The sequence below is a fragment of the Micrasema longulum genome, unplaced genomic scaffold (assembly GCF_059751315.1).
Source record: "Micrasema longulum isolate JH-2025_06_02 unplaced genomic scaffold, ASM5975131v1 h1tg001437l, whole genome shotgun sequence".
NCBI lineage: Eukaryota > Metazoa > Arthropoda > Insecta > Trichoptera > Brachycentridae > Micrasema > Micrasema longulum.
Genome location: NW_028278623.1, coordinates 408,900 through 480,988, shown reverse-complemented (window position 1 = coordinate 480,988; position 72,089 = coordinate 408,900). Strand labels below are relative to the sequence as shown.

Below are 72,089 nucleotides of genomic sequence, written 5' to 3'. Positions count from 1 at the left end.
TACAATCGCGATGACTTTATTATTTACAGGGACAAGTTTTTGCGTTGTTTTTATATATTATGTCTAATATACGAGTACCTGTATCTAAGTAGGTAAAGTAGGGATACCGTAATATTTATGTAGGTATCGTAAAACCGAATAATAACGTATCAAAATTTTGTAAATAAGGCCAATGACAAATCATAAACCCGGTAAATGACCTAATTTAAGTATTTCTGTTAAAATATATATTTATGATAGGTATTTTACTAATGTAATAACTTCGGAATATTAAAATAATTTAGATTATATGTAAGTTAGTGTCATGTAGTTTGTAGGTATAATTAGATTCAAACGCTATGAATTCAGTACCCATAATAAAAAAAACTTACGTATAATATGATACTTGCCCGAGTAAGAAGAAAAATTATAAACAAAAGCATTCAAACCATATCAAAATTTGCACATTATTAAAAAAAAAGTACTAAATATGTATTATTAAGGTTTTGTGTGTTTTTCTTAATAATACAAATTATTATTGTTATTATTGTGTTTTTTCCCATTTTTGTTATTTTAATTTTGAGATCTATTATGTTCTATCATTAAAAACTTTTACTATCCACCTTTAGTTACTATAGATGAAACAACGCATTTTTTCTATTTTGGACTATTACTACATATTTTTTACTATTACTAACGACCATACAACCGGGCCTTAGCCAATCGGCGCAGGATAACGAGGTATTGCACACTTTTTTTGGTTTTGCTTTGGGCAACAGCAAATCACACAACGACGAAACGAAAAGATTGAAATGTCAAACTCAATGTCAAATGTCACTTAGTATATAGTTTATCGAAAAAACGTTTGCTGAACCAGCTAATGGCAGGCAAGCCAATGTTCGGGCAGGACAACGTCTGTCGGGTCCGCTGGTGTATTATAAAGTTGTTAAAGGTTTATCTGATTTTTCTGTAATATTGTTTTGCTCCCATTTAACATTTGTAAATATTGTATGTTTCTGTCTAATATTACCAAGAATGGTAAAAGCCATGATAAATTAAATTAAAAAAAATATACCGACGACGTATAATAAAATGGAGATACGTTTTTTTAAAAAAAATATGATGCAACTAAACAAATTTTACGGTTATTGTGGAATAATTTAACTGCTTTTTAAATTATAATTTATAAGAAATACATCCGTTTCCCAGAAGTAGTAAAGTTATCACTCATCGCTGACTCAATAAACCTTTTCAGTCTGTGATTCTTGAAAATGGTTATAAATGTGTCAAATCGATAAGATAATTATTAAAAGATAGCTACTTGGTTCTAGTATAATAACAATAACATAAAGCCACTGCTCAGTGTAAGTATCGAGTCGCCGAAGAAGCCGAAGTCACAATTTTTTTTTTACTAGAAATTCAACAAAAACACGATGAAGACAGTATTTCTGGCATTCTGTGTGGTGAGTTTTTATTTTCCTATTATTTAGAATCGATACATTTATTTGTTCCAGTTAAACGATATACAATTTCGACAAAAAAGTTGTTTTTAAAAACAAAATACTGTTTTTGATTGATGTAAAAAAGCAGACATTTTTATCCTAAGATCAGAGTACTAACTTATTTATTGTGTATGCTGCTAATTGGTAGAATTGCATATTAAAAATTTGTAAGATATCCTAAATTTGATTATGTCAAACGTTTGATAATGTCCTAACTAGACAAAACGCTCCACATTATACACTCTTGTATATTTCTTTATTTTGGATACCTTCCAAAATCAGAGAACCTATTGAAATGTGCAAAAGTACAAAATGTATGAGTCTAGAAAATAGTAAATTTTATTTCTGTATAACTTTACCGTACCTTTCTGCCTATACTTTAGTAATTATCTACGAAAATTTGAACATACTGTATCAATTATCTACATAAAATTGATTCGATCAAACTTCAGAAGAGAACTCGCCACATGATTGGATTCCAAAACATACCACAAAAATATTGTGATTAGATAGTTTGAAAAGATCCCTGAATCGCATAAAATATGTTAATATTAAAGTAGCGCTTAGGATTTGTTCAAACATTGTTATTTTATTCATATGTTGTAAGTTAAAAATTAATCAATTACAATATAATATCTGTTAAGACTGTTGTATCCACAGGTTTTTGTGATGATGAGACTGACTCCCGTTGCAGGAGACGTCGGGTGCGCCCAGTGTAACGGTCTCAACGTGCAATGCGTCTCCAAAAACGCTGTTATGACCTGTCTCGGTACTCCGAAACTGATTCGCTGCCCCAGTGGAACATTCTGCAATGTCAACTTGCTACCGTGGTGTAGCGAAACCTACACCCCCCTGTGTCCGCGCTAGCTGACTCGCCGCTGGCTGACTGAAACTCACCCCTACGCTAAATGTAACTCGAACTAGGTAGTAATCGCCTCTAACGTATCCTCCGCGAAAATACAATAATTGGAAAAATGGTGTATTACATATAAGGAAAATGTTTATTTTATTAACTCTTAAATTTATATTAATTCATGCATATTGAAGCTAGAAGTCTTTATATATGAAGGTTTATATATGATATAATATAACCATAAATCATTATTTCCTTGCTTGTTTTTTTTGTTTGCTTAATCGTGATATGTTTCTGTTATGTTTGTAATGGATATAGTTTATTCATGTTTTATTTTCATAGTTGGAAAAGACCACGTGTAAGAAATATTATTAATTTTCTATATAATATTAGAATTTTCTCCTCGCGATGTCGTAATTAGTAAGATTGTCTATCAAACAAGATAAATTTACGCATAGACGTAGATATGATAACATATTAAACATAATTATAAATATGTGTAAATCATAAAATGGTTGAGTTATAATAAATTTAAAGTAGTCAAAACTAAAAAATAAGGTTTTTTATTTATTATAGTTTACTATATTATATACGAGCAGTTTTAACAAGACCCTAATGTAATTTAGATTTTTAAGTTTATAAAGTATAGTTTTTAAATTTCATTTAATTTTTTTTTTGCACCACAACAGTCAGGAGGCCCAATTACAGTGGTGAATTATATTACAGAAAAATCACATTCTTTATTTTTTGTGTTCTCACCGGGAATCGAACCCGGAACCTTCCGTGCGTGAGTCAAGCGTCTTGACCACTACACCACGGATCTAATACAACCGGCAGTATTCTATTATAATAAATATTCCTTAACAATGTTTCAGTATGTCCAGACTGGCTGGATTTTCTTCCTTAGGGAGTTATTCCTATTTAAATTTATTGCAACAGAGAGGGAATCTATTATTGAGAAGGGAATATGGAAGTCTGGGCATTTATAGGGCTTATGACCTGTCATTGGCTGGTTTAAGTGGCCACTTTACACACTGTGTAACATTCACTATTCTGCCCATGTTTAGACATCCACATTTCCTCAACTATTCCACTTGTTGACTTTTGTGAAGTGAAGGAGCAGAAACTTTTATTATGTTTATCTCACCCACATAATAAAGGTTTCAGCTGCTTTACTTCACAAAAGTCAACAGATGGAAGAGTTGAGGAAATGTGGATGTTTAAACATGGTCAGAACGGTGAATATTACACAGCGTGTAAAGTGGCCACTTAAACCAGCCAATGACAGGTCATAAGCCCTGTAAATGCCTAGACTTCCATATTCCTTTCTCAATGTGGCAATAGATTAAAAAATTCCCTATTTTTTGTTATATCTCAATGCTACAAATGATAAGAAAATTATGCCGAAGCGATAGGACCTCATCTTGAAATTTTCAATGAGGAGTTCAGACTGCAGACAGATAGCCATCGCGTGACCATATTTTTATATGGAGCCTCACCGCGTGCACGGCTGCTTTGCATAGCGTCGTTTGTTATTGTCATTAATTACTTCATCCAACGAGATAATATGAAGTAATTGTTTTGAAATACACAGAAGTTGTATGCGAGGAAAACAACGGCACAGTCGAATGATTGATGCTGCCGCCGCGCCGCGCCGCGCCGCGCCGGTGGAGATAGTCCATACCTAGTCTGGTGGACCGCGGAGAATGTTAGTGTTGCCAACGACAACTTGCGAATGATACGCGTAACGGACGGTTAAAAATATATGTTATATAAATGAAATAATAATGATATAATATGCAATAATATTGTTAGGGCCCTCGGTATCTGTCGGCTAAATGTTAGACCTGCAATAAAGGATGAATATTCCACTTTCGGGTCTGACTTCAGCGATACCGGGGTATTATAGAAAATAAAATTATGTTACAGGCCCTAAAAAGGGCCTGGAGCTGCACGTTTGTCTAATTATTTCCCCAAAAAGGGCACTTTTTATTCGACGAGACTAAGGTCTACCCTAAAAAGGGCATTTGTATTCGACGAAACTAAGGTCTGCCTTAAAAAAAGTATTTGTATTGACGTGACTAATGTCTGCCTTTAAAAAAGCTTTTATATTTGACGAGACTGATGTTTGCCCTGAAAATGACATTGTTATCAATGTGGCGCGTGCGGCGGCTCCCAGCGAAGTGACCAGGCAGTTTTCAGCCAATACAAGACATTCTAGACATTCTTCCGAAGTCGTACAAGCCACTTGCTAGTAAGTCAATACAGTTTGTGGCGCAACTGTCGGCGGCGTGTGCCCAGCCACGCCGTGCCGGCCGGCGTCCTTCTAGACGAACCGCCAATTTATCCGTTTCCATTCGAAATCGCTGTCACACTGCTCTCTGTGTTTTTGCACTTTTTTCTTCGAAATACCGAGTTGTTGGGTACCGAATCGTAATTCTACGAAAAAACTACATCGTTTTCCGAAACGATATCCACATTTATTTAAAGAACGGATCAATCGTGTTCAAAGTCCCAAATTTATGAATTTATCCGATGACAAGATTAATCGACGTTGTTTTGTGTGCATTAAACACTTCAAAGCATTCAACTTTAGCCAATACAATGACATCCAGCTTTTATTGTGCTCTGTGCCTACCATTGGATTGCCAGGTAAATTACATGATATTTCATACATAATTATTTCAAGAATTTGTCTCATGTTGCACGTTTATTTGTCCCGTTTGCCTGCCCTGCAAATTTATAACTCATAGGGAAAGCATACTTTTATTAATCTGGACCCATTTTACAATCAAAGTTATTAGTATTTCTGCAAGAAAAATATATGTACGACTTTGGTTAGCTTTCCACTGTAATTGCACCTTATTTATCTGTCTTGTGTCTATACAATTGCAAGTCTGCTTTTGAAATGTGGTGTTTGTGATTTGTCTTACAGTTTTGCTATATCGTTACCATATTTTTTGTCTCAATCGGAGTTTATATTGTTTTTACAGTTGATTAATCGGGTTATTATGTATGTACAAAGTTGGCGTAGTGCCTTTTCCTGCAACTTCTGACATTTTTATTTGGTCATTATTTACAAACAATTACTAGGGTGGCATGGTGTGTATACAATTGTAAGGATGTGCTTTTGCAATGTGGTGTTGGTAATTTGTATTTTTTTTTACAGGGTTTCACAAGTCACCATCCAAAGAAAATAGTTTTCATTATTTACTTGGTGAACAGAGTTCGGGTATGTATTTCTATAATTTTCACATTTCCTTACACCCCTTCTTTCAGACTTATGTACTATCTCAGTTATTATATTGTCGTTAATGCTTTCTACACGTCCTAACCATCCCAGCTTATTCTTTTCTATTCGTTCAAGCCTTAAGCTAGGGTTTCCTAGGACAGCGGTGCCCGTATCTTAACGGCCGTAGTGAACGGTGATGCGGTGGACAGCCGTCGTAGTGGTGACTAGAGAGTGGTTTTATTTGTTAACGGTGCTATCAACACCATTTTTATAGGAAACCACTCTCTAGTCACCGTTACGACGGCTGTCAACCGCAGCAATGTTCACTACGACCGTTAAAATACGGGCACCGCTGTCCTAGGAAACCCGAGCTTTACTCGATCTTTCAAGGTTTTTCCTGAAATTCTTGCATTATGTTATCTGGTATGATGTTCATTTTATTTTTATTGTGAATTACAGTCGGCGTAGCTGTTACTGAAGAACTCCCCTGTGCACTCCCGGAAGGCGTTGCCAGTTGCAGTGGTACGACTTTCATCCAACCTATTTCTGGTTTGTAGTAATATTTTTTTATTTTTGTAATAAAAATTTACAGACATACATATTTATATATAAGTGAAAGAGAAACATCTTTGTTTTTTTGTTAAAAAGAAAAAAATAATAAACAATACATATAAATTCAGGAGAGGTCAGCGTGTGTAAGAGTTAATGGGAGATTTACATCTTGGTTTGCGATCTCAAAAGGCGTGAAACAGGGATGTGTAATGTCACTATGGTTGTTTAATCTATACATGGACAACTGCATGAAAGAGATAGAATGTATGGGTATTGGAGCAAAAATTGATAATTTTTCAGTCAGCTGCTTGTTGTATGTTGATGATGCAGTTCTGTTAGCAAGCAGCAACGAGGATTTGCAACAAATAGTCTCTAGAATGTATGATGTATGCCTGGAGAGCCAATTTCCGATGAACCAAAGTAAGTCAAACGTGATGATATTTGAACGTAGTTATACAGAAAGCAGCCAGCCATAGAAAAGTGAAACTGAGATAATAGCCATTTTGTGAAAAGGGTGAATTATAAAATCTACACAACAGTTGGAATGTTTTTGACTAACAAATGATAACAATGAATACATAAATTTTTTTTAAATATTACAAACAAGAATCTTATTATGTATTTGACCAGTTTAAATGATTTTTATAGTACCATAAGATTTTTCTAGTTTTGTGGGTATTTTCTGCAAATTGAGAAATGCCGTTTTTGTGATCGACAAAGACTACAGCGTCTGAGCGTGGGCCATTCCTTTTTTAATTATTAAAAAGTTTATAGCACATATATATCGTATGACATGACCATGAGAGTGACCCTCTCAGTTGAAACAAATTTCTGACCCATAATTTTCTCCAGCAAATCGGCATATTAAAGCTGTTTGTGTTTTCAAAGAACTTAAAATGTATACATACAGTTACTTGTCCGACTCATTGACACATTGTCACATATTACTAATTAATAATGTTTTTAGATATCAACGCTGATGACATATCAGGCCCACTGCGTATTTCTGGTCCGAGTGCACTCCAGCAGAGTACACCAAAAAGTTAGTATCAAATGACATGTATTCAATTATGCATTTTCTCTTGGTTCTTGGTTCTTGGACAGAGAGATTTCGTTCTACGTAATATCCACAGATACTTTGTTTCTATCATGTTCATGCAGTTTATTAATAATGCTAACCCCTTACACTGCTAAACAACGATATATCGTTGTTGTTAATCCCTATCATAAAGTTCTAACTAGACTGATGCTGACGTCATAATCCCCAAAAGGGTAAATGAATTCGGGAACTGCTTGTTGCACTTAACCGTCAGTGGTATAAAACGTTTTCAAAACACAAAAATTACTTATTCGACGGGTTATTATTAAGTTTCGTACCTATTTCAGCCCTATGGAAAATTGAATACAATTGTTTTTTCTTGCGTGCGGTAAAAATTTGAGCATTTAATTGTAATGCAAAGTTACTTGAAAATGAATAAAAAAATAATAAAAAATATTTTAATAAAAACGAACTACTTTGAACGACGTCACTTGTTCATAAAAAAAAATTAACCAATGATAAGAGAGTTGTGGAAGATTTCCGGTTTGCTAATCGTCAATGGATTAATCAACATAACTAACCGAGAAGAAGAGGAAGAGAACTTGCGACGTCACACGCGGATTAATTTCAGAAATACAAAACTTAAAAAAATCGTAGCGCTGATAATACGATACATAAAAATTGAAGAAAAAAAATAGCTTTGTTTTGTAGTCAACAAATATATAGTTTTTTTGAAAACCACTAAACTTCCTTATTATAAATTTACTTATGATGTTTAAATTCGCAGTGCTTTTGAAAAAAGAGAAACGACCAAACACAGGAAACTTCTAGCTAGCCGGAACCTGAAACAGCGATTTTTTTACATTGCAAAAACAGTGAAATAAAAAATAAATCAATGTTAATATTTAGATTTTTCAATCACTTATATGATATTTGAGGAAAATAATTGTATTCTGTGCTTTCCCCGCTATTATACCCGACCCAGTGATTATGAAAATATTGATGTACTTCGTTGAATAACTAATTGAATATTTTAACTTTAATATAATAACTCCTATCTAGTGAGGTCCCTATATCACCGGAAAACCCCATAATAAAGAATATAAACAAATAAGTAAAGAGCCATAAAACATAAAAATAATTTACCATGGAACCTAATGATTGTCAATTAGGACGTTTGAATATTAAAAAAATAATTTGTTAATTTATTATAATGGGTACCCACAGTAATGGGAAATTAAAATGTTTTAGCTGTTCATTAGGTATTAATTATTACTCTACAAAAAAAAACGTAATTATTATTATACAAACTCTATTCTACAAACTATTCTACAAACAAAACGTAATTGTGGTAAATGAGGTATATCAGCTCGATATTATATATATCTAGTTCAAATTTTATAGATGCTTTTAACTCGCTTCTCATATCAAACTTATCTCATACTCGCTCCATTGGAGCAAATTGTGAAAATGATGACGGTGAAATTTTAGATTCATTAAAACTTTTTTTAACATCGGACATCGAAGTCACTCCTTACCAACAAGTTCTTCAAGACAGAAAAGTAGTCAATATGTTGCGGTTTGTAAATATATAGCTGGTCATGTGGCAAAACGGGCTCTATCTAAATTTGGATCTTGTTGTGAATGTAGACTGGATCTTAAATCTGAAATACAGTTACCGGGGCATAGTTTAATAACTTCTAGGGCATGTGGTCCAAATACTTTAATCCACCCAACAATCAAAATCTATAAAGTTTTTAATACCATTGTCAATCACTGCAAAAATAATTTACCGATTATTTGCCATAAGTTTCATGTTATGTCGAGTTTGAAGGAAATAGTACTAATCTAAATTAAATCCAGCATGTTTATCTTGTCCAGCACATAGAGGCCATCTTTTTGATTTTATTGTTAACTTAGTATTACGATTTATATTTTTTCTTGGTGTAAACAAATGAACTTTCTATTAACTGGGCGAAAAAAATTAGAGTCTTGCATTGTTGATCCTCTCAAATTACAAGCTAGAAAGTCTTATAATAAAAGACTTAAGAATAAGAAGCGCAGACAATAGAGTAGATACATGCATACCCTTTTCTTCTTACCTGCCATATTAGCACTTCATTTCATTACTTAATAAGCTTATAAGTGCTTCCTTCTTGTTTTATTCCTAAGCAGCAGCCTAGAAATGTCAATGTGAAATAAAATAAATTATCCACCATTAATAATATTCTTTTGTTTCAGAATGGTGATTGTTGATGCCATGGCTCTTAATCTGCACGAAGAAAATATTTTTCATCCAGGAATAGCAGGGATCCAATGCTGATCACAATACTGCACAATTTTTAAATAATACTCAATTGTTATTTTTGATAATCCAATATACTAACCACACATGTATATAATATTATTTTACAAGTGTCAGTTTTCTTTCTCGATTCTTTCTGACGCATATAATAGAATCGAGCGATTTATTTTAACAGTAAAATAAAACTATTAAAAATGTTTTTTTAAAATTTTATTTATGTATTCCTATTCCATAATAAATTTATTGTGCAATGTCAATATAAAATTGTTTTTTTAAATACAAGACGAAAAATTAAATTGCGTGCTAATACTTGTATTTAATTAAGCAATTTTGTATTGATACTGTACAATAAATATCAATATATAATGCGACGCAGTGATTTGAATTTTCGCGCCATCGTCAAGCTTCTTGTATGCCACACTAGACAGCGCTGCGATCGACGCCAAAAGTACTTAGATATAGTACCATAGTTTCTTGTCTAAATATATCTGTAGTCTGTGGAAGTGACGAGCCAAGCGCCGGCACCTCACCATATGCACTTTGTAGGAGGCGCGCCGGTCGGGAATAGTGGGGGCAGTATTTACCCCCCTACTTCCGGATTAGCCGAACGCCGGCTCGGACGCAGGTAGCGGGAGTAACACGCCTTATATAATGTGTACATTTTTAATTAATAAATCAGTTCGCCTCGAGACTTCACTACTGGATCTACCCCTTGGACTTGACCATCGCTTCACCCCAGGACTACGAACCAGTATCTTCAACTGGCCTACGCAGTGACGCCGGACCTGAGAGGGATTCAAGACATCATAACTTTCGGGATTTACGACGGCAGCGAGACACGACCAACAACTACCCCTAGCTTCAGGACTGTGGAATACAGTCCAAACTGTGACTTGTTCAGTACAATACGATTAGCAATGCATTATTATTTTAATATTTATTTTAACACTTTATGTACATAAACAATATATATACATATAAAGGCGGGCATATTGCCTGAAGGAAATTTCTTTCTACCTACCCAAACCGTTCAGTTTGAGAAAGTTACAAATGCATGGAAATATTTTGAGGAATTAAACTGAATCTTATAATTTAAAAAAAATAACACTGCTATGAAGAGAGGAGAGGAGATGGAAAGGAAAGAAGAAGGAGAAAAAACAACTCAACTATTTCGATACTGACATTTAAACCATGGTTTAAATGTAAATAAATAATGTAAAATATGACCAATATCAAATTTTTATAGTGAAAAGCCTCGATGATGACTTTGCCTGGTTTTAGTGATTTTAACTAAATTCTCTAGGGTGGCTACTTATATCAGCCAATGACAGGTCATAAGCCCTGTATATGCTTAGACTTCCATATCCACTTTTCAAAAATATTTTCCCCCTCAGTTGCAACAAATTCACATCTAAATAATTCCCAAGGAGGAAATCCAGTAGGTCTTCAAACATTCGGACATACTCAGAACATAGTTAATGATTTTATTTTATGTATTTATTACTATACCTAGTGCATAAAATTTATTTAAAAGTCGCCTTCGCTAGGAACACTTGTTCTAAAGAGGACAGTCCAGTCTGTAAAGTCCCCTGTACAGTGCTCAAAATTTTATTTACACTATTCGCTTGTCACTCAAATATTTGTTTTATTTTTTTATGCTAATTTGCTTCAACCAGATTTTGAATGATTTTTATGAATACTTTTTGTAATTTGTTTACTTTACATCACGTGGAAGCATATTAAACAATAAAGAACATAAATAATCCTCGCAACTTTGACCAAATATTGCGTTTGATTATGATATTATTTTGTGGCGAGCAACATTAACAGCCGTAAGGTTGACCGGACTGAACTCCGCTTTGGCCCGCAACGCGTAGTCCGCTGCAACGTCAGCTCGGACGAGATATTAAATGCCATGCATTGGAAGAACGCCCTACATTTCATCTTGGCATTTCGTGTCGCCTGCCTACAGCTCTCCGCCAGTGTTCGCTATTGTAAATTCCTTCTGTACAATATAACAGGATGTATATAACTTCAATTGTAATCCATCTTTCTCATTTAACCTCAAATCAACTCACGCGTACCCGTCCTATATTATCTTTCCCAGGGGATAACGATTTCCATCTCCAAATCCGTAAGCAGAATAGTTCTAGTGTATATTAGGCGTACCTCAGGTATATAAAAGTTTTTTTTTTTTTTTTTAGATGGATTTCTATTCGTATAAGATGTGTAGCTGTAGGGTGGATAGGTATCTACTTTATTAGTACATGTTCTAAATTTAATCGGCAATTTTTTTTATTTTTATTTTATTTATTTAAAGAAAACCACAGCTTTTATAACAAAAAATAAATATTTACAAATAAACAAAAATTATACGCCGATTATAGTTTTCTATACATTACTAAATACAATGTAAAAAAAAGAAGAAAAAAAGCGTACCTTTAAAAAGCCACTCCGCATCATTCCACACGTAAAAATAAATAAAATAATAATGATGTTTCTAATGCTCTCAAAGAAATACTTTAGCTGTGTTATTAATATGAGTGTCTCATCTTCAGCGTATATTCAATATATTTCATTGTTTTGGAGTGCGCTATGGTGGTGGTACAGTTGCGGCTTGATTTATTCTGGCATTAACGGATTTGGTTTGTTAATAACTCATCTGGATTGCTTCTTGATGTGATGGAAAAAGTTAAGTAATCCGCTTTCGTACAATTCAATGTTAGAGCGTTTGTTACTAGCCAATTTAAGCAACTGAAAGTCCCCTTTCTGCTACATTGTATGCTTTCTTATACATCTGTAAAACTTTTTGTTTGTAAGTTTCATACATCGTTAAATTGTATAAGAAATAACATTGGTCCCAAAACACTACCTTGAGGCACGCCATAATCGATTTGTAGGAATGAACTTCTGAGTTTACCAAATTTAACAAATATTTTTTAATATAACCCAAACAGCTTTAAGATCATGTTGCTTTCAGTTTGATAACGTCCTTGTAATGGGAAATCGCTGTCACAAAAAGTTTTATTGAAATATAATTTAAAAATTATTACCTAAAGGTAATCTTTCAAATTTACAAAGTTGTAGTGATGAGGCCACTAGTCTAGGGTAACATAAAATATTACAGTTTATATCGATTTAGAATAAATGTACTCTACTTCGCCATATTTACCTTGTCGAAAGAACCATGGAACTGTATATATATTATGGTTCTACGTGTTTCCCAAATTCGATGTAAATTGATTGCCCATGTTCAGCGGAAATTGTAATTATTGATAACAATCGACATAATGTTCTTCTTAATTTATCTCCGTTGAATAATTTACTTCGTGCGTCTATAATTCAAAGAAAAAGTCGTCGTTTGCGACAGCAAATAATATGTAAAAAATATCCACACACGGCTTTAAAAACGATTTAAACACATTGAAAACACAAATTCAGGCGTAATGGTGAATGTAACAGTGTGTAACATCATGACTTAAATCAGCCTATAACAGTTCAGAAACTACTAAAATCCCCAAAGAAAGTTGGAAAGCTTTTTTTTTGCAACCGTTTCCTTACAATTGTAACTAGTGCTTTTATTTGTATTGTATTGCATTTTTTAAATATTTTTATTCTTTATCTATATAATTCCTCTGTACGTGTGATGTCACTGAACTCCTTCTAAACGGCTTAACCGATTTATGTGCGGTTTTCAGAGAAACATAGATATTTGCGCTGTGCGGTTGGTGGATATTAAAATCTTCAATCTAACATCTAAAAGAGATGTAAGGAGCATAAATGTTTTATTCATCGATCTACCAGGGTTGCATTCGAGGAGAATTCATTTACAAAAAAATGGAAAGCTGTTGGTTTTTTGGGAATAAACAAGTTTGTTTTTGAGTGTTTATAAACAGCATTTGTTTTTTGTGGATCTCAATCAGATTCTTTCCTTAAATTCCTTATAATTTCTACCCATTTATTTCTTTATACTCGATTTTTGATAATACTAAAATAATATTAAATTCAATACATTTATAAAAATCGTATTCCTACATAAGAACACCACTCTGTTGATGAGAAGATCGGAGTTTGACGTTTGCAAAAAGAATGCCATATTTGAAAAAATATTTATGTTTTGGAATTCAACCATAAACAAGTACTAAGGTACTTACTTGAATTCAATATTTGAATATGAACAATTTTTGGTTTTGGAATTTAGTCACAAACAAGAATCTAGGTACCTACTTATCAATGAAAAGTCTTTTGCCAACGTTCGGACAGGTCAACGTCTGTCGGGTCCGCTAGTTTACTATAAATTAGTTAATAAGTAATGATTAATCTATTAATCAATCTATGCAATAGAGCTAAACGGCTTCTCTAGTGAATTATTACTCTGAGCTTATAATAAATTCATTTCTGTCTATATGAGTAATGTAAATTTAACAACAATTTCATTTTAAACTTAGTAAGTCTTTCACTGGCAGGATTAAAGCGTGTAATTTCTAATGTCAATGAATTATCTGAGTGTTGAGTATTGACACCGTCTGGTTACAAAAACATTTTGATAAATAGTTATCTCTACTATAAAGTAGTAATAAAGTGCAATGGTCGGCCAAATAAACAGTTCGTGAAGTAACGCCAATATCGCTGAACGCGTTCTTGGCTCCTGGCCCGATGTAGAACCATCATTGGGAGACCTTCGATGTTTTAAAACTTAAGTCATAAAATACTAAATCTTTTATTCACAAGTTATTGTTGAGTGACGGAAAACATCCACAATGAAAGCATTTCTTTTCGCATTTTTTATCACGGTGAGTACCTTACCATGTGTTTAATATGAGTACATATAATAAGGTGAAATCAGATTTTATTGGCTCCATGTTATCGACTCACCAAAAATGAGGCTTTAGCCCTGAGCAATAATTGTGCAAAGCGAGGGAAAATGCCGCTCTCTGGAAGCTTCCACGTAGATTTATTAAAGTTGCGTACGTGTTATGAATACGCGGAACATCGTTATGGAAAACTGTCATGTTTATTTTATGCGATGAAAAAACGTCGAATCGTATTAACAATATTTAAAAAGACATAATAATAGTTGACACATAGTCATGAAAATTCTATTTTAATTTAAAATATGTTGCCATATTCGTAATATAATTTCATAACACAAGATAAGTTCACTTCAACTAAAAAGTATGCACCGTCAACTATATCATATTTTCCTCGTTTTTCCACAAAAAAGTTAATAAACCGATAAAAGCTTACTGTTTGAATAAGCTTTTGATAGGTGTGTAACGTTCGACTTTACTTTTATCTATTCATTGGACTTTCTAAGGCCCGGTTGTTTGATCGTTAGTAAAAGTAAAGTTTTACTATAGTTTAATTTACCAACGATTTTGGTTTTACTATCGTTCTACTATCAGTGCGTTGTTTCACCCGCATTTTTACTATAGTGAAATGTAACCACTAGTTTTTCGATTCCAAAGCTCAAAAATTGAATGTTGTTCTTTATTTATTTTTTACAAATGGTTACACTGTGAAAAGGGACTTTGAAAACGTCAAAACACCGAACAAATTAAACTACGTGACAACATGGCATAGGTACTGAGTAAACGCAACAAAATAACATCGGTTAACATAATCTTATAATATATATATTTTTTTTCAATTTAATGAGAGTTATAAATAATATCCCAAATAATAGCGAGTACTTCATTTAATAATACAAAAATAAAAAGTGAAAAAACATAAAAATATCAAGATATATATAAAAAGCAAATAAAAGTATGGAAGGAAAGCAGGTTAGTCACTTTCCGCTAATAAATAAAAATAAAATTTTACACTGTCCACTCCAGCAGCAAATCGCAACAGACTCACAAAAATAAATTGAACTCCTGGTGTAACGAAAAACTACTCAGGATATTATTAGTTCACAGGCTACCTAAACTTAATAAGTCGATTCGCTTGTTGAATACGGCTTCTGCGGATAATATGAAGCTATTTTTCTGTACATATCGGCAGTTTAACGGCTACCTGCTTTTTATTAATTAACTTATCATTCGCACTGTTATTCTGTCTGATATTTACAGTCGTCTACATTACGTAATGCGTTACCCAAGCCGTAAAGACGCTGACTACAGTTTTTAAATAAATAAATGTGATTTCAAAAGTAACTGATAAACACAATCATAACACGAGAAAATCACAACATTACCACATATGAAGAGTGAAAACAAAAACAGGCCAATCAATGAACAACGACGATGTTTGCTCGGAGACACTTTTCATATATAGCTCCAAGAGTGTTCAGCGTCTTGGATGAACATATTAAGTTCTCCAAAACAACGTCTATATTTAAGATGAAGATCCATAACTGGATTGTATCGAGGGGTAGAGACCACTGTATGAGATTGCTTCGGGAATAAATGCATAACATCGCTGCTGTTTTCATTATTATACATATACGTATATCGTATATGTGTATGTCATCACTGTCATACCTATTATTATATAACTTTTGATTCCATTTTCGACATGTTTTATAAATTTTTATTATTTTTATTTTTCTATTATTATTTTGTATATTATTTTGATTATTTTGCATATTGTTTTAATGAGGAAGTTCAGTGGTTTTTATAAAAAAAAATATTTGTTAATAGACTGTTAAACTAAGTGAAAGTTATTTTTTTTTAATTTTTACATACCGTATTATCGGTGCTACGATTTTTTAAAGTTTTGTTTTTCTGAAATAACTCCGCGTGTGACGTCAGAGGTTCATTTCCGCTTATTCTCATTCAATTCTTCCCATTGGTCCAGAAGCGATAAGCAGACCGGAAATCTTCCATAGCTCTCAGATCATAGGTCGATTCACATGAACCAGTGACGTCATTTAAAGTAGTGCGTTTTTATCAAAATATTTTTGATTATTTTTTCTGTACATTTTCAAGAAACTTTGTTGTACAATTTAATGCTCTAATTTTTACCCCGCGTAAGAAAACATTTTTTGTATCCAATTTCACGTAGGGCTGAAGTTCCTCATTACCTGTTTATTGTTTTAATATGTAAATAAATATTTTTGATTTATATACCGAAGAGTCCCGACTTAACACGGAATTTTCTAACAAGTCGGGACATAAAAAACATTTAATTGTGTCTATGTAAAATTGTGTATTTTGTACATTAAATAAATAAATTAAAAAAATGGACTAAAAATCTGCAATGGCTTAACCTCACAATATTAAAACAGCGACAATTCAGAAATCCAAAAATTAACTAAAAAGTATTATAAAAACCAACAAACATACCTGAAGATGTATTGTATCTTATACTCGTATAAGTGCAAGGTTTCTTTATTAAATAATTAATAAACTAAAACAAAAAAAGTTTTGTCGCACGGAATTATACCTTACGTATTGTAGGTATAATATTGTTCGTTACATAAGAGTAGTGTTCCATTGCTTCGTAATAATATCTAATTAACAGAACATAAAAACCCATCATTACGCGTGGAGCGGAGGATCGGAGGATCGGAGGTGTGTCTAACAAAACTACAGGGGTGTCTACAGACCTCGGTGAGAAATATGCGGAGTTTGACAAGTTGCTACATTTCTTGCAAAGCACAGGCAGCAGTGCCTGCGATCCTACACTACATACGAGTATGGCCAAAGGGCCTCGGGGAATATTTCTGACTTATTAAGATGACGCGTGTGAATAACGAACGATTATTTATTACTTCAGAGAACAGTTTGTTCGTTAATAGGCGAAAAAGCAAAATAATTATACATTATGTTTATACCTGCTGTGCCACTTAATAACAAGTGCCGATGCATGTACACTAGGGTGTGTTTTTTTTCAACTTTCGAACTCAGAAACGTAACAGATCTCAAAAGTTGCGTTTTACAAAAAAATGCATGAACCTTGTTATATGCACGAAATCTTATTATTTTTATAATCATTTAGTTATTTATTTTTGCACCACGACAGGCCAGGAGACCCAATTACAGTGGTGAATTACATCACAGAACACCCAGGCTTGAGAAAAATTATATAGTAATTTTTGTGTTTTACCGGGAATCGAACCCGGAACCTTTCGTGTGTGAGTCAAACGTCTTGACCACTACACCGCGGAGGTTGACATAATAATAAAAATACGTTAACAGTTTTATTCCGCTTGTATTAATATTTTTTTACCAGTGACCGGGTTTCTTCGTGACCGACATCGTCAGACGGGTGAAGATGTCGGTCACGAGGAAACCCGGTCACTGGTAAAAATTTATAAATAAAAGTGGAATAAAACTATTTACGTATTTTTATTATTATAATTAAAATGCAGTTCCACCAAGAAATGTCAGTAGAAAAACTCAATTTATTATTTTTATTTTACTGTTCATTAATAAGCTTTAAAATGTCTATTAACTGCCTTAAAAACGCATAAAATTTTGTATTCTTGTGTCAAATATGCTATTTTCGGTATTTTTAATGTTTGTCGAATCAGTAATAAATGTATATTTTTCTTGTGTTTTATTTTTTAATGAGTCAACAAATTAATAAAATCGTTTGTATTGAAAAAAAAAACTTCTAATATTTTTTTTTTCTCACAGCAATATTTTTTGAATTTTCAATCCATTTTAGTGAACCATAGACGATTTTTCGGATACGACTTTTGAGACCTATTTACACTAAAAAATGTTTTTTTATTGAATTGTTTTTTTATTGAAATGTTTTTTTATTGAACACACCCAAATGTACACTGTACACTGTGCATGTACATCCCCGTATTATAAACCGATCGCATAAAAAATACAATTTTTATTTTTTTAAATCGTTTCTTTTTGGCGCATTCCAATACGTTGTAAAATTTTTTGGAAAAAGAAAAAAAATGAGTAAACTTTACTTCAGGGGCACTCCGTTGTGACTTGTGGGATATTTGATTCCAGAATTTGATCAACTTTGAGTTGTAACTAGAGATGCCACGAATATTCGGTTACTATTCTGTATTTAGCCTATTCCGCTACTTTTTTAAATAGTGTTGGGGTGGCGATTATAATTTTGTGTGGATATTATTTGACTGAATCTATTGATCTGTGTTAAAAATTGCGGGGAAATGAGAGATGCGTTGCGCGGAGATGGAAACTGCGGAATCGAACAGTATGCGGATAAACAAACTTCAGTAGACAAAAATCCTATCTTTAGGAAGACAGGAAAGGGAATCCGGGACAGGAATCTGGATGATATCTCCAAGTCCTGGCTTCTGGGTAGTTTTTCCCTTTTTGGTGAACACGGCACTTTCACTAAAGTTATTTGCAAAATATAATGATGAATGTGGCGGAGCGGCGGTCAGATAATGTAAAAATGTTCAGATGCAGGCAGATGATCATAGGACGAGCAGATGCGGGCAGATAAAATTCTAACATGCTGAAGTTGGCAAAAATTATCAAGAAGAGGAAAAATATGTAATAGTTGATATTGGTTGCTTTGGATATGGAAAATTGTTCCCATAGCAACCGTAGCAACCCATGCTCTTAGAGACGAGGAGAATAACAAACATTGAAAGTTGGGAGATTACAGGATGTGTAGGATAGGTGGACTTTCATCCACCGGTGGTCGGTTCAGCCACAAACCACTCAATCCTATCAACCACTCGCGCTACCAAGTATAGAATACTATACAGTATTCAGCTGAATACCGAATACCAAGTCATAAAAAAAGCACGTATTACTTATATTGTTATCACAAATTATTAGTTTTATGCTTAAAGTCAATCAGTGGTAAGTTGTGAAGAATGAAAACATTTTTCAGCATTTGTTGGTAGCAAACAATTGCACTTTTTATGATAAATTATACCTCGCAAAGTCTTCTTAAATAAAAAAAACATACAGCCAGTTTATTATCTCATAATATTCCAAACTGGCGATTTTTTATTAAATGGTACCATAATGTTCAATGAACAAATAATTATTAATAATAGTTATTAGTAACACAATGTGATTGTGTCGTCTTTTAGATTCTGGGATTCGGCGCTTGTGGAAGTCATGAAGCAGAGAAAACACTTCCTTGATTAAAATTCACTTTATTTATCGTGCAAATGTAATACACAAAAAGAGTTGGTTTTTCAGATGAGCGACGAACAGGGTGTAGATAATATCTACGCCCTAGATATCCAGTATAATAAGGCTGGAAGTTAAGTGCAAAGATAAGACGTACGAATGTAGAGGAAGCGAGGTCCTTATGTAAAGATAGAGTGATACGGCGTTCTATAATCTGAGGCCTACCCCCGCAGGGAACGGCGCGTCTAACACTACCCAGCAATATTACAAACTGTTTGACTGTCTGATTAAATCTAACGAAGATTTCAATGTATTCCCCTTTTTTACCTTCCATCAGACACATGATGTGTGGTAATTTCTTGGTGTTTGCCCATCATACCGCACAAATGGTTTCGGGACATTGAGAGTTTAGAGACAAGCTTCATAGGCTTGGACTTGCCCCTGTCTCGAGCTGTGCTTGCGGAGATGACCATCAATCGGCCGAACACATCCTGTGGCACCGTGAGCTATTGGATGATGCCAGAGATGTGAAGCTGAATGGTTTGACAGGGCTCATGCGACCAGCGTGGAATGTGGATCTGATGGCCAACAGTACAAATACACTCTTCCGTCGGTTTGTCCGGACTTCAGCTACAGCTACTACGGACAGTCAGCTACTGCGATGGCAGAAGTTGACTAAACGGGATGGCTTGCTTAAAATCAACACGAACTGAGAATAAATTGTGAATTCTTCACTTTGCATGATAAACATTAGTTGTTCGAAAAAAATAAAGTCATCAATAAAAATATTTTTCTTAAACGCCGTGTACTCTCATATTTGTTACGTACATTTTGTTTCTTAGTAATTAGAAGAGAGTATATCCTTACAGCTTTAAAACTAAAATACAATTGCAAAGAAAACGTTATTATTAATTATAAAATATAACAAATATCCATGTGCGTACGTGATAAGACATAATCAGAATACTTCAGTAAGCCAAATGCAAAAATAATACATGTCTAGAAATCTGGTCATAAAAGCTCAAAACACTGGGAAAATACGAATATTATTAAAATTAAATTTTAAAGAGAGAGGGACGTACCGAGTACTAAATTTACCTATGTGTGCACGATAATATTATTATATTATTGTGACCGCGAAATGAACACAGTAAATCACTTTTATCGCCAATGACCCAGTTCGAAAGACGCTTATTATCACTTTAAAGGTGCCATAAAAATAAAGCGTTCTTTGAAACTGAATTTAATCAGTTATACCTTGTTGATATTTTATTACGTTCATTATATTTTAATCATTAATCTTCAACTCCTGCCCTGCAAGCGAGGGTATTTTATTATTTAACGAGGTATTAAAATACGTACCTAATAAGCTTACTTCGATACTAGATAATAATTAGTGTCGCGGAAGTTTCGGTGTCCGTCTCTATAGTAAAGTACTACACTAACTGAACTATTGCGAACTACTGTCAGAATTCGTTTTTACATGGATCGTGTTCCACTTTCAACAGCTTTTTTAACCATGTAGATAGTATCCATCATACCGGATTACAATTATTTAAAAATAGTGTATTAAAAACGTTTTAATAAAACTCCCGTTGATCCCCTTTTCTCTTACATCACTTCACATTACATACATTGATTTTGTTATTTTTAGTAAAATTTCTCTACTGAAATTTGTATTACTGCTAAAATCACTTTAATTTAATTTTATCAACTGCCTTTGGTTTTCCTTATTACTTGCTAAACCTGTTCTTTTTTCTCTGCTGCATTTATGTTTTTATACTTTAAAACTTCTTTTAATTACTTATATTGTATTTGTATATAAAATCCATATATTGCTGCTCTTACTATGTGTCATAAATTTTGAAGAAGTTTTTTTAAATTTATTGTCTTTATTATTTCATTTAAAGATTCTTCTGATCGTTTCTTTGAATCACATAAAATATGAATGTGTATTTTTATGTTTTTCCTTTTTGAAAATGTTTTTTTATTTTTTTATATCTGAGCATGTTTTTCACTCTCCATTTTAATTCTTACCTTTTTGTTACTTTTAAAAAATTTTTTCTTCTAACAACAAACTTTTAAACAACTTTTTTCACTTTAATTTTAATTTTTAAACAACTTCCATCTATGTTTTTTTTCCTTCCCTTTTTTGTACTTTTATTGATAACCCTACATAATATAATTATTATACAATGTGGGAACTTCACTGGTCCATTAGAGTTAAGTCTAACTGTGTAAAATATAAAACTATGTAACCGTACTGAATGTTTCCTGAATAAAATAAAAAAATAAATAAAAGTAAGTTGGCACTTTGAATATAATAATTACAACGTTACCAGTTAGTATTAAAGTAAGAAAAAATATTAAAATTGAAAATTATTTTCAGGCGTTGCCTAGTAGATGAAATAATTCAGCCAGATGAATCTTTCTCACCCACATCTACAAAGGTTTCTTCGGCTCTTTTTTTTCTTTCTAAAAAAACAAGTTTCTTTGTTTATTGAGGTTCACAAATAATATACAATACCAAAGACTCGGATTTTTTACCATTGGATATTGTTGATCAATGATATATGAACACATCGATTGCTCAGTTCCACAGAACAGTAACTAGAAATTACTAGTGTTAATAAATAACTGACTCAAGTTTTGACACATCTATATGGTTGTTTTTAAATACTTTACTGCCTAACTAGGGATAGCTTCCCCGTTTTAAGACAGTAAACATATTTTTATTTAAAATAAATATAATTTATATTTTTTAATTTTATTTATATTATTAGAGCACACATAAGAATATGCTTATGTGTGCCCTACTTCCAGATTAAAAATAAATAATAAATATGCATACCACAAATACCTAAATCCTAAGTCATCACCATTAAAACTAAAAATTAACTAACGTTCTTCTACATCGGACAAACAATTGCTCTGACTCTCCCCGACCAATACAGTTTAAAAATGTAGCCAACACCTTCCTCAGACTGGCTACCTTACCACACTTTCATGAATCCAGGATAAGGTTATATTATATCATCGGGCGTTATATAGTATTGCTGCCTTTGAGATAAAAAAGTATTGACTCCTCTTTGTAGAAAGAATCAGGTTCTTATTGAAGTGTCTAGTATTATGACTGTTTATCTGAGAGAGCTCTTCCAACCTCTATCAGAGCATGGGTTAACTCTTCGTTCTAGTAACGAGATAAACCTTTCACCGCTCTAATTTTTAAGCCTCCTCTTTCACAGAAGTAGCTGCTCGATCATGGAATAATCTACCCACTAATGTCAGAGACGCCCCTTCTTTATTTACATTCAAATTACGTATGAAATGTCACTTCCTGAATATTAAAATTTTTCCTTTTTCCTCCCCCTTTCATTCCTCCTTTACCCTCTCCTCTCTCCATAGTATAGTGTAGATATTTAGTCAATTTTTACTTCTTAAAAAAATAAATTTTATCGATATTTTGTTCCGTAATTAAATTACTAATAAACCAACAATATGTTCATATACCACTGATTTTCTCAAATAGAACGGTTTGGGTAGGTAGGAAGAAATTGCCTTAAGGCAATATGCCCGTCTATATGCATATATATGTAAACTGTATATGTATATAAAGTGTTTAAATAAATAAATATGACAAATGCTTGTGGTAATGAATAAATATGAAAAAAACTGATGGAAGAGTTTAGGAAATGTGGATGATTAACTATAGCCAGAATGGAGTTAATTTCGAATACCCCATGACCTGTTTCGTCACTTTCGCCACTTCTTCGAGACTGGTATCTTTGCTCAGAGTATATATAAAGTAGTATCTTAAACTAGCCAATGACAGGTCATAAGACCAGTAAATTCTTCGACTTCTATATTCCATTCTATAAAATGTTTTTCATATCCGTTGTAATGTATTTGTAGAACGGTTTCGGAGCCGCGAAAGCTTTCTTATCAATGGACATATTTTAGAAATGAATAAAATCCTATTTTATATTTTTAACAGTGTTTACATAAAACGAATACACACGGGAGTAATAAATAAATTAGTATTTTGTGTTTTTCCAGAGCCACGAGTGAGGGGTGACGGGGGTTGAAATTCGATTATTTTCACTTGTTCTCAGCAGAGTGAATAGGAGTAAACTATGGGAAAATTATTTTTTTCTCCATTACCACAATATTCTGTATTAGATACTTGATTTATGTAAATACTATTAAAATTATAAATTAGGATTTTATTCATTTATAAATTAGTAAACCTTAATAGGAGAGATTTTGTAGCTGCAAATCCTATGGGTAACACGGGGTTATTATTTTACCTTAAATTAAATAATTTGTCGGCCTCGTAGTATCATGGTCAGCGCGTTTGCCCGCCATGCAAGAGGTCTCGGGTTCGATTCCCGACATGGTTGATATGAAATATTGATTAAAAGGGTGTTTTTACAGTTAATATATTTCATAGTCCCTGAACTGGTACCTGAAGCGTGAGACTGATCATCTCAGCTTCATGTAACGAAAATGATCAAGATACGCTGCGATTGGTGTGCCAATGAATCGGGTTGTGGTCCTGTGGCTAGTGTCTCGGACTCACGGACCAAAGGTCTGTGGTTCGAATCCCACTTTACCCCAACTTGATTCCCATTTTCTAATAGTGAGTTATTTACAACTCGTTGAAAATGGCCCTCAAAATTAAATATTTGGGTAAATCATAAGAACGCAAATATTTCTTTTTCTAAAAAAAAAAAAAATCCAGTGCCCTATGCACCATTAGGTGCGTAAAGGGAATGATGATGATGATGAATGAAATAATCATGTTAATTTGTACACCCATTCTATAAAAAAGAAAAACGGATATTTGTATTTTTCTAAATATCTTTAGAAAATATGATCTTAGGCCAGTAGTACCATAAAAAGTTGAATTCATTCTTTAAAACACGCTTTTCTTCTTCTTCTTCTTCAGCCTTATTCTCTTCCAAACGTCTCCATTCCTTCCTATTACCCGCTTTCATCATCCATGTTTCGCCGGCTATTGGAGCAATGTCATCGGCCCATCTTTTCTGTGGCCTTCCAACACTGCTTTTATTTGCCCTTGGTCTTCACTCTATTATTCTGGGTGTCCACCTGCCATCATTTTGCCTCGCCGAGTGTTCTGCCCACTGCTATTTTAATATTGCTGCACGATCCATGATATCCACGACTCCCGTTCAGCGCCTTATTTCTTTATTTCTTATTCTGTCTCTTAGACATACACTTAGCATCTGTCTTTCCATGGGTCGTTGCGTGCATTTTAGTTTCTGGCTACTTTTCTATGTTTTCTAGTCGGTATGTCCTTTGAAGCACTGTGCTATAAAAAACAATGTAAAAATCTATGTATTTTTTTATACTCGAACCGTGGTAAATATTATGTAATTATAACATTGATTACACAATACAGATTTTTAAAATTAAAATAAAACTTTTGTATCGAAGAGTTCAGAAAAATTTAAGCAAAATAATTGTTGCAGTTTTCCAAAACGCTTTGTTCGCTAGAAAACTTTACCTATTTCTACGAAGAAAATTTTTACTTTTTGCTGTGCAACTTCCCTTAACGATAATTTTAAATAATGTTTTTCTGTCACTCTCTCGCAAATGCCTCCTCAATACTGTGCAAAAAAACAACTGCATGTCGGACTGATTTTGACTAAATAAAATCGGCGTTTCGCTGTTCCGTTTTCCGCACCTCAAAACTGAACCGATTTAGTTTATTTTTTTGAAAGTATCAGAAAAAAAATTCTGCGTATTTACATTTTTGTTTTTTTTTCAAAATATTTATCATATTTGATCAGTATACGTCCAAAAACGGCGGATAAAACTGGGCGCTTTTTTGGATTTTTGGATGGTCCTAGCTCTCACAAGAAACAATTTACCAAAAAAGCACAGCCACAGAGACACGCCAACGAAAAATATTTATAGGGTGCAAAAAGCTCTAGTGCCATAACCCAGGGAGAAAGTACGGGAATACGTCTGTAAGAAGAAAAGTCAGATCGCCTTTCCTCTTTAGGACGAAATATTTTCTAACAAACATACACATAGGTAGCTTATGAATTATTAAACAAATTATATAAATTTTATTGATGTCAGATATATACAATGAGCAAATGAATGTAGATAGCACAATCGCCACCCGGTTTATCCAGAACCGTCCGGTTACCGTGCGTCACTGTCGCTGTCACTGTGGCGGTTGTCTTGTCGGTCGGAGGGGAACCCGGAGGCGGAGGGAGCATGCGCAGACAGTGCCACAATCCGCCGCTCTTGTTTACTGCAATCGAAGTATTACGACCGTAATGATGTCCATAGTATCAAGGTCAATCGGTCACGCGGAATCATTGTCTTCGCTGGTTGATAAACAAAACAAGAAGCTGAGGTCTTGAGCCTTTTTAAAGTTGACCCAGTGAATGTAAACACTGCAGTCAATCGTGAATGCAGCACAGGGCACGCAATTTAATAAAATTAGTTGCAATTAAACGTAGTTATGCAAAAGGCAGCCGGTCCGCGATTTTGAAAAAAATAGATATTGGTGTTATAGGGTGCAGTAAGGTCGATTCTATGTTTTGCTAAAAACAGCCAGGCCTACTATTTCTGTATGCTTTTAGTACCTATCTAATAATTTTTTTGAATTACATTTTTTTAAATCTGTAACTGTACACTATTGGCACAGCACAGTGTTCAAACTATAACGAAATATAACTACAATAAACTGTATGTGCAGTAATACTCTAATTATCCGAATCAATGAACGCCAGACGTTTTCCGGATATGCAGAAATACAAATAATTGGATTAACCATATTAAAGCAATGTTTTTTTAAATAACGCAAATACCACTTTTTTATTTCGTTTAAAATAAAACAGCGAATTGAAATCACATTGAAAACTTGCTTAAACATGTCCAGCAAAGTCAATTGCCCTTTTTATTCGTTATCATAACATATCACTCTCCGATTCCGCGTTTACATTCCTTGGCCAACAAATTTACATGTGAAATAGACATTTTTAATACGACAATTATCCATTTTAAAACGTTCTTAAATGCACTGTTTGAAACTAATTATTAATGTCGTAATAAAACATTCTTTTTCATACAATTCTTTCTCTGTTTTTGATGTGTATTATTATTATCTTATCTCTTTCTGATATTAATTTATCAAATATTTTTGTGTACCGTATATTATATTATTATCACATATATACTTACTGTTAACTAATTTTCATTATTTGTTTTTAACAATAATTTGTTGATACCATTTTTTTAATACTTATAAGTATATGAAAATGTATTTATTTTTTTGTTTGAATTCTTTACAAGTTATTTAAAATTTGCTTTTTATTATTTCCATTTTTTTTTCTTTTTTACTATGTAAAGTTTCACTTTTTATTTTGCATGGCAGTATGCTTCTTATTGTTTCTAAATGTATACAAAAAAGCATTGTTTATCTTTTAAATTTTTACGCACTATGTTTGTACTTACCTGTATATTTTTTGTAAATGCCCCTTGGGCGTATTGTAAAATTAAATAAATAAATATTCTTTATTTTTTTATTTCTTGATAACGATCCGGATATTTGCCAATAAGGATGACTGGAGTTCGGATTAACGGAGTTATTCTGTATTATGAACAGTAACAGAAAACGAGAAACGGAAAAAAATAAGTGGTGATTTTAAAAAAATAAAATAATTTACAATAATTTATAATTTTTTTAGTAATTCAGACTCTTTCCGATGACACTTTAGATACCTGTATCCTGTATGGATGTTTGTTTTTAACGGCAACCATCGCCATCCCACAAAACGATGCGATGGACTCAGCATCCCTTAGTTATTTCGGCAACACACTAAACATCTTAAGTCGTTTATGGTACAGAATGTTCTGAGTTGCCTTGATTCTTGTTTTCAGGAGTCTAAAACATATACCTCGCCTCGTAGGACAGCACGTGCGTTTTGAATAGTTTCACAGTAAGTGTAATAACATACATTATTACTCAGGTTTAGAGGGTCATTTATGAAAACAATGTTTGATATTTTTAACTGTCCATGAATATCTGGAATCGACTAGGGATATGGATATTACAATATTTAAACTAGCTATATAGCAAAGTTGTGATGACAATTTGTTTTTTTTTCTGGTTCTTTGACCGTAAAAATGGTAGGAAAATTACTCGAGTGAAAAAGAATTTGCGAATATTTCTTTTTATTGCTATCAAATTTACGCATCGTTTATTTATTTTCTAATTAAAATTTATGATATTATTTATTGTTTAAGCATATACTTTGTGGAAAAACATTTTGAATTTATTTAATGTACTGTACAAGTAACAGTTTGGACTGTATTCCACAATCCTGTAGCAAGGGGTAGGTGTTGGCCGTGTCTCGCTGCCGTCGTCGCTCTCGGGGTCGTAAATCCCGAAAGTTATGTAGTCTCGAAATTCCTCTCAAGTCCGGTGTCACTGCGTAGGTCGGTGGAAGATACTGGTTCGTAGTCCTGGGGTGAAGCGATGGTCAAGTCCAAGGTGTAGATCCAGTAGTAGAGCGGGAGGTCGGGCGGGGTGACGAAATGAAACGATCAGACTAACTTGATGTCTCGAGGCGAACTCAATATTTATTGTTGTAAATGTACACATTATATAGGGCGTGTTGCGGGCTCCCGCTACCTGCGTCCGAACCGGCGTTAGGCCAATACGGGAGTGGGGGGGGAAATACCGCTCCCACTATACCCGGCCGGCGCGCCTCCCCCAAAGTGCATATAGGGAGGTGCCGGCGCTCGGCCCGGTCACTTCGCTGGGAGCCGCCGCACGCGCCACATCAATTACAAAATGCCTTTTTTAAGGCAGTCCTTAGTCTTTATACAAATACAAATATGCATGTTAGGGCAATAACGCGTCAAACGTCTAGATTCAGGCCCTTTTTAGGGCCTGTAACACAAATTCCTGCTCTATAGTACCCCGGTATCGCTAAAGTCAGACCCGAAAGTGGAATATTCATCCTTTATTGTGGGTCCAACATTTAGCCTACAGATACCGGGGGCCCTAACTATATTATTGCATTTCATTTACATATTTAACCGTCCGTTACACTCCCCCCGATGCCACGCTGTTCGGCTGCGGGGGCATCTTCTTCTCTGGACGGTCCTCTAGCAGTAGTGGGATGAGCCGGATCGCTGGTCGGGCATATTCTCCGGCCGCCGTCTGAACTCGTGCGGTCCGCACCTGTCCATCGGCAGCCAGTCGTGTCTCCATGATCCTCCCTCTTGTCCACTGGTTGCGGGGTGATGAAGGGTCGGCGATCACTACAAAATCGCCGACTTTCAATGGCTCCGATCTATCGAGCCACTTTTTCCTCTGTGCTAGTGTAGGCAGAAACTCGCCCAGCCAGCGTCGCCAAAATTTGTCGGCTAGTTGCTGGGCTATCCGCCACTGCTTTCTCAGGCAGATATTCTCCGTTTCTTTGGGGTAGAAGGCGAGATGTGTGCGTGCCCCGGCCGAACCAATTAGGAAGTGGTTCGGAGTCAATGGGGTTTCATCTGCGGGGTCCACCGCCACATGGCTAAGGGGACGGCTGTTTACCGAGAATTCGGCCTCGGCGAACGCCGTCAACAGGGTCTCCTCTCGTGGAGATTGTTCTTTGAGGATAGCGACTAGGGAGGTTTTAACTGATCTCACTAGTCGCTCCCACGCGCCACCCATATGCGGTGAGGATGGCGGTATATACTTCCATTCTACGCCTTTATTTGCAAGTTCTATTTGGAATGCGGCGTCATTATGGAGATCGGCAATTGATTCTCGCATTTCTCTGTCGGCGCCGTGAAAATTTGTTCCGTTATCGGAATGTATCACCCTCGGTTGGCCTCTTCTAGCGGTCATCCGTCTGATGGCTTGGATGGCCGCGTCACTTGTCAGGGATGATGCTAACTCGAGGTGTATGGCTCTGGTCGTCATACAGGTGAATAAGACACCGTATCGCTTCTCCCGGCGTCGCCCTATCGTAACATATAGGGGGCCAAAGTAGTCCAACCCACAGTGGGTGAATGGTCGTTGGTAGCTGGCCACTCGCGCCTCCGGTATCTGGCCCATTTGCGGTGTGCCGGCTCGTCCTCGCCGAACTCGGCAGATGGCGCATCTGTGACTTATATTTCTCAGCGTCCCTCGTAACTTGAGCACGTAGAAGTTACGTCTCACGTCACATAACACTCTCTCCGTCCCCGGATGCCCGGCTCGTCTGTGGTACTCCTCCAGGAGCAGGCGGGTATATCTATGGGCGCCATCCAATATTATAGGCGCCCTCAGTCCTTCTGATGTATCTGTGTTCCTCAAGCGTGTTCCCATTCGCACGGCACCCTTGTCGTCTATGTGCGGCGTCAGCCCGTATAGGCGGCTCCGCGTAGGGAGTCGCTCCCCCCGTCTCAGGGTAGGTATATCGCCGCCGAAAGCGTCCGCTTGCGACTGACGGACCCAATGGAGCTCAGCATTTTCTAGCTCCCCGGCCGTCAGTTCGCCAACTTTGCGGGCGCCGTCTCTTTGGCGGCTTTTTCTCACGAAGCGCAGTACCCACGCCGTTGTCCTTATCAAGCGATTCCACGACGAGAATCGCTGTGGCGCGGGTAGCGCCTCGCTGGTGGTTATCGCCAGTACCACTCGCTCTGCTTTCTTCTCCAGCATCGCATCGTCCGGAGTGGGCGTCATCTTCTTTTCTCGAGGCCATGATTCTTCTCCTTGCCGGAGGTAGTCTGGCCCCTGGAACCATACTCCTTCGAGGGACAGGTCAAGCGGGCGGCCATCTCTCGTACCGATGTCGGCGGGGTTGAGTTTTGTCGGCACCCACTTCCAGTCCGTGGCGTCGGTGAGTTCGTCTATCTCACCTAGCCGATTGGCCACGAACGTTGAGTAGGCGCGCGGCTCCGACCGGATCCAGCACAGGACCGTTGTGGAGTCAGTCCAGTACACCACCTTTTCTATGGCGCACTGGGTTTCTCTCCTGATGGTGGCCGCCAGTCTGGCCGCCATGAGTGCGCCCTGTAGCTCAAGGCGCGGTATTGACATCACCTTTAACGGCGTCACTTTGCATTTACTGCTGATAAAGGTGGTCTTCTTGCCCTCGGTCGTGTTCTCCACGTAGTAAGCTACTGCGCAGATCGCCACTTCCGAGGCGTCGCTGAATAGATGTAGTTCTCGGCGGTTCCACCGACTTACTATGGCGCATCTGGGGATGGCGCAATTTAAATTTTCTAACTGTGCGATCCAATTTTGCCATCTAGTCTTATGATCTTCTCTTATCGTTTCGTCCCATCCGGTTTGAGCCCTCCATACATCCTGTAGGAGCATCTTAGAGCGGATGACGAGACATTCCAGGAATCCGACCGGGTCAAAAACTCGCATCACTGCACTCAACAGCTCCCTTTTAGTGGGCCAACTGTCGCTACCCTGGCCGAGTGGGTCGTCGAATTGATAAATAAACTCATCTGTGGCAGGTCTCCAAGTCACTCCCAGGACTCGTCCTGTGAATTCATTTGTAGCGCCGGCCGTCTCGTGCGCTTCCGTTAGGCATATCGGCATGGCCGGCGCGGCGCGCGCTTCAGGCGGCACCGAGCTGAGCACTTCACTCTTGTTGCTAGCCCAGTTCGTCAGTGTAAACCCGCCTCGGCGTAGGACTTCGGATACCTCCCGGACCATTTTCTCAGCAGCGCCGGCATCGTCCATGGCGTCCAAATAATCATCCATATAAAATTTGGATTTGCATGCCGCCGCTGCCTCCGGGAACTCGTTCTGACTCTGTTCGGCCACTGTATTTCGCACATACTGCGCAGAACTTGGTGAGCACGCGGCTCCAAAAGTCATTGACGTCATCTTGTAGGTTTTCGGCATCGACTCCGGATTATCTCGCCAGAGATAAAGTTGAGCGAGTTGATCTTGTTTTGTGATTTTTATTTGTAAAAACATTTCACTTATGTCCGCCGCAAGCGCAATATGTCCCTCCCGGAATCGAAACATATTTCCCAATAGCGATGATAATAGGTCCGGTCCGGCCATTAACTTGTCGTTGAGAGAGACGCCTCTATACTTGCTTGCGGCGTCGAAGACTACCCGTATTTTGGCGGGTTTCTTCGGATTAATGACCGCAAAATGTGGCAGGTACCACCTCTTTGGTACGTTATTTAATTCACTTTCACATACCTCGGATGCATATCCCTTTTGTAAGTATCCGTTCATTTTCTCATGATATGCGGCGGCAAGCTCTCTGTTATTTCTTAATTTTCTTTCCACTCCTTCCAGGCGGCTGAGAGCGTGTTGCCTATTGTTGGGCAACCACGTATCTCCGTCTTTCCACAAGAGTCCAGTCTCCCAATGTCCATCCTGAAGAGGTTTTGTCGTGGCTTGCATGATCGCGTATGCGCGCGTTATCTGTCTGTCAACGCGCGTGGCACTCGTTACTCCCAACGAGTCGATTGTGAAGTTATTTTTTACAAGACTTGCTAAATTAACGCAGCACTTGGTTTGCTGCGCCCTATCACTGTCAGTCGGGCTTGTGGGTAGCTCCGACACGATACGCTCGTTCTGTCCGCGGCACTCGTGATTTACTTCGGTGGTTACAAACGGCCTTACTGGCCCGTTACACTCGCGATTCACTTCCGCGATTGTAAGCGGCATTACTAGCGAGCTATACTCGCTATTCTCTTCCGCGGTTGCAAGCGGCATTACTGGCGAGCTATACTCGCTATTCACTGCGGCGGTTGTGAGTGGCATTACTAGCCCGTTACAGTCGCGATTCACTGCCGCGGTTATGGGCGGCATTACAAGCCCGCTACACTCGCGATTCACTACCGTAGAGCACTTTGATTTACTCATAGTCGCGAGCGTAATGTTGTTTTGCGCCAGTGCGCTGCCGTTGACTCTACCGTGAGTCACCCAGCCTAACAAGGTTCTTGAACGGATTTCATCACCGTTCGTTATCACTTCCCGCGACACTATTACGCCAGCGTTGTCTTGCCCGATGATCATTTGTGGCTTGACAATTCTCGAACCGTTCGCGGTTCCACTGCGTGCACACGGCGCTTGTGGAAGGTTCAATTCTCGCACTGTGTTCGCTCCGATGCGATATGAAATGTCACTATTTCCTTTTATGTTCACATGCACTCGGCGCGTGTCTATCGTTGCACTATTTCCACCGATTCCGCGGATCGAGATCACATCACTGCGTCCGCGGGCTCCCACTTTGTTCGCGACTTCATTGTCTATCAACGTGATAGTGGAACCTTCGTCCAGCATTGCGTTCACTGTTACGCGTCCCCGTGGTCCGCTTATTTCCACTTCGATCACTTTTAATAGAACTTTCGAGTCACTATTCGGTCCGCTCATTACCCCGACGAACTGATTCCCGTCGGGCACTATTGCGGTTTCACTAACGCTGTCGGCGCTATTCACTCGCGGCTCGCTGTGTAATAACTTGTGATGGTTCGCTGTACACGTACCCACGTTGCACTTAGCGGTGCTTCGGCACTGGTTTGCTCGGTGTCCGTCACTCAGGCACCGATAACACAATTTTCTATTTCGCACAAAGTCTCGTCGCATCAATAACGACATCTTCGCAAACTCGTTACATGCACTTAACTTATGACCGCTACGGCCGCACTTCGCGCACTTTGAGTCTGTTGTTGGCCGTGATTCCGTCGCCGCGAACACTGTTTCCTTTCCACGCGCCGGTAACTTCGTCTTTTCAAAGGCGCAGGCGTCCTTGGCGTTGTCCGCGAAAACCATGATCCAGTCCACGAAGTCGCGAAGTGTTGCCTTCTTGTTAGCTCCTTTTCGCGACATCACCCAGAGTTGCCGCGTGAAAAACGGGAGTCGAAGCACCATCTCGTTCAGCAGTTCGTCCGAATGCAGGTGTTCTTTGCGCCTCTTTTCCAACGTGAGGCACATGTTCCGTACGGCAATCGCGAACTCCACTAAATCGTCCATGGTGCTTTCTGCCGTCAGTCGCGGTGATTTTCGCAGCTTGTCCAACTGCGTGCTCATGATGACGTCCGGGCGGTCGTAGTGCGTCTCGAGGGTGCTCATGATCTTATGAACATCCTTTGATTCCACTAGTAGTCCCTCCACTAGCGCCCGGGCGGGCCCTTTGAGTGCCTTCTTCAGCCTGAGAAGGTTTTCCGGGTCCGTCAGTTGGCACAGCTCTGAAGACTCCCAGAATTGGTCGCAGAATGCCGGCCAATGCACGGGGCTGCCGCTGAAGTCCTGTAGCTCCCTGGCGTTCCCCTGTCGAGCGAGCATGGCGCCGATGCGTGTTTCCTCTTCCTGGGTTTGTCCTCGATTCCCTCCTTGCTTTGCCAGCAAGGCCTCGAGTGCCAGCGTGAAACGGTCGGCTGGTTCGGCGTTGGTGTGCTCCTCGACCCATCTCTCTGTGTTGCGGCGCGCCGTTTCCTTCGGCCTCGCCTCTTGATTGTCCTCCTCAGAGAAAGGCTCGTTCCTCTTGGGGTAGACAGGATCAATGACTAGCGCGTCCCGGTCCTGGGGCGCGCTCGATGTAGCTTCCTTCTCCGCCTGGGCCAGAGCGGTCCGCGTTCCGAGTTGCGCGGTGTCTGGCTGAGCGGCTGGCTTGCTTGTAGTTCCCAAAAGCGACATCAATTGCTTGATTTGCTTCTCGTAGTGTCTTCTCTCCCGACGCCTCTCAGATCTCTCGTTCTGCAGCGTCTCGTCAGTCGCAGTCGGCGAGGGGGTTGCTTCTTCCTGAAGAGTGATGTCACCTTCCGAATCGGAATCTCCATCCGATACGGGCTTGGTGGGCTGCTCCTCGGCGTTCTTTCCAGAGCGTAGTGAGGCGGGCATCGTAGATTTGTTTCGGCTGAAGACTCAAAGTAGATGGCAGCTGAAGATCACAATCCGGCGAGTCGAAGGACCAGAAACTGTACTGTACAAGTAACAGTTTGGACTGTATTCCACAATCCTGTAGCAAGGGGTAGGTGTTGGCCGTGTCTCGCTGCCGTCGTCGCTCTCGGGGTCGTAAATCCCGAAAGTTATGTAGTCTCGAAATTCCTCTCAAGTCCGGTGTCACTGCGTAGGTCGGTGGAAGATACTGGTTCGTAGTCCTGGGGTGAAGCGATGGTCAAGTCCAAGGTGTAGATCCAGTAGTAGAGCGGGAGGTCGGGCGGGGTGACGAAATGAAACGATCAGACTAACTTGATGTCTCGAGGCGAACTCAATATTTATTGTTGTAAATGTACACATTATATAGGGCGTGTTGCGGGCTCCCGCTACCTGCGTCCGAACCGGCGTTAGGCCAATACGGGAGTGGGGGGGGGAAATACCGCTCCCACTATACCCGGCCGGCGCGCCTCCCCCAAAGTGCATATAGGGAGGTGCCGGCGCTCGGCCCGGTCACTTCGCTGGGAGCCGCCGCACGCGCCACATCAATTACAAAATGCCTTTTTTAAGGCAGTCCTTAGTCTTTATACAAATACAAATATGCATGTTAGGGCAATAACGCGTCAAACGTCTAGATTCAGGCCCTTTTTAGGGCCTGTAACACAAATTCCTGCTCTATAGTACCCCGGTATCGCTAAAGTCAGACCCGAAAGTGGAATATTCATCCTTTATTGTGGGTCCAACATTTAGCCTACAGATACCGGGGGCCCTAACTATATTATTGCATTTCATTTACATATTTAACCGTCCGTTACATTTAATATGAAACACTTTGTAATTTTTACCACATTAGAGTTTCATATATTATAACACAACTAATTTCAGGTATTCTGAATTACCCATCATCAGTTGTAAATATAAACTATATACAGGGTGTTCATTAAACCCTGTCATATCCGAAACCACGATTATCAGTATGAGCAAGAAGACATATTGGCACATTAAAATATTTTTTTAGAACAAACAAAATTTAAAAAAATAAAACTTCAAAAAAAGCAAATGGTTGCTTACTTCTGCAGGGGAGAAACGAGGAGGGGGGAGTCTGATATTTCGCCGCGCTCCCCTCACTTCTCCCCCGCAGAAGGAAGCAACCATTTGGTTTTTTGAATATTTTATTTTTAAAAATTTTCTTTGGTTTTTTGAATATTTTATTTTTAAAAGTTTTCTTTGTTTTAAATATATTTTTAAATATGCTAATTTGTCTTCTTGCCCATACTGATCATCGTGGTTTCGGATGTGACAGGGTTTAAAGAACACTGTGTATAAAAAGTTTATATTTGCACCCTATGATTGGTAATTCAGAATACCTGAAACTAGTTGTGTTCTAATATATTACACTCTTATGTGGTCAACATTACAGAGTGTTTCAGATTAAATAAATTCAAAATTTATGAACTTTTTTTTAAAATGGAATTTTACTTTTATTGGAAAATTTTTACTTACTTTAAAAAAATAAATAAAATGAGCTCTCCAAAGAGAAAGTTTAAATGCTAGTTTTCCAAGAAACTTCTTTAGAGGAAGGTGAAAGCTGCATGGATATAGAGGAATCAAAGTTTGTTTCAATTGATGAAGGTACTGGAAAAGGGTCATTGACACATTTCTGGTCGTGTGGTTACAAGAGGAGATCCCAGCAGAATGCTCGTACGAGGTTTTCCTGTAATTTGAATTATTTATGCCATTTTAAGGAGAAGCGTAGGGGAGACCGAGGAGAGTTCTAACAGAGGAGACTTGTAACAATGGCGATTTCAAAAAATCAATGATCGATATAGGACTGGCAATATCGCGCATTTATTGCGTTATTGATGCGCCACATGATGGAGTTGGCAACAGCCGTCTACAGGGAGTTGGGTGTATACGACATCTGGACGAAAAAACAGCTTATTTCAACTCTCCTTTTTAATCCATTTTCTTGAATTGTTTATAGTTCTTGTTCCAGAATGCCCAATTAATATGTAAGAATCACGGATACGGGCATGGCTAGCGTAGAAATCTATAAACTAGCTTATGAAGAGGTGACTTAAGGGAGCAGAGTCTCAAAAATGCCGCATCATCATACAATCTTAACTACATTTTACTCTTTCGATTTGTGAAAAAGAAAACACACAGTCTGTGATAATTGGTCGTGTCCAAATGCAGGAAAACTCATGTCTATTCATTATATCCCTTCCAATAAAATATATCAAACAATAAAAACTCACCTTGACCTCTGTTTCAACTAACCTCGGTACTAGGAAAGTTGTGACGCGGGGATTTGTTTCAGTTTTAGCCGATTTTCTCATTGACCCTGATTATTTTTACTTATTTTTAAATACGATTACATATTGTGTAAAATTGGCTATGTTGAGGTATACAATTCATAGAGATAGGGTTATTTTTTGGATAAGATATACTAGGGAATGTATAAACTGTTTCAGCCTTCCTCGGTATCCCCTACAATTTTGTATTTTGTCTAAGGGAAGAGACCATTGCAGGAGACTGCTGCGAGATACTGCATATCTTTATATACTGCTAAGCGTACTGTCCAGATGTTTATTGAAATATATACTCGTATATTAAAAAAACAAAAATCATAAAAATACATGAGTTTTTATTGTTTACTCAAATATTAAATTTTTCATACCATTTCCTAAGAGTCGTAAATAACTTGTGCTGGAGAAATTGAAATCGAGTTATGGTAGAGGGAGATTTGAACCTCAGCGTGAGTCCCCAATCCACGGGACCACAACCCGATTGGCTATATGTTTATGTAATAATGTTTTATTTTAATTTTTGCTTATTAATTTATTTTTTAATAATACGCATGCGTCCACTTTCCATTATGTTGTATCCCAACCTGAGTAATAACCTAATAGAGTTGCTCATACGGAGAAAAACCTATTACTCTGAGATCCCAACTCAACAGAGGACTCTTGGCCTCATAGAGTTATGGATACGTTATTATTTTTTGTAATATTGTATTTGAATGAATAAATAAATAAAGTCGGTGTATAAAAATGGATAGCAGCGGCATTCTTATTTCTTTGCCTATAATTTGTGGAATAAAAAATAAGATTATTTAGGTGGTACACTGTAAAATCACTTATCGTGATAAAACGTATAAGATCAATGACCTACCGGACAGATACAATTTAATAGATAATAATAATTATGTATTTTAATTTGCCTCGATATTACATATAGCAACGACTACATTATTTTTACTTCTACTCGTATTTGATTTGTCGTCGAGCGGAAGATTAATATTTACCACTTATGCCTACATATTATTTCAAACGCTATCTCCTCGAAGCATTATAATAATTCATTATTGCTATTTTGTTTGTGTTGTGATACTTTCAAATATAATTGACCCGTGTCAACAACGTGCTGTTATTTTATCTTTATCTTGAAATGTGTTTTTCAAACGTATGAAATGAGACGTGAAATCAGCGTGGCCCTGGCCGGTGCAGTGGCCTGAATAAATTACTTTAATATTTATTGTAACTATGTACTTGATGTTCCTTTACTATGAATAATCTATTGAGATCGGATTGCCAAGAACTACGCAAACGTTCAGTGAAATTGTAACTTAATTGCTCGCATAACCTCTGAAACACAAAGTAGGTAACTGTTTATTATAGATCATATTTAGTAAACATATCGTTGTCGTTCTTGCAAAAGTCACCCTAAAAATGACAGTTGCATTAAATATGCCGTTCGAAGCACAAATTTATGTCTTTTAAAACTAGCATAGTGAAAAACAAGTAGCGTTAATCCAAATAACTTGTTTTTTACTATGTGTCTTAGTATAATGACATATAAAAACGTTTGAAGAAATCACGTCAAAAAGTATTTCAAAACAAAAATATTTTTTTGATAACATTATAATAATTATCTAATATTTTCTGCCTTTCAATAACCCCTATAGTTTTCATTTCCCAGATTCTGAACAGGCAAAACTCACTTAACCAAATTTTAGCCACCTTGCGTCTTCAAAAACATTCCATATATTTTAAAATGTATCAGAAATCAGATAGAAAAAGTTATAAATGAAATTTATTAAGTAGACAGGAACAAATTATGTCGTGTACCTAAAACCCCCGAAACAAAATCTGATTTTTTCTTGGTCTCCAAACTTTCAAACTGCGATATCTCCAAATGATGTTTTTTGGGTTAGCGACTTTCGCTTAAACGCGACGATATCATGTATTAATTAAAAAAAAACGTTTTTTTAGAATGCGCACGAACTTATCAAAAAGTTAAACGATATTCTTGGTTATGGATTGTAGTGTTTAAAACTGTCTGAACATGTCTTCTTTATTTATTCTAAATGTAAAAATACTTTTAAAAAAATATACTGTTAAGTGTCCTTAGCACGGGTAACCCTTCCAGTGAGGTAACATTATTTTTATTATTGACTATAGTTTATAATGGAAGAAAAAGATTTGAATAAATAAATATATTTAATGCTTTGAAAATCGCAAAATCACTAAAACACTTCAATATCTGACTGAAAATTTTATTTTCCTTTCTGATTATGGTCTATCTCTTCGTTTTTTATCAAGAGTAAAAATTTTCCGTTTTTCAATACACCACATCATTCTTAAGCGATTACTTTTCTGTTCGGGGTGCCTCAGACTATGGTATGAGACACCTCTTCGTACAAAAAATGCACCTTCTTTGGCCACCTTTGAAAAACGCCTGAAACATTATTATATTCCCTTAGAACTAGGGTTCAAGGGAAATTTGGGCTTTCCTTGAATTCTAATTCTCCTTCTTTCCTGGATCCTCTTCCTGTCTCCTTCCAAACTCCTTATTCGATCCCGCATTCTAAGCATTCCTTTCATCATAGCATATAAAGTGTACGACAAAAGTATTTAATGTTTCAATTTTAACAAGGTTTTCACCTGTCTGTTGTTGGTCGGCTGGAAGATATTGCTTTCAGCAATAAGACCACCAAAGTTCATATATTTTTATACCTAAAGTTCGAATAATAAACATTTTAAGTAGAAGAGTAAAAAAAATATCCGTTAAAATTTAAGGTCTCGATGATATAGTAAAAGCGATAAATCCGGTCACCCCGAAATTGTAGATAACGGTATGTAGTTGCATTCGATTTTCTTTTTCAAGTGAAAAACTAGGTCCTATTTCACACAAAGGAATGTATTCTTCATCCACCTGGTGTCCACGTGTCCAGTGTAGGTTACACAAATACTCACTCATATTACTTAATAACGATAATCACCTTATATTTTGAGGTAGAGATATCTGTTTTAATAAAGTTATTATAATTACATAAATCAGAGCCGGTTGCTACATTAAAGCTTATAAAAGTAATAATACACTTAAGGTTGTAATCTGGTATAACGCACGCAAAATGAGGAAATCATACGATTTTGCTATTTTAAAATGAATGCTTTTTTGCAATAATAAAAATATATAAATTAGATAAAAACAATAACAATTTTTAATACACTTAAAAGTTTTATGTAACTAAAATATAATTAATTTTAGACCGGCAGATTACGCCATTTCAACTTTAGACTAAACTTAGGTATCTGGGTTCTCATATAAAAACTAAGTATTGAATCAAAAATTTTTGTAATAATTTGAAGATAATAAATTAAACATAAAAGTGGCAGAAGCAAAATCTTAATTTTTTGTTTTTCAAAAGAAATACAAGCATTTGAAATCCCATTCATTTTGGTGACATTTTTCTTTATTTCTACGTAAAACTATGTCTTCGGTAAAAATATATTTATTGAAATATTTTAGTTGAAACCTATTTTTATAGAATAGTACTTTCTTATTTTTTTAAAAGAAGATAATTCTGGTTGTAATATTAAATTTCTAACAACATCTTAAATACGTTTTTATTACTTTCATACCCGCCCTTATCGGTGCCGGTAAATTATTGTTTTTATCCTGTTCATGTGTTTTTATTTTTTTATTATTGCGCGATTAAAAAAAACATTAGTTTTAAAATGTCAAAATCGTATGATTTCCTCATTTTGCGTGCGTTTTACTAGACTACAGCCTTAAATAATTGTTTCTCACTAAAATTGTTATTTGACTTAAAATAAGTGTTCTATCGTTACGGAAGCATTCTAACTATTTGTACTATATTTTATAAACAGGCTAATATTTTGGAACGAATATGGACCTGACCTTTTCCTTTTAATATAGATAATATACAATGATGTGTGTGTGTACGTATGTGACAAAGGATAGCGAGTATAAGTGGAATTATTGAATAGTGATAGTTAATAATATGAGCAAACCAATTGTGGGTAACCACGTATCATTTTCAAAGTGAATAAATAGACTCGTTTGAAGATTATTTGCTAAAATATATGTTTTAAATATTTTTATCAACGAATTCTGCATTAAAAATAACAGGACATAGCATACTTCATGTCCGTTCCTCAGTTGTGAAGCATACGAGGCCTCCGATTTTATTACATTGCCTATTGTTATTATTTCAGATGCTGGTTTTGTCTCAGATGGAAACTTCCGCCGGAGTATCTTGCGGGGAGTGTAACAGCCTCCAGGTCAAGTGTGTCAGCAAGTATGCAGTCCTCCCGTGTTTAGGGCCGCCCATGACCAAGCTCATCCGCTGTCCTTCCGGCACCTTCTGCAACGTCAACATGATACCCTGGTGCCACAAGGACAACCAGCCCCTGTGTGCTCTTTGAGACCTGAATTTCTTTACCCCTCACGTCAAACAGTGACAGTTGATCCTGATAAGTGAGAAATCAGAGCAACTGCATTTCGAGTCAGCGAGCTTTTTCGGAGACTCATTCATTTTTGGGACCTTACGTTTTGTGACTGATTTTAGAACGAGCGCAGTGACCATGTGGCTCTGAAACTGGTACAGTAATAGCTACCTTAAAACGGATACAATTACTGTAGCTCTTTAACTGGTACTTACATTACCTAACTGCTATCTTGAAACGAAACAGTTAAGTACTGAGGCTCTTAAACTGGTACAGTAATAGCTGATTTGAAATTTGTATAGTTACTGTGACTTTTGAACTGGTTCAATAACCATTACTTTGAAACGGATACTGTTACTGTCGTTTTAAAACGAATACAGTAACTGTTGTTTTAAAACGAATACAGTAACTGCAACATGTAACTATGACTTGCACTCGGTACAAAGGTACAAAATGTGACAAAATCACATGCTGAAATTATAAAAGTCAAAAGGTGAATCTATCTCCACCCGGAGGCAAAGTTTCAAGGGTAAAAAATATACTTCGAGAGATTCAACTAGAAAAAAAAGAATCTCGTAATTTAAGATTTATATGAGTGTTCGTGCAATTTACCAAAATGTTTATAATGTAGTTAAAGAAGAACACAATGGCGCTTTACTGTTAAAGTTTTGTACTTATTTTGTTGGTGTCTAGCGCGAGACTTCATTATTATTATGTAGAAAATAAGGCTGATTTTTTAAAAATAAACTAAAACAATCGCATGTTCCTAATCTTCTTTTGGATATTTTTATCAAATGGGTTTGTTATATCAAGTGTTTTGGGTAGCAAACATTTATAACCTAGGTAACTTATTACGATATAAATTCATCATAAATTGATTGCTTAGCTTTCGAAATTTCATTAATTATTGTAATATTTTGCATTACTACAAAATGGCAGCTATTATTGTTTTTAACAGCACCTTCAACTATTGTAATGCAGGAAGATATTGCGATGAATTGGTGTTTTTGTATTTAATAAAGTAATCATGTAACAAAAAGTCATTCATTTGTTTTTATTTATTTATTTATAGATACGCCCAATAGACATTTTATGGACACATTTATACACAGAAAATGATTATAAAAAAATAGAAAGACTTAATGGTTTATAGTAGACTTTGTGGGAGTGGAAGCGGGAGAGAGGTGTTTATAATTGAATTTGATTCAGTGATCGTTTGAAAGAAGACGCCACGAGTTTTATTACGCTTTTAATATTTTGGGAAATCATTCATTAGAATGCGGTTTGTATTATTTTGTATAATTAAATAATTAGATTTATTTCATTAATGTAAGCATTTTACCTAGGTTGTGATGAGAAATTCCTAATGAATGTTGATAAATCTAATGTGATGGCTTTTAAAAGAAATGAAAGTATGACTGAATCTGAGATCACTGCGAATGGGATTATTCTGAAACTGGTAGAGGAATTTGTAATTTTGCGAAGTATGTTTACTAAAGATGGAAATACTGAGAACTATATTGGAAGGAGGGTGAGTACCGAGACAGGGTAAACGGTGCATTATAATCAACCTTGGCAAATATTTTTTTTCACTGGAGGTAAAATTAGGCCTTCAATGGAGTCCTGATGCCGACCTTTATTTGTGAATTTATTTATTTACATACATAAGTTTATTGCACATTATTTGAGACATAAGTCCCAACTCCATGGGACTTAAAGTCCTGTGTTGAGATGGGACGAGCAATTAGTTGACACAGACGTATGTGTATATCACTACAAATATAGGATCAGAAACACAATTTTTTTTTTTTTTTAAAAACATATATATTGTAACAGTAAACTCAAACATTCGGAAAATCATCAAGGAGTTTCCCACTCAAATCCCTCCTATAAGGAAAATCCGGTCCCTTTTCTCTTGGAAATAGTTTTTGTCGTTGAGAGCTTAATACGCTCTTCCAAAATATTGAACACTCCCTGTGCGATAAATGAGAGATGTCTATGAGCTAAATTCGTAAGGGTTTTTGGCATGACATAATTCGTGCTCTGGGAAAACCTCGTACGGACATTTTGCTGAGACCTCTTCTTATTGTTAGAACAGAAGTGTGTAAGTGCTTCTTTTAGGTACAGTTGTCTCATATCCAGCACCTTCATGTACTGGAACAACATTTCTGACGGTTATGTTTGAGGGCGGCGGAATATTTTTCTCAAAAATAATTTCTGTGAAATTATTATATTAAATGCATGCCGCACAACTCCCCCAGCCATCTATTCCTTAGGTTGCCGTGGATTGAAACAGAGCAAAGTACTCACTTCTGAGAGTGCCAATATCCAGAATGTCTCTTAGAGAGCAGAATAGATGGCACAGCTTTCTCAACCTAGAATGCTGTCGAAATGCAATCTCTCAGGTGAATGTGTGGAAAAACTATGTACGATAGGTGCGGTGCACAAACCTCGAGATCCGTGCATTGTGTAAGGCTGAGAACAAGGCGTATACATGTAGAGGAAGCAATGACTGTATACGGACTGACGTTTTGTGATGTTTTGTGGGAATGCGCCTACCAAGCGTTTGCTATAGGCAACCAGGGTAACACTTCATTTTCGTCGCCATGGAATTTTTAATTTTCGTAAGTAAAAAACAAAGCCATTTCCTCGTAAGCGTAGGCAGGGAGGATAAAACGCCATACCACTTTTTCTTTGCATACAGATCTCATTTCCTCTACATTCATACATCTTCTCATGCACGCCCGCCGATTTTTCCAACTTTTGACAAACATCGGATAATAACAATTGGATGATTTACATAGCGTCACTTTTATGAGGAGTAATCTCAATATCACTGTGCGTGAAAAAATTATATCGTCAAATATTTCACGGTGCATTCACTTTATTAAATTTAAAAGTTATTAGTTGAATGTGCGTTTTCTAAAAACACATTATTTATATTTATTATTATTATTTAAAGCATTAACTTTGTAGATAAACATTTCACTAAATGTTATTAAATATTTGTATATAACAACTTACCGACTTTTCTTTGTCTACCGGTTTCGAGACGTACCCGTCTCTTCGTCAGGACACCAATTAAACCAACATGCAAAACCAACCAACACGACATACATTTCAATAAGCACATGCACTGATTAGGACAAACATGCACTGATTAAATTATGAAAATATTATCTTGTTTGAGAATTCATGGAAAAGGTAGAGGGGATGGAGGGAGGGGATAAGCTTAATAGGTTTTATAGGGTGACCATTACAGTGGAGTTAATATATTCAGTGCATGTTTGTCCTAATCAGTGCATGTGCTTATTAAAATGCATGTCGTATTGGTTTTTATATTTTTGTGCACCAACTATGGTGAAGGTGTATAAAATAACTATGCATAACTTAACCAAATATTATTTTAAGTGTAGGTACATTTAAAAATAAGTTGAAAACGATACAATACGCAATCTTTCAATGGAACAATACCTTTACCAATGGAACAATGAAAAAGATACAATACGCAATATTCCAATGAAATCTTGCGTATTGTATCTTTTTCAACTTATTTTTAAATGTACCTACACTTAAGATAATATTTAGTTTTATATAAATTATCCTTACACTGTATTAATATTCACCCGTCTGAAGATGCCCATTAGAGGGTGAAAGCGCTAATTGGTCAAATAAATAAGTGGAAGTGTACCAACTATTTTTAAATTAATAAGCTTGTATAGCTTTAAAACCGGTCGCGGTCGGTAGAAAAAAATAAAAAATAAGTGGTGAAAAACAAAGTGGTTTTATTTATTTTACTATAAAATATAGCTCTTTTATGCTGTAACTGAGGCATGAAATTGCTTTTTGTTTATCTCAAACCACTTAATTTGAATTTCTTAGTTAATAGTAAGCACACATTTTACCTATGTATGTATCTAGTACCAAGTGACTGCGTCCCTAATTGGAAACCTCACCGCACGCCCGTGCTCTAAATGTATTATTGCAAATCAATTTTTACTATTCATAATTTGGACATGATACATACTAACGAAACTATCTTTGTTCCTTTAAATTGCTTCAATAGAAAACTTTTTTAAGTAATTTTAGTCGGTTTTTATACATCGCTCCTTTAGGGCGAAAACGACTTAACTAAAAAAAGGTTAAAATGAGTTAAGATCATAAAACGACTTCAATGAACATTATCCATCTTTCAGCATTTAAAAAAAACCAACATACTGGTGGGAATAGGACAAAACCGTTACATCGGTCTCTTTATTACTCGGAGAATTTAAATTCTGTGTTCGTACGGAAGCGACGCAATTAGTGTTGTGTTTACATTGCTGTGTAAAGGACGCAACGCAGACAGATAACAGTGACCGAAAGCCGGTTGAGTAGATTTTATTCAGATACAAATGGCATGTTGATTTTACTTTTTTTGATATTAAAATGACCAATTTAGCTTTGTGATTGTTTCGTTCCGACTTACCGATAATCTAAGCGACTTATTTTAGTTAATGTCATTTTATTAACAAATTATTGATAATCTTAGTGACTATTTACGTTTATGTCATTTTGTGAATAAATAAAAACATGTGTTTTGGTAACCTGATCTGACTTAGTAAAAATTATGTCGTTATCTTTATCAAAGTGCTTTAGTTTGTTTTTTCAATCTAATTATGACTCATTCGTCTCAGCGTCTCTAACATTAGTGGGTAGATTATTCCACAATCGAGCGGCTACTACTGTGAAAGAGGAGGCAAGAAAATTAGAGCGATGACAGGGTATTAAAAGGGTTCTCTCGTTACAGAATGTAAGTTTAGATATACAATTGTAAAGCGCCCTTAAGATGATTTTTTACAAAAATGGCGCTATATAAATCAGCCAAATATTATTATTATTATTAGAACAAAGAGATAGTCCGTGTTGTGAAAGAGGTTGGATGAGCTCTCTCAGATAAACAGGCGAAGTGGGATTATTTAAACAAATAAATAAATATATATTTTTTTTAAATTTAAAATTTACATCATAATTAGTTTGAAACTTAATGAAGTTAACATATGATATGGAATGCCATACAGCGATCCAAGTGCATGTCAAGTGCAAGTATCGGCCGAAATTATTAGATACTACTAGATCACACAAACTTGCGCGGCCAAATATAAAATATTAACTAGATTACCTACGTCTTTTAACCTCAAATTTTAGATTCATATTCGAAATAATACTGATCTTGCAGCTTTCCTAAATGCAATTTAGTTTTCAACACTTCTTCATATGGGCTACTATTCTTTAAAATAAAACTGTTTGACTTAAGACCGTGCAAAAGAGGTAGCATTATACGCACCGGTTATATGTAAGAAATAGATAACGAATATATATTACCTATGTTTTAACAAGAAAGTTAGATAAGAACAAAACTTGCCAAGTCCCGTTCTGTAGTTTGAAAGGGAATGTATTGCAAAATAAATAATATTACCCATTTACATTTTCATCCTCAATATCAGCGTATAAGTATATATCTTTGTTATGCGTAGCTCTACGTCGTTCACTATGGCAAAGACACTTAAAATCCTTTACTGTACATTAGTGCGAAGCAACTTAGAATATGCATCACAAATATGGAATCCTATGTACAATGTGCAGATATCACGCATTGAAAATATTCAAAAAAAATTCGTAAAGTTCATGTGTTTCCGGTTGAAACTTGAGTTTAAATCTGACCAGTATATTCATATATGTAAAAAACATCACCTACTGCCTCTGCAAAAACGTCGTGAAATAGCGGATATAATTTATTTACTTAAAATTGCCTCTGGTTCAATTGACTGTCCTGAACTACTTTGCAAACTTTCTATCAATGTTCCTTCCAAAGTTTTAAGAAATAACCCTCTTCTTCACATACCTCTTGTTTCATCTAATTATAGGCAAAATTCATATTTATGGCGAACTTTTAATAATTTTAATGTACTAAACAAATCATTTAACATAGATTTATTTGAAAATAATCTTAATAACGTGCGGCGTTTGCTTTCGAAATAACTCGTAGTATTTTTTTTCTTTTCTTTTAAATTTACATTTAATTACTATTCATTTTATGTTCGAGAATCTTTTTTAACTTACTGTGATGCTACTTGTGAAAACCTGTAATTGGCTCATTTGTTATTTGTTTTGTTATATAAATATGATATAATTATTGGTTGGTTATCCAAATAAATAAAATAAATAAATAAAATAAATAAATATCCTTTGGTGGGTTTTGAAAATCAAAAATTAAATATATAGACAAATAAAAAGTCTTTATTTAATAAAATATACACATTATTACAATATCAATACAGTATAAAGAAAACAAAGTATTACAATATATTTTGTCCCGATAATTTGTCATCGGGTGCTTAGACATAAGTTTTAATTAATAATCAAATAAAAAAGTACCGACATAATACTGTATACGTATAAAATAATAAACATAAAAAATAGTTAAAAGAAATTTATATTTTTTTTAAAGTAAGAAAATGGCGTAAAATAATGCAACTAAAATTAATGAAAAGCAATCAATCTCGATATCTAATTCCTTGGGAAGTGAAGCTTTAACCTTGTCTAAAAACATTTGGCAGTATTCAAAATATGGATGATATAATTGTTTTTTTTATAATTATACAATAATTGGATGCCTTGAATAAATAAAAATACCTATAGCCTGCGCCGGCACTATGAATTATCTGCGCATTGTGAGTAGGTAGACATTATGAAAGCATCCGCATCAAACAAACACAATTATTGTCAAGTATCCATCTCGCTATCCTCCCCCCTCTCCCTAGGCCCATCGCCAACGGAACATGATTATTTCAACATGGTATCGGCCGCTCGTTTATTCCGACATCATCCGACGTTCCTCGTCGCCCCCTCCGCCGGCCCGCCGGCGGGGCGCGCCGCGCTCGCCGGCCAATCGGCGGCCGGCCCGCCGCGCGCACGCGACCGGCATTGGCCGCCGCGAGAGGGGGCGCGGCCGGCGCGAGCGCGGGGCGGGGGTGGCGGGCCGCCGCCGCCCGGGAGCCTCTCGGCGGGCTCAGTTCTCGCAGGTCCTCAGCCCGGTCAGGCGGTCTCGCGTATCCACTCCCCGCCAGTGCCGAGTGCAGTGAGAGATTTAACATTCTGATAACTCGGAGTTAGCGCATCCGTCCGCAGTCGAGGCTTCGGAGGATTGTTCCGTTAATGTTACTGTGCCGATGCTACTTGCAGCGTTCGAGTATCGCGATTTTTGCTGGCGATCGTCTAAACTGATCCGCGCGTGAGTGTGCACGAGTGTGCGGAAAACTAAAGCGCGAAGTTCAGAAGGAAAGGTGAGGGAGGATGCCGCGCCCTCCTCGCGAGTCGTACGGGGAGCAGAAGCCGCCGTACTCCTACATCTCCCTGACGGCGATGGCCATCTGGAGCTCCCCGGACAAGATGCTGCCGCTGGCGGACATCTACCGCTTCATCACGGACCGCTTCCCCTACTACCGCCGCAACACGCAGCGCTGGCAGAACTCGCTCCGCCACAACCTCTCCTTCAACGACTGCTTCATCAAGGTCCCCCGGCGGCCGGACCGGCCCGGCAAGGGGGCCTACTGGGCGCTGCACCCGCAGGCCTTCGACATGTTCGAGAACGGCTCCCTGCTCCGCCGGAGGAAGAGGTTCAAGCTGCACAAGACGGACAAGGACGTGCTGAACGAGGAGCTGGCCGCGCTCGCCAACCTGAACAGGTTCTTCCTGGCGAGCGGGGGCGCGGGCGCCGAGCCGCCCCCCTCGCCGCCGCCGCCGCGCACGGAGCTGCCCCCCGAGCGGCCCAAGCGCTCCTTCACCATCGAGAGCCTCATCTCCCCGGACGAGCCCCGCGAGCGCAGCCCCGAGCGGCCGCCCGCGCCCCCGGCGTGCCCCGCCCCCTGCTGGCAGATGGGCGGCTGCTGGGAGCCTCTGCCCCCCTGCTCGCCCCTGGAGCTGCAGTATCGCGCCGGGCTGCTCGCCGCGGCCTCGCTCCGCGCCCCCTTTTTTCGTTTCCAACCCGCCCCTTTGCGGATCATATGAGCCCCCTCCGGCCCCCCGGGTGGACCCCGGGCCCGATGTAAATACTAGTTAAAAACCGCCGTATTATTCGAATAAGTTTATTATGTATCGTGTTAAACCAACCTGTATCGAGTGTAGCCTAATTATCGCGAATTGACGCGACGCGGACGATATGCTTCTCTGTAGGCGTCAGCGCGTCACTCAGTCGGTAGTTCGTACCTTCCCATGTAAATATCTGGTACTGTTCCTTACAGATTTTTGGGGGTAAGTTTCATCCACTTAAAACTGCCCGAAAATTGTTCATATATTATTTGTTACATTTACATACTCACTGACGATCAGTTCCTCATCAAATATATACTATAAGGAAACATTCGGTCCTGGTTCGCCAGTTTACCATCATATTTCTAGGGAGTGGGTTGTGAATACAGCAGGTTTTTATTTGGCACCTAAAAGTGACATCAGTAATATAGATTTACGAAAAATATAGGTCTTACAACTAAACACGACTTAGTCAAAAAACAGCAATGTATTAATGATCCTTCAATTTATTGATACCTACGAATACTGTAGGAAATACCTACTTATCTAAGTAGGAATATGTAAATGTGTTTATTTATTATCTCAAAGATTCTTTTTTTATACCTATTCGTTAAATTAAAAAATATAATCTATGTAATTTATGTTCATAAGACTGTTTTATATTAAATTAGCAAACGAGAATCGGGTATTCAGTAAACTATTCAGGCTAAAGGCAGCGAAGATTTTAGTATTTTCGTAATTCTTACCTACACAGAATACCTATTCATTTAAGTTGAGAAATAACTCATCAAAAAATATTTCAGCAGGTTCCTATTACAACAATGTAAATTATTGTATACATTATGTGATCCGTTTCCATTTCGTTCTTACAATTGATAAAATCAAAATTCATCGATAATTAAAATAATTAATTGAATATTTTTGTCAGGGAAAAACTATTACAGATACCCTAAATATTATTTACCCTTTCTTTTTATCATAAAAAATACAAAAATTCAGGTACGGAAACTGTTAAACTATAAAATGTTAATTCCTGTAGAAATTAGAATACGTTATAGCTACACGATTTTCTTAAACACCAAAGCATGGTTTTGTAATAAATTATATCTTTAATTAATATCGGCATACTGACGTAATATTTACTTTGATAAATATGTATAATTTTAAATTTTCTTTCATAATATTAAAATTATATCAACATTGAATTAATTCAATTTATTTAAAACTTCACTCGAGTAAATTGAAATAAAAATATGGTACGTAGGATCTAAATCTGAGTAACAACACGTGAGTAATTATAAATTACCAAAATATTTTTCTGTTATAAAAATTCAAGTCATAAAAATGATAGGAAGGGTGCTTTAGTAATTGGACACTTGAAAAAAAGTAAATGTAAGAATTTATCTATACCGTAAACACTTTTTATAGAAACACGTGGGTGTTATTTCTTAAAACGAACGCATTACCTTTATTTTTTTCCGATAGTTTAGAATGTCCAATTACTACAGCACCCGCCCTAGTTAAAAATGTATTTTTACATGGGTATTTAACATTTGACCGTCACAAACAATAAGTATTATCAAAATAAAATATTTAAAAATAATAATGTCACCTCGTTGTAATAGGTTAATTAAAATATTTAAATTATTACAAATCTGTTGAAAAGAAAAGAATACTGAAATCTGTTTACACGTATCCTGTTTGAATTGGACTAAATAATTATTTTTTTCTGATTGTTTTAAAAAAAAATTGGTTAAGAGAAAAGGAAATTCTCCAAAATTCGCATTAAAAACATGGTTACATTTTATCTGTACCCTAAAGAGTAAACCGCGGGAGTCACGTTGAAAGAAATTTTCAGGGAACGAGGTTTTGTCATTTTGCGATTTCCAAAACATCATAAGTTTTTAGCCAAACGAGATAATATCAACGTATAAAGAACTTCTAATGTAATATAATGTTTATTTTGATAATAATAGTACATCGAATCGGGAGAACTGATGTTTTTTGCATCAAAACAAAGTGGGCTTGGATGATTTATTTACGTATAAAATAGCAAATTGCGATAATTTCTGCATTTTTAACTTCAACGCGGCAAAAAGTGGATTCCCGTGTTTTATCCTGTAAGGTACAGATTATTAATTTGATGTTTGATGTATGATTATTAAATGTTGTAATTTTTTATACTCAATGCACACTTGCCCAGTTAAAGAGACAAAGGGAAATAATTCATCAGTTTAGACTTAATAATCGACGAATGTTTTTTTTCCTTTCTTCTTGCATGATACCTATTCGATAATAAAAATTTGATCAATCAGTTACGCTTTATAATTCGTAATTCTGATGGGTCTTATTTTAATTTAGCTCTGTGAAACTTTATCTCGTTCTCCAATAAAGCTTTAGTAGATATAGGAATAGCTAATTAGACCGGGGGAAGAATCGTGTAGTCAGCAATATTTATTTGTACACCTAATAGTGATATGTCCATAAATAATTTATTGTAAATAATTATTACTAAATATTGTAAATAGACACTTAAATGTTTTAATTTAAGATGAGCTGTGCCAAGGAAGTCAGCTTTATAAGCTGTTGATTTATTTAATTAAAATCGATATAAACACCCTAATAATTGTCTTATTATTTAATCAAATTGTATTCTACCCGAATTCCATACTATTTTGGAACTTAGCAAAGCGAGATGTACCAATTTAGAGTATATACTGTAAGGATGTACCCAGGTAAGTATCTACTACTCTGTATAAATTTATATTTATTTATAAACGGTCCGAAAAACCTTTTTAAAAATTATAATTGACATACATCGTATATTAACTTACAATATAAAATATATTACAAAAAATGATAATTAAAAATAGACGAAATGTGTTTTCCTATTCTACACTTTCATTAAAAGTTCTTATCATTTTAATAAAAATACGATAAAATATCAATTTTATTGCTTTTGAAATAATACAGCGAATTGGAATCATATTAAAAACTTATTTAAACATGCCCAGCAAAATAAATTGCGCAATTAAATTAAAATAAAAACTTTTCCTTTATTTATTATTTCCTGGATATTTGGTAATCCGGATGACCTGAGTTCGGATAAACGGATTTCTACTGTTCTTACCCGATTTAGGTATAGATACTTTAATTGATACATCGATTTACTTATATATCAATAACGTAAATTAAACAAAGTTCAATACATTCCATTTACCCACACCAGGTGGTGCATGGGGCACTGCATGAATACAATTTTTTTGTGTAAATTGGGTAGTTTTTCCGTTCAGGTGCCAATTCAGGAACAATGAAATATTGCAATGGAAAACCACCTTCAAAATCAATATTTCATACCTTGGCAGGAATCCAATCCGGAACCTCAAGCTGGTAGGCGAACGCGCCAGCCACTATGTTACGATGTGGACTTATCGAATGATCTTGTTTCAGATTTTTTACCTGACAGTAGACATTGAGTCGAAAAATGTTTTTTTTATTTATTTTTTTGTTTAAATTTTTCAGTATGTACGTTTAACCCTTACGGATAACATACATTTAACAAAATATTTTTGCTTTTTAAAATTCATATTTAACTCAAATAATTTCAGTCCCTGGTTTATTATTCTCTATTATATATAGTTGGATAATTTATATAGCGCCATTTTTGTGAAAATCACCTCAAGGGCCTTGTCTTGTCTCAAGGGCCTTGTATTGTCCTTGTCTTGTTTTAGAAAGTTGTTTATGATATTGTTCTGATATTCTAGTATTGTGTCTATGTTTACTACAATTTATTGTTATCAAGTTTAAGTTCTTCAGTTTCAGATGCACTGCGGTTGATGTACCGATGAAGTGCCCTATGCACCATTAGGTTCAGAGATGGAATCATGATGATGTTATTTTTACCATTCGGCTAATTTTTGAACGTATTTTTTTTGTATGGTATTTAGTTTTATTTTCTATTATATTAGGTACAGAATTAGTAGGTACTTACTTACCTATGTGTTTATAGGTGTTTATAGGTATTTACTTTTTTGTATATTCTTTCACCACAACAGACCGGGAGACCCAATGAGGAAGATCAGTGAAAATCGACTGTAAAAAATGTCTAGAAAATATATGAAAATAATAAAACTGATTTTTATAAAAACTGATTTGAACAACGTCACAAATTCTTCCGTATCAATCAATGATAGATAGAAAGCCAACTCATCAATGAACAGACCAACTAGAACTTATGAGTTCACGGCCTAATTAATTTTAGATAGAATTACAAATCTTTCAAAAATCATAGCGCTGTTAACATGACACATAAAAATATGTAATTTTTTAACTTAGTTTGATAGTTTAAAAGTCTAAAGGTAATTTCTTCCTACCTACCTACCTAAGCCATTCAATTTGAGAAAATTACAAGTAGGTACATGGACATATTCTAAGGAATTATAATTTTATACAAAATTAAAAACATAAATTAACTATATTTTTTTTAACACTTTACTATGAAGAAAGGAGAGGAGAAAAGAAGAAAGAGAAAGGAACAACTCAAATATTAAAATAATTATTTACAGTGTATGTGACCTGTCATCGGCAGGTTCATGTGGCCACTTTACACACTGTGTAAAATTCACCACTCTGTCTAGGTAGGTATGTTTAAATATCCACATTTTCTTTTCTCTTCCATCTGCTTACTTTTATGAATTAAAAGAGCTGAAACCTTTATCATGTGGGTAAGATTCATCCGGCTGAACCATTTCACCTTCTAGTCAACACTTGCAAAGAATTTTTCGATTTTTATACTTATACTTGTTAGATGCTTAAACATAGAGAGAATGCTACAGTGTGTTGAGTGGCCACTTAATTCAGCGAATGACAGGTCATAAGCTCTGTAAATACCTAGATTTCCACATTCCTTTCACAAAAAAATTTTCTTTCTCTGTTGGAACAAATTGATGACTAAATTACTTCCAAGGGAGGAAATCCAGCCTGTTTACTAACATTTGGACATACTCAAAACACGTATGAATAATAAATGCTTTTGAAAATAAAATTGAAATGTTATTTATTTATTGGGAAAGAAAATTAAATAAAACTCGTCTAAATCTTTCGTGAGTTTTGTTCTGCTTCATGATTTCTTTTGGTTTTTTAAATTGGGTATTTGCAAAAAGCAACCCAATATTTGTCGGCATGTTTTGTAGTACATTTAGTAGTTAATCTGCCAATTCACTAGATAGGGGCAAACAGTTAAGTTACAAAACAAATACAAGAAACTAGCGTGGCAAAACGTGAAATTAGAAGTCGTTGAGGCGAGAGAATTTCAAACATTAGTAAAGGAACTTGTTAATTGAGTAGGCACCTACCAGTAACGAACGGTAATTTTATTTACAAGTAAGCTATTAAAAACATCACAAATTTGTGCCTACATGGTACGTAACATTATATAAGTGATATATATATTCAACAATGTTTGATTATGTCCAAATGCTTGCAGACTGGCTGGATTTCCTCCCTAGGGAGTTGTTCATATTTAAATTTATTTCAACAGGGAGGGAAAAATTTTTGAGAAGGGAATATGGAAGTCTAGGCATTTACAGGGCTTATGACCTGTCATTGGCTGGTTTAAGTGGCCACTTTACACACTGTGTAACATTCACCATTCTGCCTATGTTTGAACATCCACATTTCCTCAACTCTTCAATCTGTTGACTTTTGTGAAGTAAAAGAGCTGAAACCTTTATCACCATTATCACCAGTCACCTTTATCAGCCAGTCTGCAAGCATTTGGACATAATCAAACATTGTTGAATTACTACCTGGTAAAAAAAGAAGTATAAAAATTGAAAAATTGTTTTCAGGCGTTGCCTAGTAGGTGATTTGGTTTAGCCGGATGAATCTCACCCACGTGATAAAGGTTTCAGCTCTTTTACTTCACAAAAGTCAACAGATGGAAGAGTTGAGGAAATGTGGATGTTCAAACATAGGCAGAATGGTGAATGTTACACAGCGTGTAAAGTGGCCACTTAAACCAGCCAATGACAGGTCATAAGCCCTGTAAATGCCTAGACTTCCATATTCCCTTCTCAAAAATTTTTCCCTCTCTGTTGAAATAAATTTAGATATATATATTGCTTAATTTTTGTGGGTCTGTATGGTACATCCATGAAATCAACTCAAATGACGATTCATGATATAATATGAAGCTTTATTATCCATTACTTAAATACATAATGTAGCTGACGCGCTACCGGCGAGTTTAGCAAGTCCACCACATTCACTGGGCCGTCACTTCCGCTGGTTGTGAGGCAGCAGAAACCGAAGAACTGAGCGCACACTTGCCCCAAACTAAATTAAAGCCGATTCGACTTGTAGTCCTAAAAAATACTTTTTAATCCAGTATAGATCCGTAAAGTGAGAATCCCAGTAGTCAAATCCAAAAGACAGGCGAAAGTCTTATGGCGGAGAGATGATTCAAACACGAGTAGTAGAGTGAGACTGATTTATTGTGGGGCCTTGCGGCCTATTTATACGCAGAAAATATGAAGGGCCTACATAGCCGGCAAATAGCAGGTGTGAGTTAGCAGACCAATCACGTCGCGAGAGGAATAGCGCGCTGTTCGCCCGCTCTATCTGTCTCCCTCTCGCCACGTATAACGACTACCTCCCCTCGCCACCCGACTGCATTAGGGTGAAGACCGTGCGGGGAGCAACATATTCAACAGATAAATATTAAATATAATGATTATGGAGCTGTATATTGTTATTCGTGCATTTAATTTATTTATTTACACCTTTTATGAAAAATACAATTTTACGTTCACTTTGCCCAGCTAACAAGGGTACATACCCCGTTCCAAGCTAAGCAATTACATTCTAATATATGATAATAGTTATCAAATTAATAAAGTGTACAAACCTACCAATACCATATTCTATATTCCTCAGTATAGCGAAGACCACCCCCGAAGGTAACAAATTTTTAAGGGTCTTTATTGAGGGGAAAGTATTCCGCTTACATATACCGAGGTTTCTTTTCTAGCTAGGTATTGAAGGCCTTAGTAAGGGCCGCTATGTTTCGATGACGTCCGTAACACATAATTTATATAAAATTGTATAAAAAATAGCTCAATGAATTCAGTAGGTATTAGGAATTCCCATTACGATTGATTGGCGGCCTCCGTGGTGTAGTGGTCAAGACGCTTGACTCACACACGGAAGGTTCCGGGTTCAATTCCCAGTGAGAACACAAAAATAAATGTGATTTTTCTCAAGCCTGGGTGTTCTCTGATATAATTCATTACTGTATTTGGGCCTCCTGGCCTGTTAGGGTGCAAAAAAAATGACAACCAGCCGATTTGTTCTAGAAATGAATAAAACCAAAAACAGCCGTGTTGAGCGCCACATGTCCCGCGATATGACTGCATGAAAGTAATGGCGGTCATACGTCAGCTGCATCATCTCAAAGAAAAATAGCCCTTAATTTCACAAACATCAACAGATGAAAGAATTGAAGGAATATAGATGTTCAAATATGGGCAGAATGGTGAATGTTACACAGTGTGTAAAGTGGGTACTTAAACCAGCCAATGACAGGTCATAAGCCCTGCAGATGCCTAGACTTCTATATTACCTTCTTTCAAATGTTCTTCATCTCTGTTGTAATGTGTTAATTTCCTAATTGTAATATATATGTCCATATTACATTACTTTTATTTCTTTCTTTCCTATTTAATAAATCTGATGTGTTTGTTTTATAATGTATTGAGAATGAATTGGGTACTTCGTAATGTTCTCTATGTAAATAAAAAATAAATAAATGAAAATTAAATAAATTGAAGTACAGGTTGACAAAATATTAAAAAATGCACTGCCAAGGCATTTGGTCAGAAGCCTCCTGTGAATCAAGGGTACTTTCTTTCCACAGTATATTCCTAATTTCGCAAGTTTTTCCATCAAAAAAATTCAATCATATTTCCAAAAATAACGTAGGTACATAGCATTGAATACAATAAATCTACCTCGTTTTTTTTTTTAAATAAACTTTTTATCATATTTTGTTTTTATTCAAAAAATTCTTTGGCATTTAGGTAAACACCTACACGTCACTATTAGCTAATTGTGTAGGGAAACTATTTAAAGTTTTTTACTGATTTCATTATTGAAGAATCTAACTTTTTTTTTCTTTATACAAAAGTATTCCATTATTTTCTCCCTCGATTACGGCACTACAACAATGATTTTTTTTACCCAATACATATATTTAACTTTGGCGGGTCCCCATTATTAATTTTTTTTGATAAACTGTTTGTTATGGGAACTTGAGCCAACAAAAACCCAAAAAAGCGCCCAGTTTTATCTGCCGTCTTCTAACGACCGGAATACAAATATGATAAATAATTTTGAAAAACAGAAACAGTACTAACACAGAAAATTTTACAAAAAATAGAAAGATCTAAAAAAAACAACAAAATCGATTCAATTTTGAGATGCGGAAAACAGGACAGCGAAACGTCGATTAGTCGATTTATATTGGTTTAAATCAGTATTGGGGGCATTTGCGAGCAAGTGACAGAAAGAGAGTGTTCAAATATATATTCATCATAATTCTGACCTATCTTATATCCTCTATATATCAAAGCTATATCCTTCGACCTTGTTGAGATATTGGTATCTTTAAATGGAATCAGTCTATAAAGATTCGGACACACCTACTGAAAATATTGTAAGTGATAATTAGGGGGCGGAAATCAGTCTTTGTCTACAAATATTTGGATATACTCACTCAAAATACTTATTGTTGGTTTAAGTTAGGTCGTATCATATCAAATCTTTCACACAATTAATTAAAGTGATATATTGATTCTACATTCTGTCGACAATGAGTTTTGATACGCCTCGGTACGAAGGGTAATTTATTATCCCAGAACCATAATGTTGTAAGTATTTGGATCTGAAAATATAATAATACGTGAAATAATTCATTCGTCACGGGACGCTCCAGCACGTAACTGTCACTTACAATAAAACCTAACTTGTTTACGGACATTTCCAATTACCAAGAAAGTTTTTTGTGTTTTGATAATAAAGACAGTTACTGCTAGGTGCTGGCACTACCTTCTAGCCAGGGCCGACTCGGAACACCTCTAAAGATATATTTTAATTAGTTTTATCAATTCAATTTTAAGGGTCAGCTTGCATCATCATTATCATCAATTCGTATCTTTCACGAGACGAAAAAAAACCTTGAAATATTTCCCTTTCAATGGTTTCTTCGATAAAGGATTTTGGTATTACTTTAGATAGTAAACTCTTCTATCGTGAACGCATTGACGATATTGTGAAAAAATCTCTCAAGCTTCTTGGTTTTATCATTAAAAACTTAATTTTACTTTGTAGATAAATGTTAACTTCCCATTGTAATCGGGGCCCTGGTTAGTTAACGGTATAATGCGAGCAAGCGAAGGAATATATTGAATATTGAGTCAGTAAAGGCAATATTGGTGACAATAAAATTTCGATTTTCTTTTTGAAGATTTTCACTTTTACATATTGGAAAAAAAAATGTCTTAAAAAAACTTGCCATTCAAAAAAAAATAATGAAATAATCCTGTCTTAACTATTTATCAACTGTTCAATAAATGTATACTTGCATTTATACACAAAACAATACACACGCAGAAATATACAGACCATTGACACTACACTAGAGCTAACATAGACAAATCCCTCATTGTTCCCAAACTAAGGACTACATCGGCAGTGGAATAAAACTAGACAGGGTGTTTGGCGCATCGTTTGCCAATTGGCTGAAAGGAGAGGTCATTTGCTATCTCATCAGCCCCAGTAAAAAAATCTAGGCCACACGTATTCAAATCTAAAATTAATCATTTTATTTTTTTTATTTTAAAAAAAGTTGTGGGTATGGGCTACAAGTTTTGTTTGAACTTTTTTGTGCACTCTAGTACGGTTCTATAAAATTAAAATTTTGTGCCAGTAATGTCTAGTTTTTTTTTAATGACTTGCTTAATTTTTGGAAGTGGTAAAAACAAAATTAAAACTCAAATTTAAATTGCAATTTAAAAAAAAACTAAAAGTGATAATGAGCTTTGAATTCTTTTAAATAGTTCTGTAGTTTATCTTCTTTGCAACGGTATGCAATATACCATAAAAACCTTTTAATAACTTCACTAATTAGCTAAAATCATGTAATGGGACACATCTGACTGATATTCGATATTACTATAAAACACCAGTTTTTTGCATAAATTACATGCGTTAATAAGTATGAACTGCTATTCGGCTTCTGTGCAGTAAAAATTATCTTCTGTCTTTTTCTTAGATATGGTACTAAGATTAGAAATAAAAAATAAAAATTCTGTTTAGTTAAAAATTTATTTAAAAATTACCTACAATTGTTGTTCAAATTGTTGCACTCTGTTACGTTTGCACGCGCGACATCGTCTAATTTCTACTGTAAACGATTTTCTTCCAAAGCCGCATCAATGCGTTGGACTAAATCGTCGACTTTCGTGGCGTATACAAGCTCATTAGCACGTCCAAAGACGTAAAAATCCAACGGAGTTAGTTCTGGGGAACGGGAACGTGGAGGCCACGGAATAGGGCCGTCTCTCCCAATCCACAAATTTGGGAAAGCGTCATTTAGGTACTCCCTAAAGCTAGGGTTTCCTAGGACAGCGGTGCCCGTATCTTAACGGCCGTAGTGAACGGTGATGCGGTGGACAGCCGTCGTAGTGGTGACTAGAGAGTGGTTTTATTTTTTAACGGTGTTATCAACACCATTTTTATAGGAAACCACTCTCTTGTCACCGTTACGACGGCTGTCAATCGCATTGATGTTCACTACGGCCGTTAAAATACGGGCACCGCTGTCCTAGGAAACCCGAGCTTAACGGTTAACCGCCAATGTGCCGGGCAAGCATCATTTTGGAAAAAAATGGGCCTGTCTTCGTTGAAAATTTTATGTATGGCCATAATTCATCTAATGCGTCACATCGCAGGACATGTGGCGCTCGACGCGACTACTTTTGGCTTTATTCATTTCTAGAACAAATCGGCCAGTTGACATTTCAACAATCGAAATGGGAATATCTTCTACCTATTGAATTCATGCTTTCCGTGCTTTTTTAAATAACTATTATTATTTTATGTAATAAATTAATGTATAATTTAGGTGGGTACATCACAAAGTTAAGTCGTTTGAGTTGATTTCATAGATGAGAGTTGTAGTATCACACAGAACCACAGAAAAAAATAGGAATTTATAGTACATATTACTTATATTATATTATGTTATATTACCTTTATTATTTATATTACCTACCTACGATTTTATTATTTATTTATTATACGGCGCAAGTGCCTTTTACAATGTAAAATATAACAAAAAATTGAGTTAGTTAGAAATACGAAAATTAAAAAAATAAAAAAACAATATTAAAACATGGGTATAAAAAGAAAAATAAAATAACAAGAAATATATGGATATCGTCACTTAAGCGGCAACATGACCAATCTCATGTTTTTACCAGATTGAGACAAGTATGTAAAAAGCATTGTAGCCTTCTGAATCGACCTGCATACTCAGTTTTGACAAACTCCTACTAGAGGTGCCACAAACCGACTCATATTAACATGACATATCAATATTTTCTTGACAACATGACGTATATCTTATTCGGTTTTTTGTCTTCCTGTAAAGTGCAAAAAATGAGATAGGTCATGTTGCCGCTCAAGTGACGATATACGTGTATGTATGTCAGCATAGAAAATAGATAAAAAATATAAGATGAATTAACTCCAGATCATAAGCATAAGTATCTTTTGCAAATAATTCGTTAATCGTTACTATAGAACATCATAAAATAATTATACGGGGATGATTTGAATTCACAGAGACTCGAGTCGAAAATTTCGATATTAGAGGTACATTCATTTCCTAGTCTGTTTATCCGCGGTATAGGTGAGTGACAAAGGTAGTTTGTTTGAGAAGGGTGGCAAATATTAGGTCAGTTATTTTCCTGAGATCCTCCAGAGTAGGTAAATTTAAAAAAATAACAAAGACATGTAGTTGATTTGTTCTATACGAATACGCAGTTTGAAATGAATGAATAATATATGATATTTTTTTATAGCTTACCTGTAAATAAAATCACCGTTTGCCACTGCTACTTGCGCCGGCTCTGCATACATTATGACGTACCAATACAAGAGTACCTACCTACCTAGATATACATGTGTAATGTAAGTACGATGAATGTATAAATACAATAATAAAGAATCTATCCCCAAGTTTGCGGCTAGCTGTAGCGAGTTATCTTGTTATGTAACAAGAGCAGTACGTAGTACGTAGGTACATATATAATATGCAGGTTGTTTCTGTGTAGGCTACATTTCCTACCTGAAACGTATCGAAGTAATACTCTGCACCTGTTCATATCGATTTGTACGAATACGGAAAATTACTTAGAACATGGTAGATTCAAAAGCAATAGATAATGGAGACGGGTGTAGTCGGACGGAAGTCGATAAATGAATTGTGACATTCGGCAAAACCTATTTTGATTTCTCTTCTCCATTAGGAATATATTTTGTAAATGTACATTTAAAAAAAAACGTTACGGTAACCAGGAGTGACTTTACATCATAGAATTATAATAGTCCAGAAACCGCGTAGCTTAGTACGCAACTGCCGATTTAAATTCAATTATGCCGTGTTGTGTCGTAAAAATTAATAAAATACTAACATAATTATATAACCACATTTAAAATTATGTTATTAATAAATCCTTAAAACTTTTTGGATTTATTTACAGAAGCACAGCTGACTTCAAAAATATCAATACCTTTAAAACTCTCTTCTGTTCCCTAGTTCGCCCGCACCTAAAGTATTCCTCTGTTATCTGGTCTCCATATTATGATTTTCACATCAAGAATATTGAATCAGTTCAAAATCGATTTTGGAGAAAGATAGGCTGGAGGTTGGGCCTATCCAGAGACCTATAAACGTATAATGAGTTAGAAACTACCTTGAATATATCTTCTCTACAAGACCGTCGAAATAAATCCGACCTTATAGTCCTATTCAAAATTCTCAACTCACTCTTTGATGCGCCCGAACTACTGAGCTCAATAAAATTAAATATCCCAACTAGAAACTTCAGACAAAACTTACTCTTTCATACCGAGAACCATAGAACTAACTATGGTTTCATTCCCCTATGCCCAGAATTCTTATATCTGCCAACAAACATACCAGTCTTGATTTCTTTGATAACAAGTTGTCTTCTTTCAAACGATCACTGAATATATAAAATAAAATATTCCATTGGGCGTATATATAAATAAATTAATGTAGTCACTCCACTGGCCAAAAGGCACGGCACTTTTCGGAGTGTCAGTGAATTTTTTTTTTATACACTAGTGTACTTTAAATTTTATTGCAATTATGGTTTTAATCTTGAATTATGGAGTTTCATCGAGAATATCTACAAAAAAACATAAATGTTATCAAGAAAAGTATTCTATATTATTCTAATCATCAGGAATTGCCACTGCCACTATGGTTGCATCGTCTGCGTTGCATATGATGTTAGCGGCTTTATCTCACTTAGTCCTAGATTTACCACTTCCTCCATTCTCAAAAGTGTTTTTTATCTCAACGCTGGAAAGGAAAAAATTACCAAGCGACATGTAGCAACTTTACAGAAGAGCCAATTAAAGTTTTTTTGTCTTCAATTAATAAAAGAATCTCATACATACGTATTATTTTAAGATGATTCCTACGTTATTTAAATAAAAAAATAAAGTACGAGATTCTTAATTAAGTAAAAAAAATAAAAAAAACTTCAATTGGCTCATCCATAGAAATGTAACAATGCAACGTCGCTTAGTAAGTTTTTCCTTTCTAGCTTTGATATATTTATTTTGTTTTTTTTCTTCGATGTTTAGAATATGTGATTTTAAAAAGTGTTATTATATAATGATTTTAGTCCCGAATCGAGTTGTATTAACTCCCTGAAATGTAATTCATATGTGTTATACTTCGTATTATATGATTTTCAAATAAATAATAAAACAAATCAAAATGTGCAAACATTGAATGAATTCCATTTTTTTGCGCCTATTAATGAAATACTTGTAGGTAACCATTTATGGGTAATATTTTTAGAATATAAAAGCGTCGTGAACTGGGAAAATCTTCGGCTCCATATCTACTCGTATTTTTAAAAGTTAGAAACGCAACATGCTCGTAGTTCGCGTTTGCTTTGTAGCCTCTGTGTGTACATTTTAAAGCAAATTTGTCGGTCAAATAGAAACTTTAACAAAAGCTTCTATACATACAGGTGGTAAGCTGTTCTTCCGACAAACTTAAACAGCATGACAAAATATATTTAATTTTTTTAATTCTGCCGTCCTTACGCTCCTTACCAAGAGTACAGTATCTAGCATTTTCGACGAAATTTTGTTAAATACCGTCAAACGGGGTAACTTGAGATAGGGGTCTATCTTGAGACGTTTAGTAATAATATTTTGTTTCAATGGTATGGCAACCCCAATAGGTAGTAGTCTATTCAAGTTGCTGTCAATAATTTGTAGATAGTTCACAGCTACAGCCAGAGTTTAAAAGAAACTTGTGACTTGCTTCAGTTAGGCATATTAAATTATTAACAATTATGAAAAATATTGTTCAAAAATATATCTCGGATAACTTTGTTGCCATTGGTAAGAGCTTTGAATATATTCTCATGAGATTCATATTACCATTACCTAAAAATATCTTAAGCTTATTTTTTCCTCACCATGTGCAGTACCTACCACCGATACAAAAATTAAAATTAATAAAAATGTCGGATGAGGGACTATTCTGAGTAAAATGACACACGTCCATGTTGCCCCATATGTCTCAAGTAAGCAAATGTGATTACTTAGATTAATTAAAAAGGGTATCAATTAATATGACGGTAATTTTTTAATTAAAAATTAACCAATCGGGTAACTACACCTCTACCCCCCTCCCTCTCAACTTCCTCCCAATTCTTCAATACAAGATTAAATATTTTTTAAATTAAGCTTAGTGCATGTCTAGGCACGGTGGCGTTCGCATCTCAATAAATCTGCATGTGATTTATGTATTTTTGGAAATACTATGTATATATGTTTTTGAAATACTATGTATATATGTTTTGGAAATACTATGTATATACTACAGTGATGCTAAAGGTGGAGGTGTATTTTAGTGTTTGCATTTATTTTTTTTTTACATTTTTTTTTGCACCACAACAGGCCAGGAGGCCTAATTCCAGTGGTGAATTACATCACAGAGAACCCAGGCTTGAGAAAAATCACATTTTTAATTTTTGTGTTCTCACCGGGAATCGAACCCGGAACCTTGAGTGCGTGAGTCTAGCGTCTTGACCACTACACCACGGAGGCCGCCAGTTGTTGTAGTAAGTGTACTGACGAAGAGACGGGTACGTCTCGAAACCGGTAGTTAGTGGTAGTGGTTATATACTAATAATTATTAACATCAATTATTTTAAATTAACTTCGCTAGAACAGCAATTCTTCACCACAGCCTTTTAAGAGTTAAGAAGATGATCACAGTTAAAGATATACCACAAACTTCAGTATTATTTGGAACCAATTAAGTAAAATATTGAGAATGATACTCCAGTAATTATGACGCAATAGTGCTCTTCTGATATTTTAATATTTATATTTATACTTTATAAACTAATAACAATATTTATACTTTATAAACTATAAATTAAAAATACCTGTTGAAGCCTTAAATTATGATTTTCTTAGAAGTGAAATGAGATCACTTGAATTGTCAGACCGACGAGTTATATGTTATTCTTATTTAAAATAATGAAATCAATAATTGACAGCCCTGCTTTACTTGAACTTATTCAAATTCGAATACCTGGTAGGTGCACTAGAAGTACAGAATTATTTTATTGTAACAATTCTCGTACCAACTTCGAAATGCATTCACCTATATCCAGAATACATAGGGATGAAAATAAGTTTGAAAAAACATTTGATATTTTTAATACAAACTCTGTACATGCATTAAAGTGTAATCTCATTCGTTATTTTTTAGAAAAGGAATGAATTTATTTTAAAATATATTAATAAATTTAACTTTGTCTTTTTGGAAACGTATTTTTGTTTATTTCTTTATATATAAATTGTGCATTTGTGGATTCATTGCCAAATTCCAACCAACTGATAATATAAAGGTGTTATTACGATTATTTAAGCTTTCACATTGATCCAAAAAACGTATTATTTATAAAATCTTATTGTCGCATTATTTTTCTTTTTCATTATAACCTGGCTAAATACTAGTCACTTTATGGTTATGTTAAATTATTCTCAATTTTAATTTGCTATATTTATATTTAGAACAAAAGGTTTTCTCACTTCAATTTGTTATCTTTTATTTGTCATCTTATATTTGTATGTTTCTTTTTTGCAGTTAAAAAAAAATTAAAAAAATACTAATTTGTTTAGTTTTAATTATTGAGTTGAATTATATAGTTATATTTCCTATTATATATTACATAATGAATTGTTCACTGCTGTGATTATTTCTGTAAAACTTTTTTATTGTAAAAGGTTCTTTAAACCGTCGATATATAAATAAATAGTCAATAGAGAAAATATCATAAAAAAAATGCTAAGCATTATAATTTCAATATGCATTAAGTTACGAGCATTAATAAAAAATACAAATATTATTTTTTTCCTTATGCAAAATGGACCATTTATACATACCACTGTCTACTTCTGGGGGTGTGACTTATTTAGACATTTTTTTTAACGTCTCTGGATGCGTCTGCGTTCCCACAGTGAACACATCACGCGCCTTTTTCTCTAGGCTTCGCGTCGCGTCGGAGGAAAATATTTATAAAAATATACGGGTCAGTTAGCCAACCACACTTTGTATTCATATCCGATTATATCGTACACGAATCATGCAATTACCTAGACGAAGAAATGGAAATAGCGTGTTGGCGATACTCTCAGTAGGGGAAGGGGAGACAAGGTGGGGTACCCCGTCCTAGACTCGGGTAGTCGGTACTAGGCTACGTGTCTCCGGGTACCCCATCCACCCGCCTCATAGGCAAATGTTTATTTTGTATATTAAATAAGAAAACAGCACGCAGACCGCGTGTAAATGCTTTACAGGACCTAAAGACTTGTAATAACACGCTTGTGTTCTAACTACTGGACATTACACTGAGGGGTATAATCTACATATATATGTAATACCGACACCCGACATTTTCACTTCAATTTTAAAGTTACGGAATTCAAAATAATAAATTTCATTAAATATTGGAGGAATAAAATATCTAGGAGTTTGGATTGACACTAAATTATCTTTTACAAAAAATGCAGACTATACACTATTAGGAAAATTGTAAAGAAGGTATCCAAATTATGAAAAAAAAACCAGACCTTAAAACCTCTGCTGATATTAAAAAGTATTTTAATCCACAACATTGATTATTGTTCAAGTATTTTATATTTAAGTAATAAGGGAGATAAGTAAATAAATAAGAGACTCCAAATAATACAAAATAAAGCTATGAGTATAATATTTAGATGTGATAGACGCACAAAAGTTTTTTTTTTAAAAACTCCTTTATATATATATGTACAATTGATCAAATAATCAAATTCAATGTAGCCAATGCAATTAGCAGAATTATTAAAGGAATGGTTCAGAGATATATCCAAAACAAACTAAAAAATATTAAATTATTTCATAATTATGCAACGGCCTTATGTAAGGAAATAAAGTTATTTGAGGAAATGTCAGAAAGCATAAAAAATGAAAAACGTGTAAATATATTTAAAATTGAATGGAAAGATATGCTCTTGTATATATTAAATCTAGAATGTAAAAAATACTAGTGAATACTTAATAATATGTGAAATCTCCTTTGGCAAACAAATGTTTATCGCAGGAGCAGTTCACAACGGAGTTCTAGTGCCAACTCTAATGTGTGGGAGCGAAGTATGGAATTGGAAAAATGCTGATGAAAGTAGGTTGAATGCTGTCGAAATGCGATCCCTCAGGCGAATGTGGGGTAAAACGATGCATGATAGGTGCACAAATGTCGAGATCCGTGAAGTGTGTAAGGCTGAGACATGCATTATCGACCGAATCAAGAAAGGGGAGCTGCGTTGGTTTGGACATGTAGAGGGAATGGATAGCGAAAGAACGGCTCAAAGGATCTACGATGCAAGTGTCGATGGATGCGCAAAACGAGGAAGACCTAGAAAGACATGGCCCGATAAAGTTCATCAAATACTTGAAGATGGACATGTCAAAAGTAGGAATAATCGGCGTGCGTGTATGAGAAGATGTATGAATGTAGAAGAAGCGGGGTATGTATGCCAAGATAGAGTGTTATGGCGTTCTATCCTCTCTGCCTACTCCTACGGGGAAACGGCGTGATGGTTTGTTTGTTTGAAATATAAAATATACGTAAGTTAATATAAGTGTACGTGTACATTTTATAATATAACAGTTTGAATATTATAAATAAGGATAGTACGAGTAAGTGTACAATAGTAATAAATAATGTTAGAATAAGTATAGATGTAAATATTATATTAGACTATGTTTATCATAGAACTAAATAAAATAAATAATAATAAACAGTAAAAAAGTCATATGCCTAATCTTTAACACAGGGTTTTCTTACAAGGATGGACTTCTGTTACACCGAATAGCAGACCTCAGAAAGGCCGTGGAATAGCGCTAATATTATTATTTTTTTTTTTTTATTATTTTCTTTTATTCAGGAAACATACAGTAGAGTTACAAAGTTTAATATTTTACACAATTAGACTTAATTCTAATGGACCAGTGAAGTTTCCATATTATAAAGCAATTACATGTAAGGTTAATTATGAAAGTATAAAAAAGAGAAGGAAAAAGAAAAACATAAATGAATGTTGTTTAAAAATTAAAATTTAAGTGAAAAAAAGATATTTTAAAGTTTGTTGTTTGTCGTGAGTATTTACAAATGGAAATAATATTAAAAATGAAGAAAATTTCTAAGAGTAATTAAAAATTAAGAATTGAAATAAAGAATGAAAAACATGCTCAGATGTAAAAATAAAATAAAATAGTAATAACATTTTTAAAAAAAAAGGAAAAACATAAATATACACATATTTATTTTAAGGGATTCAAAGAAACGATGAGAAGAATCTTTAAGTGAAATATAAAGCAGTAAATTTAGGTCAATTTAAAAAACATCTTCAAAATTAATGACACATTATAGTAAGAGCAGCAATAAATTGATTTTATTTACATATAAATTTGCTAGTTGGTGCAAAACTGCTGGGAATCAAGTTATACTTATATTATTATTAAATCCTTTTTGTTTTTCGTTTTAATGGTACTATTCAATTTGTCAATTGCACACGCTGGGGAAAAAATACTTGGATTTAGGTGACGTATTTCAAACATACAAACAATTGCACACTAACAGAAAACTGGGTTATTATAAATATTATGTATCTTTTTTGGGTGATACCGTGTATGTTGGATTTGATCCGACGTTTCGGCTACCATTGCAGGAGCCATCTTCAGGGAAAACTGTGTGTTTTATAGAGAAATGTATGTGTTTAAGTACTAGTAATTTGTACCGTGTCACAGTCAGCAGTAGGCACATTTCTTGTTTTGTAGGAAAGAATAATTATGTTTATGTACTAGTAATTTGTACTGTGTCGCAGCCGGCAGTAGGCACATTTCTATTCGTTTTTGTCATATGTAGTGCTGGGATCCTTGTTGAATTTAATTTAAGCCCGTCGTCTTTGTTTATATTATTTGGATGTCTGTGTATTTCAATTGCCTCTTTTATTATTCGTGCACTATAATTACTAGGTTTATGTAGAATTTTTGGTTCAAAGGCGAAAAAATGTCCTGTGTCTATAAAGTGTTCCGCTATTGCGGATTTGTCTGGATGTCCAAGTTTACACGCTCTTTTGTGTTCGTCAATTCTCATCTTTGCTGTGCGCTCTGTTTGTCCAATATACACTTTTTCACATCCTTGGCAACTTAGTTTGTACACGGCTTCAGTTTCCAGAGGATTTTTATCTTTTGGTTTTACTAAATGGTCTTTTATTTTTCCCACAGTCCCAAACGTTGTTGCAATATTTTGTTTCTTCAGCACTTTGGCTATCCTGTCAGTTACATTTTGTACATATGGTAGGTATGCAGTCCCTCTGGTAATATCTTCTTCCTTGTTCTTCTTTGTCCCTTGCGATTTAATAATGTTGTCAATTTGTTTCTTCTTATATCCATTATGCTCCAATGCATGTGAAATTTTGTTGAACTCTTCGCCCTTTTCGGAATCTTCGCATATTCGAGTCGCTCTTGTTAGAAGTGTATTTATTATTATAATCTGCTGTTCGTACTATTTACGACTTGTCGGATCGCATAACAGTATCCATCTTGGGTTGATGTTATTTATGATGATACGTGTGCAACGTTTTTTACCTAGGATTTGTACCGAGTTGCAGTCGTTTGCTGTCTAAAGCACGCTTATTTGAAATCTGTGTCGTTTCCCAGGTTGCGTTTTTATGTGTTTTTTTTATAACTGGATACCAGTATGATTTTAACCGCATCCTTTCATCTCCGTTTATTTTGTTGTCATAATGTTTCTCAATTTTGACAGCTGTCGTCTACTGTCGTATCTATAGTAACGAGTTACGCAGTAAACAAATGTCATCAAGTGGAGGTGATACGGTTGGCTGGGTCATATACTGCGGAAATCTCATGAGAGTCTTAACCTCGCTTGCCTACTTTACAAGGCATCAGGTTCTCGACGTCCTGGACGTCCGCTGCTGACTGTTCATCGGCAATTCACGTCAGAACTACGGGACGCGAATCTGACTTGGGAGGGTGCACAGGAGCTGGCAACTGACAGAGATGCCCGGAGGCTCTCTGTGGACGCTATATGCTCCAACTCGGGAGCGGAGATGGAATAACGATTACGTGCACCGATGATGATGATACCTACGGTCAAATACATATTTTTAAATTTAGCTTAAGTAAAAATAAGATTACATTAATTAACATTGTGTTAAAAACACACTTTATTAATCATTTTGTTTTTCCTGTAGTTTTATCCCACTCACTCGCACGAAAAACCCACATGACCCTCCGCCCACTAACGCGTGCGCCGAACAGGGACAGAGCTATAGTTTACTTGAATAGATTAAAAATCTAATTTCCTTACCCGTAAATAACAGTTTTGCCTAATTTTTCGTAAACACGATTTCCCACAGACACGAAGAGAAAACAGAGAAACAAGCAGATGACGTATTACAAAAAGGTCATAAGCTATTTAGGATTATTGTTATATTTTTTTATACCATATTGTTTTATTTTTGGTTAGTGGCGCGATTTAATTGTACGAGGGTGTACTTTTGGGGACGGCTAAATAGGGGATCTGTTGTTTTTTGTAATCAAAGTGTTGGATTCGTGTAGATATAATAAGAATTATTTTCAGAAAAGACATAAATCAGTGTGAAGTTTATTTCGTGGTAAATATCAGGATCTAGTTATTATCAGCACTGCTTATTAAGTCAAATAATTAATCTTATTTGTAGTATGTACCAACGTATTTTTTACTTTAAATCTGTAACAAGAAAGTCAGTTAATTTTATCTTTGTAATATATTCAATATGATTTCCGCCCGGGCGGATGAATTGGATGGTCATTCTTACACTTAAGGTATCAGTTTGGGAACAATAAAAAATTGCAATGCAAAACCACCTTTTCACGTCTTCTCTCCCAGGAATCGAAAACAGGGCCTCAACTATGTTAGGCTAACGCGCCAACCTCTACATTACGGGGTGGTTTTATATCCACTCCGGGGGCGTGCGGTGAGGTTTTTTGATTATGCAAATAGTCACTCAGTACTAGTACTAGTGCCTCAGCACAAAGGTAAAACAGTCATTCGAGTTAAGTGCTTTGAAATGAAAAAAAAAATGTATGCAATAATTTTATCAAAAGAGAGTTATATTTTACGAGTATGAGTATATTTTCATTAACATTTAAAGTATCTTCATTGGTAACCTATAATTGAACACGTTTAAATAAAAAAAATGTAAACATATTTTGCTTTTCATACAGAAAACTTAATTTTACTTCGTAGATAAAATTGAAGATAAATTTTAACTTCCGATCGTAATCGGGGCCCAGGTCCCAGTAAACTTATAGTAGTTATAAATAAAAGTATTTACCTCAAACGCTGAATTGCTACCGGCAAAAAATACTCAAGCCTCAGTCCACGATCTATCATTGCTTTTTTACTTCATTCTGGTATGTAAATTGTTTAAGCAACAAAAAATAGACCGAAGTTAACAATGTGTCAAACCCATTTCTTTCCTAATCTATTTCTATAATAGACTCTGTTTACACCTTTACTGGTCTATTCAGAGTAAAGAGTAATATAGGTATATCATACTTGGTAATAGTTAATAGCCCGAAGGGTGTTATATGTATGGACGTTTGTACATAGATAATATTATAATTTTGAATGCCGGAGTCTATTTTCGAATCAAAACGCGACATTTGCAATGAAATGTCGAATGATTTCTAAAAGTGCAGTCGATTTTTTGAAATACCTACATCTGTTTATAGGATTTAATATTTTTTATACGCATTACTAAAACATAACAAAGACTCGAAAATTGCCAATCGCCGACAAACAGGGTATCAATATATACGTATAAAAAATATTCGTCAATAAATCAAGACTGTTAAAATTTTACTACTACAAAAAAGAAATAAAAGAAAAGTTTTAAAAATGAGTAAGATTTCTGTAACCAAACTGTAGTTTATAAAAA

At 35.5% G+C, this 72,089-nt stretch overlaps 1 protein-coding gene and 2 long non-coding RNA genes across 3 annotated transcripts; all 3 read left to right on the top strand.

Annotated features, from left to right (window-relative positions):
• Positions 1-1,289: 1,289 nt before the first annotated feature.
• LOC148275379 (uncharacterized) lies at positions 1,290-2,900 on the top strand. Its single transcript, XR_015824042.1, has 2 exons — positions 1,290-1,442; positions 2,142-2,900. It is a non-coding gene; the product is annotated as an uncharacterized LOC148275379 (long non-coding RNA).
• Positions 2,901-14,057: 11,157 nt separating this feature from the next.
• Positions 14,058-42,163, top strand: LOC148275378 (uncharacterized). Its single transcript, XR_015824041.1, has 2 exons — positions 14,058-14,255; positions 40,890-42,163. It is a non-coding gene; the product is annotated as an uncharacterized LOC148275378 (long non-coding RNA).
• Positions 42,164-48,193: 6,030 nt separating this feature from the next.
• Positions 48,194-50,915, top strand: LOC148275377 (fork head domain-containing protein FD4-like). Its single transcript, XM_088235781.1, has one exon. It carries the CDS (start codon positions 48,456-48,458, stop codon positions 49,167-49,169), a length of 714 nt encoding a protein of 237 aa, XP_088091907.1. The 5' UTR covers positions 48,194-48,455; the 3' UTR covers positions 49,170-50,915.
• Positions 50,916-72,089: the final 21,174 nt, after the last annotated feature.

Coding starts and splice junctions, on each gene's coding strand:
- LOC148275377 (XM_088235781.1), top strand. CDS start 48,456: ATGCCGCGCCCTCCTCGCGAGTCGTACGGGGAGCAGAAGCCGCCGTAC.